At 35.8% G+C, this 72089-nt stretch overlaps 1 protein-coding gene, 3 long non-coding RNA genes and 2 pseudogenes across 5 annotated transcripts; 5 read left to right on the forward strand and 1 right to left on the reverse strand.

Moving 5' to 3' along the window:
* Positions 1-2836: 2836 nt before the first annotated feature.
* Positions 2837-4444, forward strand: LOC147476807 (3-ketoacyl-CoA synthase 11 pseudogene; annotated as a pseudogene). The gene is made up of 2 exons (XR_015209780.1): positions 2837-3383; positions 3671-4444. The product of XR_015209780.1 is annotated as a 3-ketoacyl-CoA synthase 11 pseudogene (transcript).
* A 7377-nt stretch (positions 4445-11821) lies between these two features.
* On the forward strand, positions 11822-25708 carry LOC147476808 (3-ketoacyl-CoA synthase 11-like). The gene is given in 5 exon segments (XM_086585833.1): positions 11822-12202; positions 12205-12363; positions 12555-12794; positions 24239-24248; positions 25170-25708. Coding segments are annotated over 5 exon segments (1329 nt in total).
* Positions 14105-20681, forward strand: LOC147476809 (uncharacterized). The gene is made up of 4 exons (XR_015208509.1): positions 14105-14258; positions 14367-14459; positions 18406-18616; positions 20487-20681. It is a non-coding gene; the product is annotated as an uncharacterized LOC147476809 (long non-coding RNA).
* LOC147476810 (uncharacterized) lies at positions 19443-19991 on the forward strand. Its single transcript, XR_015208510.1, has 3 exons — positions 19443-19663; positions 19746-19809; positions 19896-19991. It is a non-coding gene; the product is annotated as an uncharacterized LOC147476810 (long non-coding RNA).
* Positions 25709-38617: 12909 nt separating the features above from the next.
* LOC147476811 (uncharacterized) lies at positions 38618-40743 on the forward strand. Its single transcript, XR_015208457.1, has 3 exons — positions 38618-38732; positions 39503-39775; positions 39856-40743. It is a non-coding gene; the product is annotated as an uncharacterized LOC147476811 (long non-coding RNA).
* Positions 40744-52082: 11339 nt separating this feature from the next.
* On the reverse strand, positions 52083-56791 carry LOC147476812 (3-ketoacyl-CoA synthase 20-like; annotated as a pseudogene).
* Positions 56792-72089: the final 15298 nt, after the last annotated feature.

A 72089-nucleotide genomic window follows, 5' to 3' on the forward strand; every position in this document is an offset into this window, starting at 1 on the left:
CCTAGAATGGCGGTGTAGGACGACCTGACATCGATCACACTGAAACGAGTTAAAGTTTTGACCATGTCTTCCTTCTCTCCAATGGAGACTGGCAGGATGACATCTCCAATGGCATCTGTGCGATCTCCGTTGAACCTGTAGAACGGTGCGTTTGATTCTATCATCACCGAGTCTGGAAGGTGCATGTCCTTGTAAGTTTGATAGAAAAGTATATCGCAGGAGCTGCCTGGATCGATGAGGACTCTTTTGACTGTCCACCCATTGATTTTTATGTGCACTACCAATGCATCATTGTGGGGTAGGCACACCTTGTCTAGGTTCTCTTCAGTAAATGAAATTGCTGTTGTTGTTTGAGGATTGGTTGGGTTGATCATCTCAGCTTTGTGTGAGAGGTGGTAGATCTTTTAAAGCGCTCCTACTCTTCTGCATTTCTCCCGACCTGAGGTTTCGTCATTTGAGGTGTCTGTAATCATGTTGATTACTTTGTCCTCATCGTGGTCAGAGGAGTGCTGTCTCCTGTTGTGCCTCGACCGACTTGGAGATTTAGATCGTCAGGTTGATCTGCTCCTGCTTCTGTTCCTGTTGTTCGCAGGTCGTTCATTGCTACACAATTTTTATACGTGGTGTTTGGCATCCGCCAGGTTTCGTGTCACTTCTCGGCAAGAACTCTTTTAATTTGCCTTCCTCTACTAAGTCTTGGAGGTAGTGCTTCAGGCTCCAACAATCATTGGTGTCGTGGTGGTGGAGTTTGTAGAAATGGTAGTATGGCCGTTCTGGTATGGCGATCACCTTATTGATGTTGGGTTTGAAGTATGGTGTTGTATATATCTTCTTCAGGATCTGACTCGGCGTCCTGAAGAAGTTGGAGAACTCCCTCTTCGTGTATGAAGGCTTGCTGGAGCTAGATCTCTTGTTATTGTTGTTGTTGTTGTTGGCTAAATATTGCTTGTTTTCCTTGGGGTCTTGCTCGTTGCTAACTGCAAATACCTCTTTGCCTTTGCACTGGGCCATCCATTCTTCGTACTTGATATACTTGTCGACTCTGTGATACAGGTCGGCTGAAGTTTCTGGCTTGTTGCGCATGAGGGACCCCGCTAGGTCGAGTCGTCTAATAGTATGTTTGTGAACGCCAGAAATTGCAAACCCGATCATTGAGTCGATTCCGCCCCGAGGAGGTCCTTCTTGAAACATCCTAGGAAGACGGAATCGTTTCACCATGAGCTTGTTTGATTTGGAACAAAGAGTCTAGGTCGGGTTCGCTTTTCTCATTGTGGGACTAATGCTGTCGTGAACGCTCGCAAATTTTGTCGGGTTGCCGATCGAATCGGGAGGGAGTGTGTAAAACCAGTTTATTGCTCCATCCTTCAAACTGGCTGGAAAAAGTTTGCACTTCAGGTAGTCGTAGTCTGGATAGCTGTAGAGTGCAAGGATTTGACTGAAGTGAGCTACGTGCTCGCCTGGGCAGAAGGTACCGTCGTACAATGGAAACTTTGGTTGGATGAACTCTGAAGGAGGTTGCTTGTCTCTGATTTCTGTGGTGAATGGTGATGCCTTGTATGCTTCTAGCATCTTCTGAGCGATCTGGATCGCGCTGGTTCTTTCGTTTGACTTCTCTAATTTTTGGGTGAAGTCTTCTAAGCGTTGATTGGTGGTGTTGGTGAGAGCTGTGACGACGTTGTGCTCCACTGCGTCTGGAGTGCCGTTGTTGTTGTTGGAGGTGGCTTGCTCTCGCATTGTTTGGTTATCTTGTTGTAAGGTTACGAAGGCTTCTTGGAGCGTCTTCATCTGATCTGCCAACGCTTGTAGTGTGGTATCTATTGTGGTTTTTCTGACCAGCTTCGTAGGCTTGAGAAAAGAGTGGCTGTTCTTTTCTTAAAGAAACGAACTGGTAGACGGCGCCGATGTAGATGTTGGTGTTAATTGGACAACGACCTGATAATTTGGATAATAGGGAATGACTGCACTCTTTTCGGGATAAGAGTTGTCTACGTATCAAGTTTTTCGGGGTAAACTTAAATCAAGCCTTACGTAGTTCATCTCTCTTTATTTATAGATGTGTGTTTGGACCATTATGGATTGTAGATCTACCTTGTGTGCTATCTTGATGATTTGTCATTACTCTGTTGTTACAAAGTTAATGTCTCCTTGATTGTGGCGTTGGTTGAGCTCCAAGATTGCGCTGGTTGATATCCTTCCATAAATGGTTGTAACTGATGCTGTTAACGACCTGGGTGTTGGGTCGTTGTACGATCTGATGTGGTGGGACAAGCTGAAATAGAACGTCCTGATATGTAGACACATATTCTGTAGTGTATAACGGAGAATACTTACATCACCCATAAATATTTTAAAAAACAGTAGTCTACGTACCATCTGTTGTTGAAATTTTGTACTTCTTTTTGGCTTCTCACAAAGTCACAATTCCTTCATTAAATTTTAATCGATACGCGTTTAACTGACCAGCCAACAGACAGTTGAGTAGGGCATCAGATAGCAAGGTGTTGAATGCACTGTTTAAATTGATTTTGTGTTAAACAGTACTGGGAGAATAATGCTCATATATATGTGGTTACAGGGACTACACATGGTTTCAGAAGTGCATATGTCAACACGTCTCTGTACCCAAGTACCCTATAGATACCCATTAGTCATTATGTCAGAGCATACCATAAGCTAGTTTATGCAGGAACAATTCGAGAGATTAGTGAGCACAATTCGCACTCTATACCGGTTTCTGTTTTGCTTGGTGGAATATGGCGGACATAGGTTCACATTTCTTGAATATCAATTTTTTTGATTTATTCAAGTTTTTCAATCACAACCCTTCCATCTTCAATATCCTCCACATTTTCATCTGTTTAATGCTCTTCTTTTCACTAACTAAATTATCAACTGTCATAAATACTCTAATTAGTAGTCGACCTAAACTATTCCTAATTGATTTCTCGTGTTATAAGCCGGACGACACGTTGAAGTGTAGCCATGACGTCTTTATTGAACGTTCCGCACTTCTGCAAATATTTTCTAAAGAAAGTCTAGAGTTTCAAAAAACTATACTGGAGAAATCAGGTTTAGGCCAGTCAACATACTTTCCAAGGCCCATGTGGGGGTTACCGCCCAATCCATGCATGGCTGAGGCCAGGCATGAAGTGGAGACAGTCGTGTATGGAGCGATCAACGAACTTTTAGCTAAAACTTCAATTAAGGTTACTGACATTGGGATTATAATCGCAAACAGTAGTTTATTTAACCCGACGCCTTCTCTATGTTCAATGATTGTTAATCACTACAAACTGGATAGTAGTGTTTTGAGCTACAATCTTGGTGGAATGGGTTGTAGTGCAGGGCTCATATCGATCGACCTTGCCAAGCATCTTCTCCAAGTTAGTTTTTCTGTTTCCTAAATTAGTTTTTAAAGAACATATAAAAGAAAGTTCTCCAAGTTACCATTTAAGAATTTTGGGAGATTTTTTATTTACTTATTGTTATTGCACTCTTTTAAAGTTATCTTTTTTCTCATATAATTTGTTCATGAATCTGTATTTTGGAAAGGGAGAGTTTGTTCATTGGTAAAATATGTCTAAAATATTGTCTGTTTTTCGAGTCTGATGAGCGCATGAGCCAGCTAGAAATTATAGTGACTGATGAGCCTTTTGTGTTTGAACCACAGGTACACCCCAACACATATGCTTTAGTAGTGAGCACTGAGAACATTACACTCAACTGGTATTTTGGCAGCAACCGCTCAATGCTAGTCTCGAACTGCCTCTTTCGCATGGGTGCAGGAGCCATCCTCCTATCTAATCGGCCTTCGGATGGTAAACACGCCAAGTACCAACTCAACCATGTCGTCCGTACTCACAAAGCCAATGAAGACCGTGGATACTATTGTGCTTTTCAAGAAGAAGATGCTAATGGAAAAGTTGGAGTAACCCTTTCCAAAGAGCTTTCTTCAGTTGCGGGAGAAGCTCTCCGGACTAACATAACTACACTAGGTCCTTTAGTCCTCCCTATTGCAGAACAACTACGCTTTCTCGCAAATTTAGTGCAGAGGAAAGTGCTGAATATCCCAGTAGCACCATACGTACCAGATTTTAAACTTGCTTTTGATCACATCTGCATCCATGCTGGAGGAAAAGCTATACTGGATAAGGTAGAGAACAGTTTAAAGTTAACCAAACAACTCTTAGAGCCTTCAAGGATGACTCTTTATAGATTTGGAAACACCTCTAGTAGTTCATTGTGGTATGAATTAGCATACCTGGAAGCTAAGGGGAAGATCAAGAAGGGTGATAAGGTGTGTCAACTTGCATTTGGATCAGGATTTAAATGCAACAGTGCAATCTGGGTTTCATTAAGGACTGTGGTTCCTGCTTTTGAGAAGAGTCCTTGGATAGATGAATTGGATACGCACTCTAGTTATCTCGCCTGCAGTCATGATTAATCTATTTGATGCTGAAAAGCAGTGTTTCAATTTCCTATACATTATTAGCCATGCAGCCCGACCTGTGGCCGTGCCTGTTATTCTTGAACCCATCATGTCTGGGCCTATATTTAAGGGAAGCACTTGGAAGTTTAACATATCCATATCCAATAAGTAATCCATATCCATATCTATTAACTAATACATATCCATATCCATATCCATATCCATATCCAATAACTAATACATATCAATTAACTAATCCATTGTTTTTTAGAATTTGTTTTTTCAATTAACTAATCCATTGTTTTTTAGAATTTGTTTTTTTTTATACATTTGAAAATAATGCGTAGCTTTGTTTTTTGTTTTAGCATAACACATGAAAGGACAATTTTAATTTATATTAAATTAGAGAGCAGGCCAAATTCAGAGTTAGTTTGGTAAGAAGGCAAGTAATTATTTTTCAAATAGGAACTATTTTAAAAACTTTGCTGATGTGGCTCACTATGAGCATCTTGGGAGAAACGGATATTAATATAGGTAGGATTAGCACATCTAATATCCAAAAAAAAAACACATATCCATAAAATTAATGTTATTTTATATGATTGAGGTGTGTGTGTATACAATGATGTACAAAAAGATGTCTATATGAGTATATGACCATTTCCTTTAATTTATCAATTGTTCCATTTTTCTTTGAAGCGTTAATGGGTGGGTTGGAGGTCTTCAATTCGTAATCCAGCTCAATCTGCTCTAGAAAGCGTGTCCTTCCATATGGTTTTATTGGGTTAGTTAGGGATTCCCTCATTATTAGTTGCAATTAGGGATCCCTCCCATCCCCTCCCTCCCTCCACATGAGAGCCAATAGCAACTAATAATATTTTTGCAACTAATAATGAGAGGGTATCCCTAATTATTATCAGTAATGCTATACCGACTCACTTATATGACTTATTACATAGAGATACGTGTCCGTGTGCATTGCAATCCAAATCAGCATTATTCAAATAACGAGTCGCAATAATAGGTCTAAAAAGTAGGTCCGTGACTAGGAGTGTAATACAGGGTGGGTCGGGTCAACTGCGGGTCACATAGTAATGGGTCGGGTCGGGGCGGGTCAAGGAAATACATATCCAGTGGTCCCCATTGGTGGTTGAAGTGTTATGTCTTAGCATACCATTATCTAATTTTGTTGGGTAAGCTTACAAGGTGGGTTTTGGGTGGGTCATTCGTCAGTGGACATTATCATTTTAACCCAATTTCACCCAAAAAAAAACTTTCTAATTCTGCAAGTAATATATTTCCAATTCACAACATAAAAAAAAACTTGAACTTGAACCAAAACCATATCTGGAAATTTGAAACATTTTTCTCATGATTTACCATTTATAAATTGAGAGCGAGGATCTATGATACAAAACAATAAATATAAACTAAAAGAATTCGAAATTAATACAAAGATAAATGATTTATCTTCTTAACTTTCCTACTAGGCAAATACATTTTATAAACTTATAAGCAACCATTAGTAAGTAATGTTATATTAAATAGTCAAGACTTGGGGTGAAAAAAAAATGTTGTGCAAAACATATATGTCAAAAATTATATGTAAAAAAACTCACAACCCACGACACACAATTACTAATAATCAAACAGAGAGCTGGTCGACATCCTTGGTAGTTAATCCTTGATAATAATTACCAAATTCAGGTTTAAAGAATCCATACCATGAAGCAATTCCAAATTCTACATAAAAATAAAATTCACAATGGCTTGAGGTAGAGGTGTAATACGGGGCGGGCCGGGTCAACCGCGGGTCAAATAATGATGGGTCGGGTCTAGGGGATGCAAACCCAGTGGTCACCAATGGGGAGGGGCGGGGCGGGTTGAAGTGTCATGTCTTAGTACTATCACCCGACCTGTTGGGTCAGCTTACAGGACGGGTTTTGGGCGGGTCATCCGCGTCGAGTGGAAATTATCATTTTAACCCAATTTCACCCAGAAAAACACTTTCTAATTCTGCAAGTAATATATTTCCAATTCACAACATAAACAAAAAAAATATATATATATATAATCAATCAATTAAAAAAAAAATAAAAAAAAAAAACTTGAACTAAAACCCAAAACCATATCTGTAAATTTGAAACTTTTTTCTCGTGATTTATTATTTGTAAATTGATTATTTTCCATAGCATGATAAAATGAAAATGGGAGCGAAGATCTATGGTACAAAACAATAAAATATAAATTAAAAGAATTCGAAATTAATACAAAGATGAATGATTAATGTTCTCCAAAATTTGAAAGTTGAATTTAAACTTTTGATATTTGTCCAATGTTCAAACTTGAATATTTGAAATTGATGTTGAACTCATAAGTCTGTGTTCATATCCCAATGTTCAAATTTGAATATTTGAAATTGATGTTGAACTCCTAAGTTTGTGTTCATCTCCCAAATTCCTACAAAAGTTAAAAGAAAAAATAAACAAAATACAAAAATATTAGAGTTAGAGTCTTGAAATTGTGCGGGTCAACGGAGTTGGGTCAACGGCTTTTGACACGGTACGGGTCGGGCGGCTTGACGGGTCGGGTTTGAGCATAGAACCTACACCCATAGCCCGACCGCGTAAAAATGGTGGTGGAGTGTGGCGGGTTTGTTTTCGGGTCGGTGCGGGTTTGGGTGGCGGGTGAAAACTGGATACCCTACCGGATGATGGGTCAACGGTTTTTTTTAACACTCCTAGGTTGAGGAATGTCAGTTACAATGCCACATATAAAGCTTTAAAACATGCCTAACAAATTGTTAAGGTACATCTACATATAAGTTAAGGGCATGTTTTAGAACAAGACAAATAAAGGGTACCTTGGTTTTAAGGAGAATCAAATGTTTGTCCTCAAATGTTTGTCCTCAATGTCTCGAGCAAATTCAAGGATTATTTGCTTCACATGCTGGTACCTAGGCTGCACATATAATAGACATAGCCACCAAATAAAAAAAAATAGTTCAAACTAAAGATTTTAATAATAGTGTTATTACTTATGAGTGAAAGGGCAACGATGAGTCCGATTAAATTGTTTTCTCGAAGTCCCTTGGAGGTAACACACAAGCATAGTAATAATTAGCCTATCTAAATAAAACTGAAAAATTTAAATAACGATATACTTAGATCAATGAAGAACTAAGTACGAATCAAATTTGAAAGTACATGCTTACCGTGCTTAATCATTTAGAGTGACACACACTTGATATATGACAAATTCATTCAACAATGGGCACAACATCAATGTACTGTTTCAGTTAGTGACCTATTCAAAACTAACGAATTTTAATCTATCAAATTCAAATATCAAGTTATGCATTACTACTCGAAAATAATTGTTCAGGAAATCGATCTAATGTATGTACACAAAAATGATTGCTCTAAAATCATAAATGTTCTAGATATTGCATCACTATTGTCCTTGACAATAATTTCCATAAAATTAGTGATAATTAACATTTTGTCCTAGATTTCCAAAACAATAGTAATATTCAACATTTTGCCCTAAGTTACCAAACAATCAGTAACAACATGGATTCACTAGATGGATTTAGCCATTATTAATTCAAATTGAAACCAGATTACTTGATGAACTTACAAACAGAGAACTAAATCGAGTCAAACCTGCAAATTGACAAGACATATAAGCTTGCTTGATAAAATGGAGAACCTTTCTTTGATTTCTGAACCGCCGCATTTCCAGTGTCTGGTTTAACAATCGATTCAACTTGAGATTTTTTTCTTACAGAAGTAATCGGAAAAGAAGAGAAGAGCTATTACGGATCCAAGTAGAATCGAAATAACTAAAACTTCTACTATTACCATTTTTATATTTTTATCCATCACTGAATTAGTTCCAAATGAGAGAAGGAGAAAGAGAAAAAAGAAAAAAGAAAAAAGAAAAAATGGTTAATTGGCGGACGAAGCTAAGTGGGTGAAGGAGAAAATGGTTTATATTTTTTGTTCTAAGTGTGTTTAGTGGGGGGATTATTTTAGACGGGATTTTTTTTTTTTTCTTTTGGTGCACGTAGTAAGCGGGAGTCTGAACGTGGGCTCACTCGGGTGTGTTTGTGTAACTAAGTAGTTATTTTTTAGTGGAGTTGTGGCGTGGACCGAAAACTAAATTAGGTCATTTAAGATGGTGATATAAAGTGCGGGAGTATGTAACTATTTTGGGAGAATAGTCACAAATAATCTTCAATACACGAATTTTTTCCAAGAAAAAAAGGATTTGTGATAGTTCTAGATCCGACAGTCACAAAAAACATTTCAAAACCGTCACAAAAGTCTTTTTCTGCTATTTGTGATTGTTTTGAACATAACCGTCACAAATAACATTTTAAAACAGTCACAAAAATCCTTTTTTCTACTAGTGGAAGTGCGCACAACAAGCGAAGATATTGCTAGGGGTATAGGATAGTATTGGCACTATGTAGGGTTTTTTTTTTTTTTTTTTTTTTTTTTTTTAATTGTGATTCTTTTGGTATTGGAATGACTTCTTTTGTTGGGAGTCAAACTAGTTGATAAATACTTGGTTTGATCGATGAAATCAATAGAAGTTAATTGTTTTGAATGTTGTTTCTTTCTTCCGGTAGATGTTGTTTCGTATCATCATAAAGGCAAAGGTTAAAGTGATTTTGGTTGTGATGTTTTGATAAATGTATGTGAATGTTGTTTATGTCATAAAACAAAGGTTAATGAGATTTTGGTTATGACGTATAGGGTGCAGGTTGAGAAATGAATACGATCGAATACAAAAAATGAGAAAATGTTTTTTTAAAAAATTATTTTCATTTGTCTCACTTTTGGAAAAAGTGACATAATATCTATTAAAAGTGACACTTGACCACTTTTATGTGTCGCTTTTTTTTTTTCATAACGAAGTTATATGGAGTTGATTCCTAAAAAGTGACACAAGAAGTAAAGGGCTTTTTGTGCCACTTTTGGCTTTTGCTTTTACTTGTCTCTCTCTCTCGGTCCAAAAAGTGATACAACTAGTATATTTAATTTGTCACTTTTGACGCATTTGTGTCTCATTCTGCTCTCCCAAAAGTGACACAACTAGTATAATTTAATGTGTCACTTTTGACGTACTTGTGTCTCATCTTCACGGTCAAAAAGTGACACAATTAAGTATACTTAATGTGTCACTTTTGACGCATTTGTGTCTCATTATTCGGTCCCAAAAGTGATACAACTAAGATACTTAATGTGTCACTTTTGACGCATATACGTCTCACTTCACGTCTAAAAGTGACACAACCAAGATAATTTAATGTGTCACTTTTGACGCATTTATGTCTCACTTAAAAGTCCAAAAGTGACACAACCAAGTATACTTAATGTGTCACTTTTAACTAAATTATGTCTCACTCGATCCTAAACGGATACAACTAGTGTCACTTTTGACAAGCACTGTGACACTCTTTCTTAAAAGTGACACAAGAGGCTATTCTTAAGTGTCACTTTTATTAACAAAAAGTGACGCATTTAGTAAGGCTTTTGTGTCACTTTTGGTAGAACTTTATGTGTTGGGGGCTTATAGGTCACTTCAAAATTAGTTTCAAAAGTGACACAAGTGACTTCTTGTGTCACTTAAAAAGTGACACAAAAAACCCTTATTTTAGTAGTGAAAATTCAAAAGTTGAATTTGAAATTTTGATATTTGTCAAATATTCAAACTTGAATATGTAAAATTGATGTTGAACTCATAAGTTTGTATTCATATATCTCAAATTCCTACAAAAGTTAAAAGAAAATATAAACAAAATACAAAAATATTAGAGTTAGAGTCTTGAAATTGTGCAGGTCAACGACTTTTGACACGGTGCGGGTCGGGCAGTTTGATGGGTCGAGTTTGAGTACAGAACCTACACCCATAGCCCGACCGCGTAAAAATGGTGGCGGGGCGGGGCGGGTGTGTTTTTGGGTCGGTGAGGGTTTGGATGGCGGGTGAAGACCGGGTACCCTACCGGATGATGGGTCAACGGTTTTTTTTTACACTCTCGTCCGTGTTGCACTCAATTATTATTAGTTTCAAAAATATTAGTTGTGAACCAAGACTGCAAGTTGCAAAAACTGAAAATTAGGACTGTCAACGGGCCGGACTTAAACAAGATTCACCTATGTCCAAGTCCCGTCCAAAATATATTTACATTTAGAAGGTCCAAGTCCCGGTCTAGATCCCGTTACGTTGGACATGATTGGATTTGGGCCTGGCCTAGGTCCAATAAGATTATATGGAAATAGTGTATTTTTTTATTATTTCTCTAAAAAAAACTGAAATAGAGTGTAGTAAAGATTCAAACCCAAGCCTTATATGTGGCTACTACAACACTAATCTATTAAGCCTCTTAACATTTTATGTATACTAGTAGTTACAAATTTAATAGCACTTATTTGAAAAACTAAAAAAATAACCTTAGTATTAGGACCGGGCCGTTATCGGGTTGGACGGGGATATGTCCATAACTGGCCCAATAGTCTTATCAGACAACATTTAAGTTCTAAGTCCCTATTTTATCGGTTCGGATTCAATCTTGCTTCTGGCCTGAACTGCCCATTAACAGCCCTACAGAAAATAACATCTTCAGAAAACCAACCACATGAATCAACAGAAAATTGACCTAAAGTGCATATTCACTGATAAATGTTAACTACCAAATTCGCCAATATCGCTTTTGGAAAACCACGTGAATAGAGACCAGAGAAATAAAACAGTAAACAAACGTGGATTTAGTAGTGGAAAATTAGAAGCAGGTGTGACTAATCCAATTAAGATGCATACCTGGCAACAGACTGCTCTCAGTTTTTCCAAACTTGATAGCACATTTGATATGTGATCGGCTCATCAGAATGTTTATCAAAATTAAAACAAAACTCTGATCGTACATACGGTCCCAACGAAGTGTAAAATTATGCAAGAACGCCAGGGAGGGCTTCAAGTCTCTGACAGTTCTTAAAAAAAAACTGTCGGCTCCTTACAAAAATAGGTATAATCATAAGAATGCGCATTTAGATGACCAACCAACAAACAGTTGTGTAGGGCATCAGATTGCAAGGAGTTGAAATTTGGAAAAAACATGCACCGCTCAAATTGGTTTATTGTTAGCACGTGGGGGGAACATTCTATAGATACCCTGCCATTAGATATAATGTGAGAGCATACCATGAGCTAGTTATGACTTATGAGTGAACACTGAACAGTTTGAGAGATTAGTGAGCAAAATTTGCTTGGTGAATCATGGCAGATATATGTCCACAGTTCTTGAAACTCAATTTTTTTTATTTTTTCAAGTTTTTCAATTGCAACCCTTTCAACTTCAATATCATCCACATTTTCATCTGTTTAATGCTCTTCTTTTCTCTAACTAAATTATCAACTGTCATACGTACTCTCAATAGTAGCTGGCCTAAACTATTTCTAATTGATTTCTCGTGTTATAAGCCCGAAGACATGTTCAAGTGTAGCCATGACGTTTTTATTGAACGTTCTGCACTTCTGCAAATATTTTCTGAAGAAAGTCTAGAGTTTCAAAAAACTATAATGGAGAAATCAGGTTTAGGCCAGTCAACATACTTACCAAGGGCCATGTGGGGGTTACCGCCCAATCCATGCATGGCTGAGGCCAGGCATGAAATGGAGACGGTCATGTATGGAGCGATCAATGAACTTTTAGCAAAAACTTCGATTAAGGCTACTGACATTGGGATTATAATAGCAAACAGTAGCCTATTTAACCCGACGCCATCCTATTTAACCCGACGCCTTCTCTATGTTCAATGATTGTTAATTACTACAAGCTGGATAGTAGTGTTTTGAGCTACAATCTTGGTGGTATGGGTTGTAGTGCAGGGCTCATATCGATTGACCTTGCCAAGCATCTTCTCCAAGTTGGTTTTCTGCTTTCCAAACTAAGTTTTAAGTGAACTTTTCCAAGCATCTCATTAAATATGTTTAATAAATCTAAATTTTAGAATAGGAGAATATTAAGGTGATCATTGGTAAAAATATGTCTAAAATATTGTCAGTTTGATGAGCCGTATATAATAGTGACTGATGAGCATTTTCTTTTGAACCACAGGAACACCCCAACACATATGCCTTGGTAGTGAGCACTGAGAACATTACGCTCAACTGGTATTTTGGCAGCAAACGCTCAATGCTGGTCTCGAACTGCCTCTTTCGCATGGGTGCAGGAGCCATCCTCCTATCCAATCGGCCTTCAGATGCTAAACACGCCAAGTACCAACTCAATCACCTCGTCCGTACTCACAAAGCCAATGAAGACCGTGGATACTATTGTGCTTTTCAGGAAGAAGATGTAAGAGTATTATTTCTTGTATATCGTAGTGTAACCATTACATGAGTTTATATAGACTAATTGTTACAAGTAAATCCCATAATTCTAAGAGAAGAATAAGGGATTGATACCATTCTATGGGAAGTTTCCTATCACGTAATTATATGATAGGAAACTTGATATATATCCTAACACCCCTCCTCAAGGTGGTGCGTGGATGTCATTCATGCCCATCTTGATAAGAGAATCGGTAAGCACATTTACCACAGCTTTAGTCAGAATGTTTGCAAGTTGTTGAGTTGACCGGACAAAGGGAAATCTGATTATGCCCGCATCAAGATTCTCTTTTATAAAATGTCTGTCTATCTCTACATGCTTGGTTCTGTCATGTTGAACAGGGTTATAAGCAATTTCTATGGTAGACATGTTATCACAATAGAGATTTATTGCTTGTAGAGGAGGAAATCCCAATTCAGTTAGTAATATTTTTAGCCATAGTAACTCACACACTCCTAATGCCATACCGCGGTATTCAGCTTTTGCGCTGGATCTTGAGACTACCGATTGTTTCTTACTCCTCCAAGTCACAAGGTTCCCCCCAACAAAAGTGAGATAGCCAGAGGTAGATCTTCGATTATCAACGGAACCTACCCAATCGGCATCTGTAAATCCATCCACATTCAAATGTCCATGTTTAGAGAATAATAGACCTTTGCCCAGAGTCGACTTTAAGTATCTCAGAATGCGCTCTACAGCATCCATACACTACTAAAAAAAGGGCTTTTTATGACGGCTATTTTTTTTCTACCTTGACGACTTCCGTATAACCCGTCATTATTTCTATCTCACCGTTAATTTTATGACGCTTGATGTCAAATGTTGACGGTTATAGGTCAGGCATCATAAATATATGTGACGTTTTTTTATCAATGTGTTAAATTAGTGAGTAACAATTGTATACTTACCGTTCACTTTATGACGCATGATGTTAATGTTGACTGTTATAGGTTAGCCGTCATAAATATTTTTGACGTTTTTTTTATCAATGTGTCAAGTTTGGTGTCTAATTTATGAGTTCATTTTCACAAACGTCAAGTAAAAAATTGTTTAACTTTTTCCTTCCACGATATTACAATAGAGATTTTCTAACAATTGAAATTTTTCGTTTGTAACACATACTTAGCCGTTAGTAAATTAATGACAATTAGAGTTCCGTTACAAAGTTGCGTAACCGTTAGTAAATTATTGGAATTATTTTGTGACCTCTATTAGATATTAACTAACGGTTATACAAGTGTTACCAATGTGTTAAAAGAAGTAAATAGCAAAATTGGGACTAAAATTAAAAGAAAACAAAAAACCGACGAAAATGTTCAGTGGGATTGTTTTTATTTCGCAACCCCTCAAGTGAAAAAAGAGTAAACAAAAAGAGGAAAATTGGTGTTGGTTATTGCTGCCGCCTTCACTACTGATGCTGTTGTCAATGTAAGTGTTCATCTTCCTCCTCGTTTCTTCTTCCAACCATTTCTTCCTCTTCTCCATCTTGCTCAATTCACGACTAATAAGATTTTTTTTTACCGATCGATTTTGAAGGTTACTTGTTGCGGTACCGAAAAGGATAAACCTTTATTCAATATTTCAACACGAAATTGTTTGATCTGTGGAAGGAAACTTGTTGTAGCCAAGGTAACTAATAATTAGGGTTTTTAATACTTTTTACTAATCAATAAAGGAAGTGGATATGTAGTAACATAATCAATAAAGGAAGTGGATCTGTAGGAAGCGAGGTTTATCAAATTTCATCAGTGGATGTGGACTGCTCCAAAGGAATGAAAAGTATGGATAAGTTTTTTGACATATTTTTTTATCTTTTTCTTTGCCCTTCATTTGTGGAGTATTACATTCTGCAAAATGTATGTTTTTATATCTACTTTTCTTTTTTAGCTAAGTCTGCACGTTAGTAGAGTTTTTTGCATGGTTGCATTGGCGGACATATATATTTACGTATGCTTGTGCTTCCTTGTCTTTTTGCGTGTGTGAAGGAAGTAGATATTTTTTTTGTATATAGGATGTATTGTGGCGTTAGAGGATTACATGGAATCAATAATGGTGCCAGTTCTTTTTTGTGAGTCCGAATTTGTTCACCAGCATATTTGTTGGTGAAATCTACCAGCGCTAGTAGGAGCCCACGTGTATTACTAAAACTCCCATTTTTTCTTTTTTCTTTTTTCTATTTTAGAAAAACTAACTAAAAATATATCCAAAAAACTAGTAAAGAAATAACCATTTCCTCCAAGATTTTCTCCCCACTTCCCTCCGACATCCGTTGTCTCCCTCCATCCCTCTTCTTCTTTTCTTCTCCACTCTTCTGTGTTCATTGAATCAATTTATAAAAACAAATAATGAACGCTGACAATTCAAATAAAAATAGGTTAATACCCAACAAATGGGCCGTGAGGCGCTTTCTTTGCAGTGCAAAACCTATTTTAGGAGGTTAATCCCTTTTAAAGCTCTTCCCAGTATCAACTTTCATGAAGCATTGAAGTCGGTCACTTTCAGATAATACTTGCTTCACTTAAACATGCTTTAGTTCAAACACAAAGGGCAATGACAATTTCCCTCAGCAAAGCACTTGGTCTAGCGAAGTGTTAATTAACTCCTAGATTATTGACTTTTGGATTATTGGTTCAAACACATGCAAAAGGCAATGACGATGCATGTTTAGATGCTATTCATAGTTTTTAAACTAATACAATGACCTTCGAAGAACTGATTGTGAAAATATATAGTACAAGTATGTAATCGGCCATTTTTTCGTAACCAGACCACATACCAGATGAACAGTTAGCTATTGAGTCTATGAAGCCAGATTGCCGCCAGTGCATACAGAATTTGTGGTCATTTCTTTTGGTGTAGTCAGATGTTGTTTCTTGTTTTGTTGCCAGTTACCTATTTTATTAATTGAATTAGATTGTGAAATGTCAATAAAAGCTAAAATGGGACGGCCATAGTATAACCATGACCAAATAATAAAAGATGACAGACAACGACCTATATCTTTCTTACTGTTTATTTATTTGTGAGAAGGTTTATGCCAAGGTTGGTGACTTGGTGTACATGAGTTCTTCATATAATGATACCTAATTTTAAGTCTAATGGAGAACTAAAATTAATGGAAAGCTCTGCAAAATAGATCAATTGTACGTCAGTACATGTCTCCATTAAGGTATAGTAAAACCGTAAAAGTCATACTAAACCCAAGGAAATCTGTTGTTGATCTGCTTCATAGCCTTCTAAGGTTCGGCATTGCATTATTCATGTTGACCATAAAGCACCTAGAATTTGTTCTCCTTCACTTGAAATGCATCGTAAGGTCATGTTAACTTACGTGTCATCAAAATTATATCCACGTACTCCACCCATAACTCCATAAGCCCTTCATTTGAAATCCATAACTATATCCTTTCCGAGGATGGCACAAACCTCCAGTGCTCACCCGCGATCAAAAGAAGATGCAAGAACTTACTATAATGTTCATTTTAAGTTTTTTTCATTTTAGAGTAGAGAAGAAAGGGACTGAAGAAGAGAACAAGTTGGGGAGAAGTGGGGAGAGAGTAAGCCAATATTTGGGAGACAAAAATCTTGGAGGAAATCGTTATTCCCTTATTGGTTTCATTTTTGATTAGTTTCTCTAAAAACAGAAAAAAGAAAATGGGGGAGTTTTAGTAATACACGTGGCTCCTACTAGCGCTGGTAGATTTCACCAGCAAATATGCTGGTGAACAAATTCGGACTCCTTTTTTGCAAGGTCTAAAAACTTGTGGAGTCGATCCGAAACTTATGACGAATCGATTTCGAGTCCATCAGATATCAAATACTTGTTCATGACTTCATACTAGTTTTACTTAGCAGAACTCTATTTCGGTTTTCTATTTTATAATAATTATATTTCAAAAGTTTGTTTGTTCTGTACTTTTGTCTTGCTTGTTACTATTTTGAGAGAAACATTTGTACCATACCAAATTACGTTGATTAGGGAAAACAAAAAAGGTAATGATTATTGTGTAAATTGACTAAATTCAGATAATCAGAGAAGTGAAGAAATGTAGAGAATTCGTGCTAAATTGAGTACCCTCAAGAAGGATGCGTACTATTTCTTCTAGACATTGAAAATTAACTTAATTTCTATTGATTTAAAGTGTGACCCTGCCCCATAGCTAGTAAATTCGTGGACGGCAAAAGTTTGATACGGCAATTATTCGCCTAAGATTCGAAATTTTCAATAATAATACTTTTAAATATTCGGTCCAATAAAACGCTAACGGTAAAAATACGATATCGTGTTTTAAACGGGGGTATATCTTAATGCATTCTTTTAAAATTCGGCTATATATTTTACATTTAAAATTTTGATATATAAGTATATAACGTTTTTATTTTTATTTTTACAATTTTATTCATAAAAAAATAATACAAATGTCAAATTTTTGGTGCTACTTACTATTACTAACACATTTATTTTTGGTTCCAACTAAGGCCCGGTCCAACCAATTCGCAAATTAAACGGTATCATTCAAAAATTTGCCAAATTATTCATTTTATTCGCCAAACCTTATAATTTGTGAATAATTCGGCAATTATAAGACTGGCCCAACCAATTCGCAAATTAAACCGTATCATTCAAAAATCCGCCAATAATTCGGCGAATTACTAGCTATGCCGGCCTGCCCTACACTAGAACAATAGAATGAGCGAAGACGGATTGATGTGTCAAGAGGGCATTGATTATAAGAACGATGGAAGTCTGGTACACACCGATAAGTATATGAAGTTTCAAGTGTAACCATGTCCTAGATTCTGTGAAGCTCAGTTTCATTCCTTCTGATTTTTTATGACAAAAAAAAAAAATAGAAAAAGAAAAAGAAAAAAGGTAATTCTGTTTTATTCCTCCATATGTGTTATCGTGTTGGTGCCAGTTTCTTTATCCAGGCATCAGAGACTCAGGTATCTCTTGTGGAGAAACACTTCTATGCTAATCAGTTGAAGGCTTGGGACTGTGGGAAGTAAATTTTGTTGGATGGGATTCTGATTTGACACTTCTCAGTGACTTCTTAAGAGAATAACTGATACGAATAAGGTTCAGCCAAACAATCTTCTCTTGTAGGTTTCCACGTATGAGGCATTGAATTGAAAGAGAGAAGTGATGATTATGATGGATTTGAATTACCCATTTTAAAAGTGTGCAGGTTTAATTCTCCGTTGTTGTCCTTGGAAAATATATTAGGGTCTTAGAAGCTATTATTCCTTATGACACTTCCATTTCTTAGGACACATGATGAGGAAGAAATACGAGTGTCAATTCATTTGGAAAGCAACTTCGCTTCCTCAATATGTAATTCCATGTGCATATAAATCATGTGAGGTTAAAACCCAAGGTACGTCCGCATAATTAAGTACGTCCGCATTCAGGAGTACACCCACAAAGTAAATAAATGCTAATAGTTATGACTTTAAAAGAAAAAATAAGAATTTGAGATGCGATTTTGTTGCCTTTCTCTTGGTGTTTGTACATTGTAATTTAGAGTCCTTTTCATTCCCAAAGAAAAGTTCTTAATTACTTACTGAAATATAGGCACGAAAAGAGAAAGAAGCGGAAGCTGCAGATGGTGGATGGACTGTAGTTGGACAACACAAAGGCAGAAAGAAAACTACAGATGCTAAAAGTGGAACAACCATGGGCTCTGTTGCTCTAGCTGTTGTTCTGGAAAAGATGGGAAAAAAGAAAAGTAATGATGTTGGACTGAATTTCTACAAATTTCAGAGAAAGGAGGCCCAAAGAAATGGTATGTGGAATATCCTCAAAATTTGTATATTTTGTCGTTTTCTTTTGAGTTTTAATAAACCATATGCAACTAAAACAATTACTTGCAAAAAATGGATGCTTATACAGCATTCTCTTGGTGTTTGCTAAGTAAAAACTAAGCCGTAATTGACGATCTTGTTTCTGATGAATATAAACACAAGTCTTTCGTGCATTGAACGTCATCACTTGGGCAAAATTAAGATTAAAGAGTTTGAACCATTTGAACGTTAGATCTTCTCTGTCTCTCCCAGCAAAAACAAGTTCGTAGCCATGGGCTGCGACACAACTGCTCACTTCTTGAGCCTGACTTGAGTGATCACCTTTACGGGTGCACATCATACTGCCCTGATAAGTCCACAACCTAACAATCCAAGTGCAACGGCAAAAATGGCTGCTGCCAGACCTCTCTCCCTAAGGAACTGACCACCTCGTATTCCTGGAGGACTGACAGTTTCGCCATGAGTCCGGAGAAACGAGCTTGAGTGCTATCTCAATGCAGCTATGCAATCATAGCTGCCAAAGATGTCACCCAGTACGAGAAGCTTAAATTGGCCTCTAGCTTAGTAAACCATATCAGCAGCCACTACCTACTGCAATGGAGTGGGTGGCAAAAAATGTATCATGTCAAGAGGCCCAGGAAAACCAAACGACTTGTGCATGTAAAGATCCAAGAAGCCTATGCATTACTACTCCAAGAGGTTACAGTTGTGCATGCCATGATGGTTATGAAGGGAATCCCTTCAAATATGGAGGTTGCAAGGGTAATTTTCTGGTACGCGAGGTATATGTATATATATTTTATTGAGTTCAATATTACTCTTCTCAAACCCTTCTATGTTTGAATTGCTCACATAGATTGAAGTCTATGCAAACCGCGACCAGAATCCGTGTACTTTCTTAACTCCTATATATGGTTATATAGGATTCATTGAGTTTTGGTAATTATTGACGTAAGTGCAAAAAAAGTATATTTTCTTGATTCAACTGGAGGTGTCCCTGATATAAAGCTAAGATGCATGGTGAACACGTGAGTTGATGAATCTTATTTTTATTTTGTATGTCATATATGCAAACAACTTGTAACTTAATTGTAAAGTTCTTTTTTTTAGTGGGATGAAAACATTAGCATTAAGTGAAGGAAAAAGAGTGGAACCAGAGTGGGACTATGTCAAGGTAAATATACAGTACTTGAATGTGAAAGATTTACTTAGTTTAGTGTATTGAATGTGTTTTGACAATTTGTTTATGCTTTTGTGTAGTGCCCAATTCAACCAGGAGGATACGAGTGTGGATATTATGTCTTGCGGTTCATGAGACATTTTATGATGGATCCTAGTCAATCAATTAAGACGAAGGTTAGCAAGTCTTTCTTGTTAATATATTCTAAAATATCTATGTAATTCTTTCTTGTAAACGAATATCATATATACTAAATTCTTTGTTGACTTGACGTACTCGTGTAACTAATGGAGCTGGCCAACACTATCACCTATACCACTGCTGAGCTTATTGAAATTCGTATGGAGTTTATTGACTTTATCAAATGATTTATCTTGCTAAGCCAAAGATATGTGTATGTATTGCGATAATAGTATTTTGCATGTTTTTATTTTGTTTGCTGCTTTGAGGTATGGGATGACTTTAAATGTAATAGTGTATATCTTGAACCACAGTCCATTTGCATTGTAAGTATTTTCATTTATTTTTTCTTCAATTGTGAGAGAACTAAACTAGGTCTCATCGCATTGTTATCCTCATGCCTATATAAAATAGTCTGTTTTTTGTCAGTGGCTTGAGTTTTTGGTAGCAAATTTACTAATAATGTTTTTTTTACTTTATTTGTTTTTTAGGTTTGACAGCGTTCGATCGATCGATGGATAATACTTAATTTGTTGATGATGGAGTTGATTAGAATGATTTTTAATTTGGTTGAATGTGCTATCAAATAAATGTATTTAGCATTTTTCAATGATGTTGGATAAATGATAAATTGATATAAGGAATAAGTATTTTCGAATGGTTTGAAAATATATGGATTGAAGTTACTGTGGGTGTTCTAATTTTATTTTTGAGAATTTTATAGCTGTTTTATTGGTGAAATAAATTTACAGGTTAGGAATTGAATTACAGGTTATTATACAGTATTTTTTACTGGAAAAAATATAATAAAAATATATATAATATAAATTAAAAAAAAAAATAGATGACGGTTGTAGAAGAACTGTCACAGTGTAAATTATGTGGATAGGCATTTTATGATAGTTCTACAGTAGTCAATGGGCATTTCATGACGGTTCCGACGTGAACTGTTAGAAAATATTGTTAATTTCTTGACGATTCTAACTATAATTAATGATGGTTACATATGAGGTGTCATAATAAAATTTACCTACTATGACGTTTTAAAGACTAATACATACATGTCATAATGGGAGGACCTTTTACGACGTCTTTCTATGAACCGTCATAAATTTAATGACGATTTTGGTTGACTTTTTATGACACCCTCAGTAATGACGGCTAGTTTTTCAATCAAAAAGTGTCATGATATGTATTTCATGACAATTAAAAATTGTCATAAAAAGCCTTTTTTTTAGTAGTGATATGTGGCTGGCGTGGATCATGCATAAATTGGCTTACTGTACTTACCGCATAGGCAATATCAGGTCGAGTATGAGACAAATAAATCAATCTCCCAACAAGTCTTTGGTAGCGTCCTTTGTCTGTACTTGGATCACTCAAGCAATGGGAAAGTGAGTGGTGCTGTTCAATGGGTGTATTAGCTGGTTTGCACCCGAGAAACCTTGTTTCGGTCAACAGGTCTAAGATGTACTTTCTTTGAGATAGAAATATACCATGCTGAGAGGGTGCAACCTCAATTTTGAGAAAATACTTGAGATTAATTGCCAAGTTGTTTCATCTCAAATTCAGAAGTCAAATGACATTGTAGACAGGAAATTTCATCAGCATCATTACCTGTGACTATCATGTCATCCACGTACATGATCAACATAGTGAGTTTACCATTTTTATGCTTCAAGAATAAAGTGTGATCAACATTGCTTTGTTTGTACCCAAACTTGACCATAGATTGTGTGAATCGACCAAACCATGCCCGTGGAGATTGCTTGAGTCCATACAAGGCTTTCTTGAGCTTGCATACTAATGAAGTATTCTCGAATTCCGAAATTCTCGGAGGTGGATCCATGTACACATCTTCAGTAAGATTTCCATGTAAGAAAGCATTTTTAACGACAAACTGTAGAAGAGGCCAGTCTTTATTAACAGCTAAGGATAAGAGAACTCGCACTGTATTGAGCTTAGCCACAGGTGCAAATGTATCTTGATAATCCACACCATAGGATTGAGTATATCCTTTTGCCACCAAGCGAGCTTTAAATATTTCAATAGTACCATCGTCTGCTTTGTGTTTGATGGTAAATATCCATCGGCAACCAACAGTCTTTTTTCCAGATGGTAAAGCAACAAGATCCCAAGTGCCATTTCTTTTTAAGAGCATCCATTTCCTCATCCATAGCCTTTGTCCATTGAGTATCTGTCAAAGCTTCCTGCAATGTACTAGGTGTAGCGACAGATGATAATTGACACACATAAGATGCATATGAGTTTGAGAGTTTGCATGAGGAAACATGATTACCTATTGGGTATTTGATCTTGGCTTTGGGGTCAGGTTCATATTGAATAGGTGGTATACCTCGATTAGTACGTGGTGGAAGGGTGTAGTGAGAATTTAAAGTATGTTCAATTGAAGGAGAAAAAGATACCTTAGGTAATGCCGAAGAGGGCGGTGGTGATGAAGTTGCGTGATGAATTGGACTATCTGTTGGTAGATCAGTAGCATGGTCAACACCGGCAATACTGTCTTTTGGAGTATTCTCCCCACTAGTGCCACTCTCAATACCAGCAATACTAACTTCTAGAACACCTTCTGGAGTATTCTCCCCTCCGAAATTCCATGCGGTGCAGGTTTCTTTGATGGAGTAATACAATTCGGATTCATGAAATGCAACATCCATAGAGATATAAAATTTGTGAGTAATGGGATCGTAACATCTATATCCTTTCTGAGTTGTTCCATATCCAACAAAGGTACATCGTATAGCTCGTGAATCAAGTTTAGTGCGATGTTTGGAGGATAAGTGCACATAAACTACGCATCCAAAAATCCGTGGAGGCAAACGAACATGAGGTGGAAGAGTACAGTGTTCTGCCAGCACATCTAAAGGTCGTCTAAAAGACAGAACACTAGATGGTGTTCTATTCATCAAATACACAGCAGTACTAAGGGCTTCCCCCCATAAGTATTTTGGAGTATTACCTCCAATCAACAAGGAGCGAGAAATTTCCAGAAGGTGGCGATTCTTCCGTTCTGCAGTACCGTTTTGTTGAGGAGATTATGGGCATGAAGTATGATGAATTATTCCATTAGAATGCATAAAGTCAGTCAATTCTTGCTTAAAGAATTCTCCTCCATTATCGGTGCAAACAACTTTGACAGATATACCAAATAGTGTGAGTATCATTTGATAAAAACGTCGAAATATCATACAGACATCACTTTTATGTTTAATCAAATATACCCAAGTCATTCTAGTGTAATCATCCACAAATGAAACAAACCATTTTAATCCAATGGGGGTAGATACTAGAGATGGCCCCCACACATCTGAATGTATCAATAAAAAAGGAGTTATACTTTTAGTTGTTGATGAAGGAAAATGAGTACGATGGCTTTTAGACAGAGCACAAGTTTCACAAACCATATCCAAAATATTACAGCCAATAAATAATGAAGGAAAAAGCCGTTGAAGATAACCAAGTAACGGATGACCTAATCTCTTATGCCACAGCCATATTTGCTCTATATTGTCTTCCAATTTTTGTGAACTTACTGCATGTGCCAAGCTTTTATTAATTGGTGGAGCATCACCTTCCAGATAGTACAATCCATCACGCAGCTTACCACTGCCAATCCTCTCCTTGGTATGGAAGTTCTGAAAAAGACAGTGAGTAGGAAAGAACAAGCCAACACAATTATAAGCTTGGATAAATTTATTTACCGAGAGCAAATTGCATGCAAGAGAAGGAACAAATAGAACATCAGAGATAGGTAATGAAGTAGGTAAAATAACTATACCGATACCAACAATTGGTACTGAAGCGCCATTGGCAGTAGTAATTGCATGTTTAGAATGAGATGCAAATAATTGGCTAAAGTTAGATGAGTTGCATGTCATATGATCGGTAGCACCTGTGTCAATTATCCAATCGCTAGACGTAGTACAAGTAGAAAAACTAAGAACAAATTTGGACATACTAGTTGATGCCACCAAACCTGCAGAAGGTTCACTCGGTTGAAGGGTTGGAGGAACAGCATGTTTGAAAGTAGAATTTGTACCGGATACCTTCTTACCTTTATGATGCCAGTCCGGGTAGCCATGGAGTTTGAAACATGTTTCAATAACGTGATTATCTCCATTACAATGGCTACATTTGCGCCCTCCTTTCTTCAGGTCAGGCAGAGATAAATTTCTGCGAGCAGCTATAGCGACGCTATCCACAGGTGCACTGCCCATCATAGCATCATGCCGGTTGGCTTCAGCACATATCATGACATAAGTTGTTTGAAGATTTGGGAGAGGGACTGTGGAAAGAATGCGACTGCGAACCCCACCCAAGTAAGAGTCTAAACCAGCGAGAAAGGCATACACTCGTTGGGAATTGACCTTGGATGTATATCGCCCAATATCAGTGGGACACTCCATAATACAGTCATCAATGGCATCATATTCCTGCCATAATTTGCATAACTTCTCAAAATATTGAATAACAGTGCCACCATTTTGACGAATAGATAATACTTCACAATGCAATTGGTATGCTTTGGAAGCATCTTGACTGACAGAGTAGGTGAGCTTAGCAGTATCCCAGATTTCCTTTGCAGTGGATAATCTGAGAAACAAGGATCTGATATCCTTAGTCATGGCATCAAGCAACCATGATTTAATCATACAGTTGTCGTCCTCCCAAACCTCATATTCAGGGGAGGAAGTGTTGACTGGAGCAGCCTTAGTTCCGGAGATGAATCCCCAGCGCTTCCGGCCTCGAAGTTTATTTCGAGCATTTAAGGACCACTCAATGTAGTTCGTGCCATTTAGGGCGCTCGGGGTTAACAAAGGATAATATTTCCTGATAACCATTACTCGTTCTCACTGGTACGTTTTCAGGTGTAGACATGGTGTGTAGGCAGCGGAAAAAAGAACGAGGAAGATGGCGGCTAGGGTTTGTAGATGGTGGCTAGGGTTTGTAGAGTGGATCGATACCTATACTGATACCATGTAAGAGTATTATTTATTGTATATCGTAGTGTAACCATTACATGAGTTTATATAGACTAATTGTTACAAGTAAATCCCATAATTCTAGGAGAAGAATAAGGAATTGATACCATTCTATGGGAAGTTCCCTATCACGTAATTATATGATAGGAAACATGATATATATCCTAACAGAAGATGCTAATGGAAAAGTTGGAGTAACCCTTTCCAAGGAGCTTTCTTTAGTTGCGGGAGAAGCACTCAAGACTAACGTGATTAAACTTGGCCCTTTAGTCGTTCCCAATGCAGAAAAACTACGCTTTTTCACAAATTTAGTGCAGAGGAAGGTGTTGAATATCCAAATAGCACCATATGTACCAGATTTTAAACTAGCTTTTGATCACATTTGCATCCATGCTGGAGGAAAAGCTGTACTGGATAAGGTAGAGAATAGTTTAAAGTTAACCAAACAACAGTTGGAGCCTTCAAGGATGACTCTCTATAGATTTGGAAACACCTCTAGTAGCTCTTTGTGGTATGAATTAGCATATTTGGAAGCCAAGGGAAGGATTAAATGGAGAGATAAGGTGTCTCAAGTTGCATTTGGATCAGGATTTAAATGCAACATTGCAATTTGGCAAGCATTAAGGACTATAGATCCTGCTTTGGAGAAGAATCCTTGGATGGATGAGTTGGCTATGCACTCAAGTCATTTCCCCTGCAGTCATGATTAATCTACTTGATGCTAAAGAACTGCAATTCCGTGATACTAAGTGGTCTTGGAATTATTCGTTTAATTTGTATCTATAATTAGTTTGACAATAAAATTGAAATAAAAAAGAAAACTTAATTATGATAGGGGAAAAATAGAAGAATGTATGTGCAATGATAGAGAACCAATGAAGAGTAAAGACGGCTAAATTGCTATCATCACACTTCTGTCAGTATAACTACATATTCTGCTGATTTTCTCTCCCTTTTTCCGTGTTTTGATATCAATTTTCGGTGGTGCTTTAGATTTAGAGCCTTAGAGGTGATGAGCGCTTATTTTAGTTTGCTACTTGGGGCTTTGGGAGGTAAAATCATATAGTTTACTAGCACCACTTGATATATTTGGGCTTTAATTCATGCACATCTAAAAAAATGTTTACATTCGTACTACTGTTCAATTTTATCAATTAAGTGTTAAGGGGGAGGTCACCTGTTCATAACCTAGCTATCAAAATATGTTCTAAAAATCGTGTCTATCCATATTATATATAAACGACAAATTAGTTTTTACACCACAGAAATGTATCCAGAGAACCAGATAAATCGACTATAACCTAATTAAACAGCTGTAATTGTATATTTGGATCATCACACAAGATGACCTGGAGATTTGGATGAAGGTCGATCATAGAGGGATTGATTTTGATGTTGAACTTCGTGTGCTATGAAAACGTGGCAGCTCGTTACTTTGCCCTTTCAAAGTTGTTCCTTCTGAGGTTGGTTTGTTTTTCTGAGCCTTCCTGAATCCTGAATGTTGAATTGGCCCACACTCTGATACTGAACTCATAAAAACGTGCTTGTTTTATGTAAAAACGGCTCGACTCTGAACGCTGAATACAAATCATTTTGGCCACCTTACTCTCTGTATCTAAAACTAAAATATTGGCATACCAAGTTCCGATCAATTTAATTAGACTTTGATACAATTTAAAATAACTTATATCATAGAAATTTAAATATTAAATAAATAATCTATTTCATTTTTCACTTAATTCTCAATGTTGAACAATTAAAATTAAATTCTATTTATTTTATTTTTAGTGGTAAGAGCGCCTCACCCAAAGATAAAGGTGGATCTCAAGCTAATCAGGCCGAGCTTCACTATACTCAAGCTTGACTTGTTTATTAAGCAAACTTTGAAAAAAGTTCAAGCTTGGCTCATATAATATATGAACGAGCCCAAGCCGAACTTTTAGCGAGCCGAGCCCAAATAGCTATGTTATTTTATACTATGATGATGCTATTTGAGCTTATCGAGCCAAGTTTTATGAAGCTCGTTTGTTAGACGAGTTATAATATAGGCTCAAGCTTGGCTAATTTATTAAATGAACGAGCTCGAGCCGAGCCCGAACCGCTCGGCTCAAATTCCACCCTTACCCTAAAATATGTGATGTCTCTTATTTTCTTGTTTTGCTCATCGTTTATTATTTTATTGCTTAAATATATATGAGAATATATAGACCATAGCTGCTCTAGCAAAGAATATCCTATATACAGAGTTTCACATAGACCTTGGTTCACTATATCAAATCTTTTGGAATTTCCATCTTCAACTGTCAACCCACCCCGGGAGTTTCGAAGACACCTCTTCTTATTTCTATCTATCTCTTGATTTCTATATCTCTTCCCTCTAGGCGGCTATCAGGGAACTCTCTCTCTTTCTCTCTCAGCTATGTCTAAAAAAATTGGGAAGATCGATGAAGAGCATGGGCATGTTCGTCATATGATTCGACAAGGAAAGAAATTCAGCATTCAATGTGGGTTTTATCGCGGAACGCAGAAGACGAGTTCTGCAACTAAACACTGAAGACTATTGCAAAAACAAACAACTCTCAACACCACTAAATGCTGAAAACTTATGTTTCAGTGTCTCTTAATGTTGAAAACCCAAAAAACAAACAACCACTAAGTGTAATTTGGCGTAATAGGAAATAGTTGCTTGACTAATACCCTGACATTAGAAGTCCTTTAGAATGTTTTCACTTGAACAATATTTCTACATATGGGCTTAAAATCGTAGTCACTTTAGCACCTAGGTTATATATCATTGTACAAATCCTTTTCTTTCAAGAAGTAGGTAGGCTCTTTAGGTCTCCCCTGTCTAGGTGTATGTTAAACATGTTAATTTGCTAATTTCTTCCTAATCTCAAATTTATATGAAGGATCAATTTTATCCTTAGATATATATTATAGCTATACCCTCTTGGCTCTATTTTTCAAGGTTTTACATAGTCTCTAATTTTTTGTAAACTCTATAATTATGGAAAAAAAAAAAGGAATTCCAAATCCTTAGATATATATATATATATATATATATATATATATATATATATATATATATATATATATATATATATATATATATATATTATAGCTATATCCCCACCAATCTATTTTTTTTAACACTCACCAAGACTCCAGTTTTTTCTAAACTCTATTACTAATTACGAAAAAGTAAGATATAAATAAAAAAACCAATCCCATTTAAAGTTTCACAAAGTCTCCAACTTTTCCTAAACAATATAGCTAATTATGAAAAAAAAAATATACAACAAACTAAATTGTTAAAAACAATAGTTTCAACCAAAAACGATTTTCCTAAAACCCTTATGCGACAAAAAATAGTTTCTACACTAATCTCAGGTGAAGTTGCTTGAAAAATTGACAATGAAATTATGAAATTGACACTAATCTCAGGTAAAGTTGCATGAAAAATTGACAATGAAATTATGAAATTGACACTAATCTCAGGTGAAGTTGCTTGAAAAATCTCAGATTAACACTAGAAATTGACAATGAAACTATGAAAGAACAAAGGAAAAAATAAATTTAGTTGCTTGAACATTTACTTTATGCATTTGTTAACCACACATGTGACTAGGAAAAAAGAAAAAAGAAATAAACTAATCATAAAATAAGTAATAGTACGGGTGTACACCCAAAACAAATAAAATTGTATTGTATGCACTATATATATGGGCTTAACAAATAAAGTTGGATCAATTTGATGTGTCATCCACTATGGGATTTAGATATTTAGTCATAGTTAAGGATTTCAAAAACTACAATTCCGGCCACAATAATTCTGAATTTTATAATTTCCAATTTTAGCGGAATAACGAGATTCAATTAAAGCGGATGTTGGTTTAAATAAATTAGATAACTATTGATTTAGTTAAAGTGGACGTTGGGCTTAAATAAATTATATACCAAACCAAAACAAATTACATGTAGAAAATTAAATTATACAAAAAACAACATCACAAAAGATATTAAAAAAAAAATAATGACAAATATTTTAAAATATATAATATTGCATGAAACTAACGTCAAAAAATAATTAACGAGAAACAGAAAACTAGATTCAAATGCATTGAACTAATCTCAAATAATATTTAACGGGAAATCGGAAATTAGATGCACATGCAAGCATTAAACTAATCTTAAAAAGTAATTAATAGACAATCAGAATATGGATACAACTGCATTAAACTAACATCAAAGAATAATTAACGGAAAATCAAAACTTGGATGCAAATACATCGAACTAATACCAAAAAATAATTGTCGAAAAATCAGAATGATGGTGATTGGGAGAATGATGAGACTGTACCTTGCGGTTACCTACGTACCCAAATTATCAATGGGATCAAGTCTCAAGAACGTAGTTCTTTATGAGAAATAGTTTGGTATTTATATAAGAGTAGAGATTTCTTGTAGCTCAAGTAATTGTAATTCAATATAACTCTTAACTGATAGTTATCTCTTTGATAAGAAACGAATCTGGACATAAATTAATGTACGTAAGTAGCAAGTCATGTGGCTAATGTTCAGCCTTAGACACATGAGTTAATGGGCATGTACATTGATCTATAGTATTTCAAATTGGGCTTTAGCCCTGTCGATTAAACGAATAAAATGGAGACTCTTACTAATGGACGTTTGCCACGTAGGTGGGGGTCGAAACAATTTGTATATAATAGTTCTGCATATATAGTTGCATATATTTTTTAGAATAATTAATATGACATGACCCATTCATAGATAATCTTCGAAGATCCCACATAGTGAGTCAGGTATAATTTAAATAATAATTAACAGGAAATCGGGAATTGAATAATCTTTAATAATCTCATATAGTAAATTAAGCATAATTTATTTTTATGTCATGTTTGCAATTAAGAACGCTACAGATGGATCAGTAGAAAGTTGGTATTACACACCACATTGGATAATTAAAAGGAAATCGAAAACTGGATTTAAATACATTTAACTGAGCTCAAAGAGTAATTAACGGGAAATCGAAAACTTTATGCATATACGATAAACTAAACTCAAAAAGTAATTAAGTAGAAATCGAAAACTGCTGCAACTGCATTAAACTAATGTCAGATAATAACTAACGGAAAATTAGAAATTGGATATGATGCAAATCCTTGAAAAATATTTAAAGGGAAATTGGAAACGGTATGCAAAAATGCATTAAACAAACCTCACATAATAATTAATGGGGAATCGGAAACTGGATGCAAATGCATTGAACTAACCTCAAAAAATAATTAACAGGAAATCAAAAACCGAATGCAATTTTATTAAACTAACCTCATAGAATAATTGGCGAAAAATAAGAAACTAGATGCAAATGCATTGAAATAACTTCAAAGAATAGTTAACGAGAAATCAGAAACCGAATGAAATTGCATCGAACTAACCTCAAAGCATAAATAATCAGAAATCATAAACTAGATGCAGATATATTGAACTAACCTCAAAGAGTTATTAATGAGAAATCGAAAACTGGATGCAAATGCAATAAACTAATCTAAAGACTAATTAACGAAACATCGAAAAATGGATGCAACTGCACTGAACTAATATAACCTCAATGAATGAATAATTAACGGAAAATCATAAATTTGATACAACTGCATTGAACAAACTTCAAAAAATAATTAATTAGAAATCGAAAACTTGCTGCAAATGCATTGAACTAACCAATTAACGGAAAATCAGAAATTGGATGCAACTGCATTGAACTAACCTCAAATAATAATTAACGAAATATCGGAAACTTGATGCAACTGCATTAAACTAAAATCATAGATTAACTAATAGGCCGGGAAATCAGAAATTGGATGCAATATCCTTGATGAATATTTAACAGAAAATCGGAAACTGGATACAAATGCATTGAAATAACCTCAAAGAATAGTTAACTGAAAATTGGAAACCAGATGTAATTGCATTGAACTACCCTCAAAGCATAAATAACTGAAAATTAGAAGCTAGATGCGAACTAATCTCGAAAAATAATTAACGGGAAATCAGAAGCTGGATGCAGATCTATTGAACTAACCTCAAAGAGTAATTAACAAGAAATTAAAACCTGGATGTAAATGCAATGAACTAATCTCAAAGAGTAATTAACGAAACATTGAAAACTATATGCAACTGCACTGAATTAACCTTAATGAATAATTAACGGGAAATTAGAAACTTGATACAACTACATTGAATTAACCTCAAAGAATAATTAATGGGAAATCGGAAACTAGATACAACTATTGAACTAACCTCAAATAATAATTAAAGTAAAATCGAAAACTTGATGCAAATGCATTGAACTAACCCCGAACCATAGTTGTATTATATGTAAGGAGAATATAATGTCTCGACAAGTGTAGTTTTGCATTTTAAGTAGTGTTTATTATAATTTTTTTTTTATTATGATTGAGAATGTCGTCTTGCTATTCAAGTAGCTTCAATATCATATTCGCCACATTGGGCATTCTCACAAAATTTCAATCAATCTTCTATTATTAAATCTAACAACAAAAATAAGTCTATGAGTTTTATTAAGATTTGGTGCTTTCTTTTTATAGAGAGTGGAGCAAGAAATTTGAATGAGTAATTAATATAATTTTCCTATCTCATAACTCTGTATAGTTGCTAATATTTTTTATAATAATTTAATATAACGACACCCGTTCATAGGACGGGTTCAAAAGCTAGTTAATATATTAGAGTAGGCTTGGGGAAACTCATATATATCAACACTCCCCCTCAGTGGGACACGCTAGAAATACACAGGTAGAAAGACCAGACGTCTTCACCTGGCTGGCAGGAGTGGAAATGTACAGATAGAAAGACTGGACATCTTAGCTTAACTGTTTTCATCCTTGATATCTGACCTTACCTAATAGAATGCATGAATTGTGTTGCAAATTTCATTAATCCCGATTTCTGCATTATGTGTTAAAAATGTGGATTGTTCACTTGAAATATCATGGTTGTGCTTCAACTGAAGATCATGAAGATTGAAGAGTGTATTTACAATATGGGATTAAAGTTACAAATATGAGTACAATCAAGTAAACTACACCATTTTTTCTGCAAAAACTCCTCCGTAGTCCTGAAAATCAATCTTCGATTGATTCACTTTACTCCTGGCTTTACCATACATGAATTGTATTGCAATATATTCTTGTTAAATTATCATATCTGGCTTGCAAACACCAGCTAAGTAAAATTTGAGTAAGAAGGCTACAAGTATACAAAATTTAATTAGAGCTGCACAGATCGAATTAATGTTGAAAATCTTGTGACAACTGAGAAGCAAATGATGAATCTGTAGAGAAAAAGGGGTTACATTGTTTGCGAGAAAAAGGGTTGTTTGCGTTTTTCTTACTTAGTCAAATTTTTGGGGTCGAGAGAAAGCAAAGTTACTGGACTTTTCTTGCCAAAATTTTGTTAGGCGCGCACGCGCTCAAACAAGCCTACTACAGGGCGTGCACGCGCTCCATCGTACTCACAGTGCCTTCGACCAATACGGTCTAGTACAAAACAAAAGTTTTTTTGGTAAATTTTTTTTTTTTTTTTTGAAACAGATAATAGGGTTAGGCATACCCCTTGGACTTGCATTAAAATCTGATAAAAACCTTTCCTCCGACATCAGTAGCTACAAGCTCATATAGCATAGCATCAAGAGGTGGGTAGTTACATACATATTGATCATTACTGGAAGAAGACAGACTAGCTAAGTAATCCGCTCTCCTATTTACCTCCCTATATACATGACAAAATTTAACATTAAGTAATAAAGCAACTAGCATAGTTATAACTCTTACAATGTTCATACAGTACCAAGGCGCTGTCTCTTTCCCTTTCAGAATTTGAATTGCCCTTTGGGAGTCTGAGTAGACCTGGATTAAAGTTTAGTCTCCAGACATAAAGAGAGACCTGCTTTTATTGCTTTCAGTTCTTGGAATAGTGAGTTGAGTGTTCATTCTTTGTGAGTAAATTGAGAGCTCTTGTAATATGTTACTCTGGACATCTAGTAAAGCTTGGAACTCGCCGGTGGATGTAGGCATATTGCCGAACCACGTTATATCCGTGTCTTGTGATTTGTTTTCTTTTGCATTAGTCTATTTACTGTATATGCTAGTTAATTGATATTGAGAAGTGTTGGGATAGTACTTGGAGGGTGTTGAAGTCTTGTCAAGAAAGATAGATCAAACCTTGTGTAGGGTTGATCTATTTGGAGTGAATAACATTGATTTCGCAGTTAGTTATTCACAATAATTGGTATTAGAGCCAGGTTTACGACCTAGGATTTTGAGTTTTGGTGAAGAACCATAATGCTCAAAATTTGTGAAGACAAGGTGTTCGATAAAATTCCTGAGTGAAATATTTTTTGGGTTATTGTGTGTGACTACATTTATGAACAGAGAATATTTCACACACAATAAAATTCCTAAGTGAAATCTTTTTTCTGGTATTGTGATAGTCAGAATGCTATTCATTTGGCGAAGAACTAGGTTCATCATGCTTGGACCAAGCATATTAATATCCGCTATCACTTTGTACGGGATGTCGCTGATGATGGTGATGTAGCACTTGAGAAAGTGGACACCCATGATAATCTTGCTAATATGCTGATGAAGGTTGTCATCGGAGTTAAGTTCTAACATTGTTTGAACTTGCTCCAAATCCTACATGTTTGATTAAGAGCCATTTGTGGGCATGGCCATTTGGGGCAGTTGATGGCGAGTTTCTGGATGTTTTGAAGACTTGTGCTTCTTGCTGGATGTGTTCGGCTTGGTTTTATGTGATAAAACCTCATTGAGGTGGAGAATGTAGAGAAAAAGGGGTTGTTTGCGAGAAAAAGGGTTGTTTGCGTTTTTCTTACTTAGTCAAATTTTTGGGGTCGAGAGAAAGCAAAGTTACTAGACTTTTCTCGCCAAAATTTTGTCAGGCGTGCACGTGCTCAAACAAGCCTACTGCAGGGCGTGCACGTGCTCCACCGTATTCATAGTGCCTTCGACCGTTTCGGTCCAGTACAAAACAAAAGTTTTTTTTTGTAAAAACTTAACCTAACCAAAACCAGAAAAAAGAGAGCGGGAAATTGTAAAAGAGAATTCTTAGTGAGTTGAGTGTTTATTCTTTATGAGTGAATTGAGAGATCTCGTAATCTGTTACTCTGGACATCTAGTAAAGCTTGGAATTCGCTAGTGGACGTAGGCACATTGCCGAACCATGTTATATCCGTGTCTTGTGGTTTGTTTTCTTTTGCATTAGTCTCTTTACTTTATATGCTAGTTAATTGATATTGAGATGTGTTGGGATAGTACTTGGAGGGTGTTCTAGAAAGAAAGATCAAACCTTGTGTAGGGTTGATCTATTTGGAGTGAATAACATTGATTCCACAGTTAGTTATTCATAGCAGAATCAATTGTCAATGAATGTGCAGTTATAAAACCAAATGTGGGGTAGAAAATGTAGGCCATGAGATGATACTTAAATTTGATGTCGAGTAGAGCATCTGGAGATAAATCTAATTTTCCAAGAATCTTTGACATCGGTTAGTATATCTTACGGGATGTAAGAATCATGCGTGAAACTGATTGTGGTGTAATGCAATGTCTTTAGCTAGTATATTAATCCACATAAATGCTTTTGTTCATTGAAATGTGTGATAAGTGTTAATTTGATGTTACGCTAACTTACACTTAAATCAAGTACCTTACTCACGATTCATATTGAAATTTAGTTCGAGTAAAGGTTTCATCTCATGCCTAAACACTAGAGCACATATGACAAATGTACAGTGCTAAAACAATTCAAAGGGATTCCATGGTGAGAAAGATTTTTGTCAGTGTATACAACTTGAATCACTATTATCCTAGTTTGCAAGTTATTACAAGATTAAAATTGTTTAATTACTAAAGAAGAGATATAAAGAGAGAGAGAGAGAGAGAAGTAGAGGCCGTTAAATCTATTCATGTGAAAATCAACTACTATTTATAAGGACTTCATCACTACATCTCTAATCCTTCTTGGGTTCATAGACAAACCCGAAGACGGATTCGAGTTTCGATCTCTAACACGATGAACTCATTTATGAGAACACCTTGTTAGTGTGAGGAATTGAAGTGATATTTCATCTCTGATCGAGATATCTATTCAATTCCTAGCCTTACTCTACACCAGCCATCCAAAATAATTCAAGGATTGTTTATACTAGGAAGTAAGGCATGCGACTAGCCCCAGTGTCACTTGGGTTGTGCGCACTACTCTATCTTGAGTTCCACACTCCAAACTTGGTCGTACACTATCATTATTTGACAGGATGTAAACTAAACTTTGTTCTACCTAAGCAAATGACTCAAGCCTCTAGAAATCGAACTTGTTCCTCATATGAGCATCATTAACCCTCTACAAGGGAGGGTTTAGCTCATGATCCTAGGAATAAATAACTTAAGAACTAAAAGAGAAGAAAAAGGAAAGAAGAAGAAGAAGAAGTTTTATTCTTTATGGGGAAGACTCCATTAACAACTACAAGGTTTTTCCAAAACTAAAAACATAAAACAAAACTTCCTATGTTATGTATGAAAAAAAAACTAACTTATAAATAAAAAATGGAATGAGTGCAAATCACAAGTGCTCCACTTTGGTATTGCTCCACTTTGTTAGTGCTCCACTTTGTCTACCTTAGTGCTAAAATAATGGAGAAACCACTAAGTGATGGGCCCACATATTTTGACCAATGGTGGATCTATATGGGCCCTGGTGATTTTTACAACTTCGTGTATTTACTTAGAGCTCGCTGCACTGATCGTTTTGACAGTTCATGTGCCGAATTCGGAGTCCAGAATCAAAAGATATGATCGTCAGAAGTTCATTCCACGACTTTTCTGCATCACTGACTTGATTTGACCTGAAAATGATCAGTGTTAAGTACACATGCTTTATTCTGGCATTTTTGAGCTTCAAATGGACAGAGAGAGAAGACTTTCAAGCACTATTTCGTACAACGTTTTCATACTAAAACGTAGGTTTTGCTAGAATTTTGTCATTTAACTGCTGAAATATGTGAAAACACAAAAATACAATTAATTTATATTTATTAAATGCATAATCAATCAATATGTAGTGTCTCTACGGGGTTTATAACATAGTTTTGGGTGCTTATCAATGTGACAAGGACAACTGTGAAGAAATGCACCATATACATGGAGTGACTCTCTAGGATAGATCGGGGAAAAAAGTAACTCTCAGAACTAACTTTTTTTTAACCACTCACAAGGACTGGGTAAATGAAAGGTCAAGTATACCCTTGATGTGAAATTAAAAATGGCTCGGGTAGATGAAATGTCAAGTATACCCCTGACGCGAAATAATAAACGGCCCGGCCCAACCGAATAACTTAGTGTATATAGTATGAACAATCATTGTTCGTACCTATTTATGGTATGAACAATCACTATTCATACGTCAACATAATGTGTGGTTAGTAAGAAGTATGAACAATCATTGTTCACACCTATTGGAGTATCATACGTTGAATAATCATTATCCATACATCAACATAAGTTATGAACAATCACTATTCGTATGACGATACAAACAATAATTGTTCATACCTATTCAGGAGGGGGGGGGGGGGGGTGTGTCATACCTTAACCTGAGCTATGAACAATATAATCATTGTTCAGACCTATTGGGTATGAGAATCATTGTTCATACATCAACATAATATATGGTCCGTATTGAACACCTATTGGAGTATGAACAATAATTATTCATAGCTATTTGGGGTATGAACAATTATTGTTCATACATTAACATGAGTTATGAACAATCACTATTCGGGGAAAAGGGGGGGGGGGGGTTTACCTCAACCTGAGCTATGAACAATCATTGTTCGTATGAATACTATTTAGGGTATGAATTGTTCATACCTCAACAGAATGTATGGTCCGTAGGAACACCTATTGGAGTATGAACAATTATTGCTTATACCTATTTGGGGTATGAATTGTTCATACCTTAACATGAGTTATGAACAATCACTGTTCATAAGTTCATACCTCAACATAATGTATGATAACTAAGAACACATATTGGAGTATGAACATACATATTTGGGGTATGAATGAACAATCATTGTTTATACCTCAACATGAGTTATGAACAATTATTGTTCATACATCAACATAACTAGTGTATGAAGTATGTTCACCTATTTGGGTATGAATAATCATTATTCATATAACAACATAAGGTATGAACAATGATTGTTCATACCAAAATGACAAAAGGGTAAAATTGGAAAATATTTATTTCAAATTCAGGCTAATTGTCCTTACGGATTATTTTCACTCGAAAATTGTCCTTTAGAGTTATTAAAAAAAAATGCTGGTTATGAGAGTGATTTTTACCAGAAATAATGGGCCTTGGGACCAATTTCTTGGTTGCATATATTTGTATTGCAAAAGCGGGCTTGTGGCAGAATACTGGTCACTGCCGGAGGGCAGCCTACAAATTGAATATAATGAAACTTCTAACTGGATACCATCACTTTGCTTTGATATACAACCACCAAGTCCTTAAAAGTACGTGTCATAAGAGAATTTTTGGAAAATAAATAGGATTTGAATTAGTGACCCAAATCTGTTGCATTAGTTTTTCGGAAAGCAGAATAAACTAGTAACAATTATTAAATACTACTAGAAAGTAGACCCGTGCATACGCACCTGCTCTTTTAAAAACTTGCTCAACAATCATAACTATACATATATAAATTTTCTAACAAATTATGATTCATGTTTTCGCCGCTAACCCGTTTTAAGTTCCTAACAATTGTTTTAATCATCAAGTCTTAAAAACCCGTTTTAATTTCTCAACAAATTGTTTTAATTAAGTTTTAAAAACATGTATTCATATTTTTAATAGGAGAAGGATTCTCGTTTTAATTGAAATGCTAGATTTTTTTATTTTTCAATAGGGGAGGAATTTCCATTATAATAGGAAAAGGATTTCCGTTTTAATTAGAAGTACTAGAATTTCTCTTTTCAATAGAAGATGAATTCCCATTTTAATAGGAGTCGATGACATGAAATTTTAAGAGAGCTAAAAAATACCCTTTTTGGGAGCTTTAATATTGATATACTAGAAATTAGACCCGTGCATACGATCGTCTCTTTTAAAAACTTGCTCAACAATTATAACTATTATATATATATATATATATATATATATATATATATATATATATATATATATATATATATATATATATATATATATCGGATATGCTAGGTGAATAGCCAATTTTAGGACAACCATCAAACAGCCAACTTTGGACCGTTAGATCGTTAGATAATCTAAACTGATATCAGAAACCAACCTTAAGCCTTAAGCACGATATTCCGATATTTTGATATTTCGAAAGATCGCCATTTTGTTCTCCAGAAACAAAAACTTACGCTACTGATTCAAACAAAAACCCAAATTACACCATTTCAAAATCAAAATCAAAATCAAACAATAAATTATTTAAACAAATTGGATTCAAATTCAAAATCAAACCCAAATTATTTAAACAAATCGGATTAATCAAAATTAAACTCCTAATTATTCAACCGAAAAATTCATACAAATCCATTCAAATTTTGGACCAATTTCAAACCCCATTTTCGATTTAAGGTATGTTTTCTTCGTTATTTAAAAGTATTTTGTGTTATTAACTGCTTGTATGGTAATTTTATTAGGTTTTGTTTATCGGATGTTAATTTTTATATTTTAATTTTCCTGCAGCCGATTTTAACATTGTTTCTATTTTTTTTTAATGTTATTGTTTTAGGGTTCCATAGTTATTACATGTCAGCTTAAATTATTTGATTTTACTATTCAGTTGATTTTACATTTGCATATTTTTTAATTTTTTAATTTTTTTCTTATACAGTAAAATTCGATCAATAAATGAGGTGTCCTATATCTGGAAGTTCAATATTTCCTTAGTTACAAGAGTAACTAAGTAAGACTTTTTCTATATTAATAAATAAGATACCGGTTTATCAAAATAAATAAATAAATCAAAAGTGGTTTTTATTTTTTGTTAATGGCAAGATTTATCTTGCGCAGTTTTGTTTAAAAAGAGCTTCTGTACCGTAATTAACTTGTCCACATATTATGGTTTCCTGGTTTCTAGTTGGAAGATGCTATGCACTCATGGTTTGGGATTCAGAGGGGTTTTGTAATTACAGTGATAATGTCATAGTGAAGATAATAATATTACGAATAAGTAATTACGGTACTAAAATGATATAATAGCCCAATCATATGGATGCATAGTATCTGTTACTTTGAATTTAACATCTGTTTCCCTGAATGCAATATGACCCACCTCATTTTAGATGGAAACCTTTTTTGAGTTCTTTGTATAAGTTGCTTTCCTAAGTTGCTTTCTTTCATAGGTATACCAAACTCGCTGAGCAAAAAAATATGTTTCAAACTAAAGCCAATTCAATAGAAGGCGGCACCATTATGGAAGATCTCTTTAGTTTTTGCCTTCTAGTATGTTGTTTCCAAATCAGCCCTTTTGTGGAACATTTTTCTAATCCTTCCATAGCTAAGGAAGGTTCAAATCTCTGCAGTCAGCGGAGCTGCACATTTATACTGACTTTTTAAGAATTGTTCTGGAAATCTTAAATGCGATTCTCACATATGCACTCCCTCGAAATCCAGAGGTAATTACTGGTTTTGTCGCGACGCACCTCGAGACAATTTTCAGTGTGTTCTCTTGATAATATATCCAATTCATATGCAGGTTGTGTATGCTATTATGCACTGACAAGAAGTCTTTCAGCCTTTCAAAAATCATCCATATAAGTGGTGGGTATTTGGTTAGTAGTTTGAATTTAGTATGTGTAAATCTTCGAAGAAGTATTATTTTGAGTAAAAGTTAGTATAATCTCTGTTTTATTTGGTATTTCATTTGTATTATGTTCTATGATTATATATGTTTATTTTTACTTGTATGTGTTTGTTGCGTTTAGTCGCACTTTTGAATGGACGTAGCTTTTTCAGAGCTTCGTCAGAGCTTCTTTCACAGGTAGCTTGGAAATCTCAAGGGAGCTTGGAGGAGCTCTATTTGGAGAATAACGACATCTCTGAGTTTGGAAATCTCAAGGGAGCTTGGAAGAGCTCAATTTGGAGAATAACGACATCTCTGAGTTTGGAAATCTCAAGGTAGCTTGGAAATCTCAAGGGACCTTGGAGGAGCTTGGAAGTTAATGACTGTGGCTATGGTTGGTGATGGCATCAATGACTCGCCAGCACTAGTTGCTGCTAAAGTTGGAATGGCAATAGAAGCAGGTACATACATCGCTATCGAGGCAGCTGACATTGTTCTCATACAAAGCAACTTAGAGGATGTGATAACTGCCATTGACCTCTCTAGAAAAACCTTCTCTCGCATTCGTCTAAACTACATTTGGGCTTTGGGTTACAATCTTCTAGGCATACCAATTGCCACAGGGGCTCTTTGGTAGTTGGGCATGGTTGCCTTGTGTTTTCAAGTTGGTAGTTGGTTTCTGTGTAAACTACATTTGGGCTATGGTAGTTGGGAATGGTTGCCTTGTGTTTTCAAGTTGGTTTTTGTTGGTCTTTCTATATACATATTCCGTATGTAATAAAGTTGGTTTCTGTTGGTCTTCATTTATTACTATATAGAATGTTCCCTCTCTACATACAAACATAGTTTACCGAAAATTCTGACAGCCAAAATAACTGAAAGCCATATAAACATCGGTCATATATAGAGAATATAGTTCATGTGAACTCTGTTTACATACAAGTAACTAAAACAAGGCAAAATTCTGACAGAGTTAAAACTCCGACAGAGTTCACCGAAAATAACTAAAACAAAGCAAAATTCTGACAGAGTTCACCGAAAATGTTAGTTAAAACTCTAACAGAGTTCACCGAAAACAATGGAAACAAGGCAAAATTCTGACAGAGTTCATCAAAAATGCTAGTTAAAACTCCGACAGAGTTTACCGAACTCTGACAGAGTTCACCGAAAATAACTAAAACAAGGCAAAATTCTGATAGAGTTTACCGAAAACGCTAGTTAAAACTCCAACAGAGTTCACCGAAAATAACTAAAACAAAGCAAAATTCTCACAGAGTTCACCGAAAATGCTAGTTAAAACTCTGACAGAGTTCACCGAAAACAACTGAAACAAGGCAAAATTCTGATAGAGTTCACCGAAAATGCTAGTTAAAACTCCGATAGAGTTTACCGAACTCTTACAGAATTCATCGAAAATAACTAAAATAAGGCAAAATTCTGACAGAGTTCACCGAAAATGCTAGTTAAAACTCCGACAGAGTTCACCGAAAATAACTAAAACAAGGCAAAATTCTGACAGAGTTTACCGAAAATGCTAGTTAAAACTCAACAATTCGTCGATACTGATTGTTACATTTTCTGCCGTTGACTCCATACATGCACAATTTTTGGTGATCTAAAGTTGTGTATTAACAGTAAATCGGCTGCAGGAAAATTAAAATATAAAAATTAACATCTAATAAACAAAACCTAATAAAATTACCATACAAGCAGTTAATAACACAAAATACTTTTAATAACGAAGAAAATATACCTTAAATCGAAAATGGGGTTTGAAATTGGTTCAAAATTTGAATGGGGGTTTGATTTGTATGAATTTTTCGGTTGAATAATTAGGGGTTTGATTTTGATTAATCCGATTTGTTTAAATAATTTGGGGTTTGATTTTGAATTTGAATCCGATTTGTTTAAATAATTTGTTGTTTGATTTTGATTTTGATTTTGAAATGGTGTAATTTGGGGTTTTGTTTGAATTAGTAGCGTAAGTTTTGTTTTTGGAAAACAAAATGGTGATCTTTCGAAATATCAAAATATCGGAATATCGTGCTTAAGGCTTAAGGTTGGTTTCTGATATCAGTTTAGATTATCTAACGATCTAACGGTCCAAAGTTGGCTGTTTGATGGCTGTCCAAAAATTGGCTGTTCACCTAGCCTATCCATATATATATATATATATATATATATATATATATATATATATATATATATATATATATATATATATATATATATATATATATATAATTTCTAACAAATTATGATTTATGTTTTAAATTAAGCTAATCCGTTTTAATTTCCTAACAAATTGTTTTAATCAAGTCTTATAAATCCGTTTTAATTTCTCAAAAAATTATTTTAATTAAGTTTTAAAAACCCGTTTTTTTATTGGAAGAGGGATCCGTTTTAATTTAGAAGTGTGATTCCCATTTTTAATAGGAGAATAATTCTCGTTTTAATTAGAAGTGCTAGATTTTTCTTTTTCAATAGAGGATGAATTTCCATTATAATAAGAGAAAGATTCCCGTGTTATTAGAAGAGCTAGATTTATTTATTTATTTATTTTTTATTTTATTTTTTCAATAAGAGAAGAATTTCCGTTTTAATAGGAGTTGATGACGTAGAATTTTAAGAGAGTTAGAAAAATACCCCTTGTGGGAGTTTTAATATAGGTTTTTTAGACTTTGGTCCTATGCATAGTTAGTTTATTAGACTTTGGTCCAGAAAATTTTGAATATTAGACTTTAGTCCTTGTTCTGTTTGTTCACCGTTAGTCAACTCAATCGTATGTAAGTAGATTGACCACGTTGACTGTTAGTTAACTGAGTTGACTAACGGTGAACGAACAAAATTAGGACTAAAGTATAATATTTAAGCTTTTCTGGACCAAAGTCTAATAAACCAACTATACGTAGGTCCAAAGTCTGAAAAACCCTTTTAATATTAATATTAGAAAGTAGACCCATGCATACGCACTGACTTTTTTAAGAACTTGCTCAACAATCATAACTATACATATATAAATTTTGTAACAAATCGTGATTCATGTTTTTGTCCGTTTTAATTCCCTAACAAATTATTTTAATTAGGCAAATTGTTTTAATTAAGTTTTAAAAACCCATTTTTAAATTTGGGGAGGGATTCCGTTTTAATTTAGAAGTGTGATTCAATTTTTAATAGGAGAAAAATTCTCGTTTTAATTATAAGTGTCATTAGATTTTTCTTTTTTGATAGGGGAGGAATTCCCATTATAATAGGAGAAAGATTACTGTTTTAATTAGAATTGCTAGAATTTTTCCTTTCAATAGGAAATGAATTCCCGTTTTAATAGGAGTTGATGACTTAGAATTTTAAGATAGCTAGAAAAATACCCCTTATGGGAGCTTTAATATTGACTAGAAAGTAGACCCATGCATATAGACCAGCTCTTTTAAAAATTTGCTCAACAATCATAACAAATTGTGATTCCTATTTTCGTCACTAACCAGTTTTAATTTCCAAACAAATTGTTTTAATCAAGTCTTAAAAATCCGCTTTAATTTCTCAACAAATTGTTTTAATTAAGTTTTAAAAATCCATTTTTTAATTGGAGGAGGGATCCCGTTTTAATTTAGAAGTGTGATTCTCGTTTTTAATAAGAGATGGATTCTCATTTTAATTAGAAGTACTAGATTTTTGTTTTTCAATAGAAGAGGAATTCCCATTATAATAGGAGAATGATTATCATTTAAATTAGAAGTGCTAGAATTTTCCTTTTCAATAAGAGAGGAATTCCCGCTTTCATAAGAGTTGATGACGTGGAATTTTAAGAGAGTTAGAAAAATATCCTTTGTGAGAGTTTTAATATTAATATATAGACTAGATTTTTGGACCCGTTCAACGAACGGAGACCATTTTTATATAATTTTTTTTCATTTTATTATTATATATAAAAATTCTGACTTCCAAATTATATTAAAACTTATACAGTAAATTAATTGATCAAAGTTCTCAATGCCAATAATTTGCTATGGATATTAAACAAAGCTACAAGCATAGAGAAAGCAAAATCCATTAAAAGGTAAAAACTTGCGTTGTTGGTCATCAATGTGGGGAAGACTGGCACGAAGGAGCTCCATTGGCATTTCCTTATAACATTTGCTGCTTCTAACCCCAATTACTGCAACATTTAGACCCACTAAAGAAAACAATTAATTATATTTCTTTGCTTCCACTTATACTTGCAAACGACATATTAAAATAAGATTTTCATATATGAGAAGCCACAATTGATTTTAATTTAAGGGTTCAATCTAAGTTTGTTTTTCTCTTATTCCAAAAACCTACAAAAGAGAAGCAACCTTAGAGTACTTATTTTTTAGTATTTAACCTCAAAATACTCATATCGTCAAATAAAGTTAAGCACAAAACAAAATTTTGTTGAAATCTTACTTGTAGCTAGTAGATCTTATGCATCAAAATCGATTAAACAAAGATATGGAAAGAAAACCCGATAAAGAAATTAAAGCAATTAATTAGTCCAAAATTTGTGGTGTCTTTTAATTTTTGTTTTTAATTCTTAGCCCATTAGTATACCTAACACGTGCTGTCACTTTAACCACTTGCATCTCTAATTTCCACACGTGTATTCTCGCTCTGATTTTTTTAAGATAGCAAATGGGTTAACCTATCTCTTGAGCATCTATCTTCAGTTGATTTTAGCGAAGAAGTAAATTCAGTAGCTTTTAAAAATAATTTTATTTTAAAAGTGTTGATTTTATCCTTGGAGTTTTTAATATTTAGTCCTACTGTTAATCACAATATTTTCGTTTGGTCCTAAAAAAACGGATGTTAATTAGAAAACAGTCAACTCACAATCAACGCTAAGTCAACTCAGTCAAACATCAATTTTAATAAACAAACAATTGTAGACCAACAAAATTTGCTATTATAATTAGGACTAAAAGCTAAATCGTTTTGCGGTTTCGACAGGGCAACTCTGGGGCAGGCTATCTAGGCAGCCGCCAAGTGCCCCCATGTTTTAGCGCAATAAAAGGCCCCCAACAACTGTCCAGAAATAAGGTTTATTAGGGTTTAGGCAAGCCTGGTCCGTTTGGGATTCTTGAGGTCCAAAGTCTACTTTTCCACCACTTAACACATAATGTCTTTATTAGTCTACTTAACACGTGGTGTTTACTTCACCACTTATTTCTCTAATTTCTACAGGTGTAGTCAATTATTCATATTTTAAACTTATCTCGAGTATCTATTTCAGTTGACTTAAGCAAGAAGTGAAGTCAGTCGCTTTTAAAGGTAACTTCTATTTTTCCCATTTTGTTCTCTTTAGACACTCCTCCAAGTCTTCTCAGTAAGCTTTTTCAGGTACTCTCTATTCTCTAATTATTATAGTGGTTCTTTAATTCAAGAGGGGAGAGGAACTTCATCACATTGTGAGTAATTGGTACATTAGAGAAAGTGACCAATGAGAAATAGACTACAAATTTTAATATTATGCAGTCATGGAATATTACACTATAAATTTTAATTTTTGAATTATTATGTACCAAAAAGTTTTAATTATAGAATATTATAATGATTCAAATTTTTGTGCATGTCTTAGAATTATTGTATCGTTTCTCTATCGAAAGCTCTAGGGAGTAGAGATTCAATAGGTAGGTGAAGATTCGACTCTCCTTTTAGCTACAACCTCTAAAGCCAATGCAACTATAAATCCACTGTGTTTTATGTGTTGTGTTAGATTGTAGCAACTCCATGGGCGTTGTTCTTTCTTCTTTATAACCTGGATAACTCTCTAAAAGTCTGAACTTATACTCCTTGCTAAGACATATTCTCATCCGTTCTAGATTCCAAATAGTTCTACCGGATTCTTGAGCACTAATTGATGATACACACCAAAGAAGTTAGCATCTTATCCAAAAACCTCTCACTCACATTTCAAAACAAAGGTATATATGAAGTTTTTTTTGGGGGTCCTTTTTCATCCAATTCCAATTCAATCCCAATAAATAGAGTTATGAAATTCCTGAAAAAAAACATATCATTCAATTCAAATTAAGCATGACGTTAGCACAATGCCTTAAGGTTCAATGACATACACGTGATAAAACACTACATCAAAAGATCATGACTGCCATAATTATAAGCTTGCTAGCTAGACTACCAAAAAAAAAAAAAAAACTTGTTAGCTAGTTGTGTCCCACGTGATAGAGTTTAAGGTCATGGGTTGATGAAAAATACACATAATCATAATGATTACATTAGTTAAAATTACAAATAATTAATGATTCAACCTACATATAACTCTGAAGTAAACCAATACTTTACAATTCTATATTGAAAACATCAACCTACATATAACTATGAAGTAAACCAATACTCTACAATTCTATAATGAAAACACTGAGTACATCAAAACATAGTAATTCGTGTCACCTTCTTGATTAAATCCAAGCATAGATATCGTTGATGTCCCTTCTTAATCCCTTAGGCAAATATTTGATTAGATATATTTCATCTTCTCCACTTTTGTCGTTCAAAATGACGTACTTTATGTGTCAGGCGTGATGACAGTTCTCTTTGTTTCATTTATCATAGTGGTCTGGTTAACAGTAGAGAAGAGTCTTTCTATCTCGAAGCACTCTAAACACCCTGTTTTTTTTTTTTTTCCCGATAATACCTTATATATATATATATATATATATATATATATTAAACCGATACCGGCAAAACATTGTAGTTCAGGAGGCACTGTGGGAGCTGACACACTTGTTGCTGGTGGTATGCCCATTTTGCCAACAAGTGTGCCTCTCCATTGTCTTTTCTACTTAACCACTTAAATTTACAAAAAGATAAGGGAGAGCTTAATCTAATCACATTAAGCTTCCAAATATGCTAATTCATACAGCAATGAACTACTAGAGGTGTTTCCAAATCTATAGAGTCATCCTTGAAGGCTCTAACTGTTGTTTGGCTAACTCTAAACTGTTCTCTATCTTATCCATTCTGCATGGATGCAAATGTGAAACTTTTACTTATTGTACATTTTTTCATTGTGTATAAAATCCCTACTTGCGTGCAAAAAAAGTTATCTATCTTATCCAGTACAGCCTTTCCTCCTGCATGGATGCAAATGTGATTAAATGCTTGTTTAAAATCCGGCGTGTATGGCTTTATTTGCATATTCTATTAGAAGACGAGGCCGCACGCGCCGACGACATAGTATTAACTGGATGGGCAAGACGCGCATTTCCATTCCAGTAAACAACTCTTGCAGCTTGTACAGTTTGTTTCCTATTTGTTTTAGGATTTTTATTAACGTAGATAGCAACAATGTGTACGGATTAGGAACTTGTAATCTCTATATAAACAACTGTGCAAACAGTAGAAATCAATCAAGTAAATATTCTCTCAAATCTTTCTCTCTAATATAATTTATTATGGTATCAACTTAATTTCGATCCAAACCCTAACCTTAACCACTCTAAGCTTCCGCCTCCTTTCAATTCTCAATGGCTGACGCCTCCAACACCAATAATGACTCTCCTCCAGGTTCTAATGATCCTTTCTTTGTACACCACTCAGATAGCCCCACAACTATTCTCGTATCTCCTTTGTTATCCGGTGACAATTATCCGACTTGGTTACGGTCTATCTCTAGAGCCCTTCGAGCAAAGAAAAGTTTGGTTTTGTAGATGGCTCTATCACACCTCCCACTACTCCCAAAGAAAAAGCCAAGTGGTTGTGATGTGATGACCTCGTTGCTTCATGGATTCTTAATTCTGTTACTCCAAATATCCGTGGAAGCATCTTCTATGCCGACTCTGCATCCAAAATTTGGAAAGATCTAGGTGACTGTTTTTCACAAACTAATGCACCCAAGGTCTTTCAACTGAAGGATTCCGTCACTCTTCTCAAACAAGACAACCGTCCAGTATTTGTTTACTTCACTTTGCTTAAATATTTATGGGATGAATTAAGTTATTTGTCTACTATGCCTGCTTGTACTTGTGGTCATGCATTTATTTTTGCCAAAGAGATTGAAGACGGTCGTTCTATGAAATTCATGCAAAGCCTAGATGCTCGTTTTCAATCCATTCGCAATCAAATTCTCTTAATGGATCATTTTCCTCGTATGCCTAAGATTTATTCTTTAATCCGACAGGAAAAGAAGCAACAAGAGATTCATGCACTATCTCTTCCTTCTGCTCCAGACGCTGCTGCCCTGAGTACTCACTTTAAACAGTCCAATTGGGCTTCTTCTTCAAAACCAGGTAGGCCCGTTCAAACCCCAGCAGAGCAATAATGGTTCGCAACAGCCTAAAGCATGCACGCCCTCAGACCCAGTGTAAACAGAGCTTGCACGCGCCTCTTCCTCACGACCATTTTGCAATCATTGTAACATAGTTGGACATCATATTAGTACATGTTTTAAACTGCATGGTTATCCCCCAAAGCCTGCTCAAGCCAATTCGGTTGCTACGGACTCCACTTCTCCTATTTTCTCCACAGAACAATACAACCAACTTCTCAGTTTGCTTGATTCAGGTAGCACCACTTCACAAGCAAACATGACAGGTATTTCTCTCTCGTGTTTTTCTAAATCCATATGGATCATCGACTCTGGTGCTACCAATCATGTATGTTTATTGTTACATCTGTTTTCTCATTATCATACTTGTTTAACACATTCTACTCTTAAACTTCCAGATGGAACATACCATTTAATTATTCATGTTGGTAGTGTTATTCTCTATCCTCTATTGCGTCTTGACAACGTTCTATTTGTTCCCACTTTTCATTTTAACTTGTTTTCCATTAGTGAACTAGTCAAGTCTCACCCAATTTCTGTCACGTTCACTAATGATTTTTGCCTTCTTTAGGACCAGTTATCGAAGAAGAAGATTGGATTAGGACGACTTAATGGGGGACTCTACCATCTCTAACTAGCTTCCGTTTGCTCATCCCACAACTCCACCACCAATAATTTATGGCATTATTGCTTAGGACATCTCTCTTCCACTCCTTTGCAGATTTTAGCTAAGCAGTTTCTTTTCATTTCTAGTTCCAATAATACCACTTGCAATGTATGTCCGCAAGCTAAGCAAACACTTTTATCTTTTTCTCATAGTTCAATAAAAACTATTAGACTTTTTCAAATGATTCATTGTGATATTTGGAGTCCTCTTCATTTACCATCTTATTCCAATGCTCGTTTTTTCGTAACTATTGTCGATGATTTTAGTCGTGGTACATGGATTTATCTAATAACTGTCAAATCTGAAACTGCCATGCATTTACAATCCTTTTTTGCCATGGTTCATACTCAATTTCATTGTACAATACGTTCACTCATATCTGGCCATAGCAACATTGATGACCATTTTCATGAAATCCAAGTCCTTCGATCCGACAATGGATCCGAATTTATATCTCATAACATGCAACAATTTTTTTTCCAAATATGGGGTTATCCACCAATGTAGTTGCGTTGCTACTCCCCAACAAAACGCTGTTGTTGAAAGAAAATATCGTCACTTACTTAACGTTACACGAGCATTACGTTTTCAATCTCATCTCCCATTATCCTTCTGGGGTGAATGCATTCTCACTGCAGGCTATCCCATTAACAAAATTCACATCCCCTTGTTAAATGGCAAATCACCGCATAAGCTTTTGTTTACAACACCTCCCACTCTTGCCCATTTTCGTGTTTTTGGTTGTTTATGTTTTGCTCACAACACTTCAATTAAAAATAAATTTGATCACAAAGGTAAACCTGGCATCTTCATTGGTTATCCTTATGTTTAGAAAGGCTATCGCATTTATGATTTATCTTCCAAAAAAAAATTTACTTCCCGTGACATGATTTTCAATGAGAATGTATTCCCCTATCAACATTTATTTCCTGACCATCACATCTGCCTGTTTATCCCTTACCCATCCCAGAAAATGAAACTTTCGACATTCAATCCTCTCATGTAGCTCCGGTGAGTAGTCGAGCGCCGCGCCTCGATCCGGTAATAAATCGGCAAGACACCTTCTCGATCCAAGACAAACCCAAGACGCCGCCTCCCCCTCGACAACCTTCCACCTCAGTCAGCTCCGTCATCTGCAATTTTAGAACTCCCTCAGCCACCCCAACTCAACCCTCCTACCTCACCTCGATCTACTAGAGTGCAAAACCCCCCACCATTTCTCATCAAAGATTATCACTGCCCTACTTTCACCAAGGCACCTACTGTCCCTCGTTCGGCCAACCTCATCCAATCAGGCTCTAAGGTAACACGGTCTTTCACTCCATATCTTATGGCTTTCTATATTTCTAACACTAATTTTTCTACTTATCATAAAGTTTTTTTGTCTAAAGTGTCTTATTCAGTTGTTCCTACATCTTTTTCTCAAGCTGTTAAAATTCTAGAATGGGAGTCATGCTATGGTCTTTGAAATTATAGCTTTGGAGAGAATAACACATGGACTCTTTCTCATTATCCCTCATCTTAAACCTATTGGTTGTAAATGGGTTTTCAAGATTAAATATCATGCAGATGGCTCTATTGAGCATTACAAAGCTCATCTTGTTGCTAAGGGTTACAATCAGATTGAAGGACAAGACTATCATAACACTTTTGCACCCGTTGCTAAATTAGTCACTATTCGATTACTTCTCTCTATTCCTGCTATCAAACATTGGTCCCTTCATCAGCTGGATGTCCACAATACCTTTCTCCAAGGTGATTTAGATGAAATTGTCTACATGACCTTATCTCCTGGCTTTACCAAACATGGAGAGCACAGGATCTGTCGCCTCAATAAGTCCTTATATGGACTCAAGCAGGCTTCTCGGCAATGGTTTGTTAAACTATCTACCACTCTTGTCAATGCCGGCTTCACTCAATCTAAATCTGATTACTCTTTAGTTCACTAATATTCGTGGTTCTAATTCTACATTTGTTCTTGTTTATGTGGACGACATTCTAATCACAGGCAACAATCCATCTCTCATTCAGAACTTGAAGCAATTTTTAGAAGCAAAGTTCTATATCAAGTAAATATTCTCTCAAATCTCTCTCTCTAATTTATTATATTCAACACCTTCCTTTGCATTCAATTTGCAAGAAAGCGTAGTTGTTTTGCAATGGGGAGGACTAAAGGGCCTAATGTAGTAATGTTAGTCCGGAGAGCTTCTCCCGCAACTGAAGAAAGTTCTTTGGAAAGAGTTACTCTAACTATTCCATTAACATCTTCTTTTTTAAAAGCACTATTATGAATAACTAAAGCGGAAACAATGATATCCACTCCAAATAGATTAACTCTAAACAAGAATTGATCCTTCTTACAAGACAAGACTTCAACACCTTCTAAGTACTATCCCAACACTTCTCAATATCAACTAACAATCATATAAGGGGATGGTTATATGAACTCCACTTAAAGTGACTCCTAAGTTACTCCACCACTAAATACAATGAATTAGAAACAGATTTTTGGTGGAGATGTTCTCCACACAATAGAGATCATCCTCACAAAAAATCAGTTCATTTGAAGATGTACAACCTCGTCAAAAAATCATTTAGAATATCATGAAATTATCCAACTGACTCGAATTTTTAATTTCATAACAACTTTTGACAAGGTTAAACATATTCAATTGAGCTAATTTTTTGTGGGGGTGTTCTCTATCATGTGATGTATACCTCCACAAAAAATTATCCGTCAATTCATCTTGTAAGTCCACTTTTAGGAGTGGAGTAACTTTGGAGTCACTATAAGGTGGAGTTCATATAACCGTTCCCATCATATAAAGTAAAGAGACTAATGTAAAAGAAAACAAATCACAAGACACGGATATAACGTAGTTTGGCAATGTGCCTATGTCCACCGGCGAGATCCAAACTTTACTAGATGCACAAAATAACAGATTACAATAGCTCTCAATTCATTCACAAAAATGAACACTCAAACACTCACAAAGAATTAACACTCAAACACTCACTTAGAATGCTCTCTTACAATCAGTGTCTCTGCTCTAGTATTGGTTAAGTTATGAAATAAAAAACCCAACTTCTTTCTTTATACTGGAGAGGGCATGCGCCCCTTGGCCTTTTTCAGGCCCAAAAACAACAAGCACAATAGTATCCACAGTTTTAATTTGCTTTGTGAGTACGGACGACGTGGTTGAGTTGGTACTTGGCGTATTTACCATCCGAAGGCCGATTAGTTAAGAGGCAGTTCGAGACCAGCATTGAGCGTATGCTGCCGAAGTACCAGTTGAGCGTAATGTTCTCAGTTCTCACTACTAACGCATGTGTTGGGATGCACCTGTGGTTCAAAACAAAAGGCTCATCAGTCACTACAATATCTTGCTGGCTCCTCAGATTCAAAAAACTGACGATATTTTAGTCATAATTTACCAATGATCACCCCAATATTTTAAAATTTAATTTAGAAAACAGAAAAACCAACTTGGAGAAGATGCTTGGCAAGATCGATCGATATGAGCTGCACTACAACCCATTCCACCAAGATTGTAGGCTTGTAGCTCAAAACCCCACTATGTAGCTTGCAGTGATTAACAATCATTGCACAGAGAAGCCGGCTCGTTCCTTAGGCGAGTTAGGCGGCCGCCTAATGCCTCTTTTTTGAGAAAGCCTCAAAATGCTAGAAACACCCTTATGCTTGTTAAGAAATTCCTTAAGCTAGCTATTGTTGTGTGAAAATAAGAAAAAAAGAGAAAACAGTCAATCAACCCAATCAAATATGTACAAAATATGTGCCGCCATCAATTTAGGAGAAAAAATTGGGAAATGCACCACTAAATTTAGGAAAAAAAGTTGGGGAAAGTTAAGTATAATATTTAGTAGTCCACCGAGCATCTAAACATTTATAACAAATCCAATTGCATATAAAGCAACACTACTTTAATTTTTTGTGAGATTATCCTTATTGAATCAATATTTTTGCTTGAAAAAGAAATGAAATAAATGAGAGTGAAAATACTCCCTCTATCTTCTACATACAGCTATATGGTGCTATTTTTTTTTCATAAACAAAATGAAGATAGTGTTATATTCATCTTCAATTTCTTATCGTGTTTCGATTTTAGTGGTCGTCATTTTAGTTTTTATTTTTTTGTTGCGAATATGCTATTAGATTGATATTTCTTTTCAATTAATCCTAAAGCCGAAAAGTTAGAGAAAGAGCCTGTCACATCATTTTTCTGGTTTGACAAAAGCCTCACATCTGATTTTCGCCTAAGGCCTCAATTTAGGTTGAGCCAGCCCTGAGAGAAGGTGTCGAGTTAAATAGACCAAGGACTAAAATATCGATATCGGTTAATATACCGGTATATCCAAAAACCGATATATATCGGATATATATATTTTTTTTTTGTGATTAGTCCAAACTATTTAAAATATCAGAAATATCAGAAATATCGGAAATATATTGGAAATATCAGATTTATATTAAAAAATGGTCAAAAAATCAAACGATATATATCGTAAATATCGGATACATCAATTATCTCGACAATATAAAGTTTTATATCGGAAATTCCGATATACCGGAAAAAAAAGATTCTATATTTGGTAGATATATATCGGAAATATCGATATCGGTGTACCAAAATATATCGGCAATATATCAAATATATAAGCGATATTTTGGTCCATGAAATAGACTACTATTCGCTATTATAATCCCAATGTCAGTAGCTTTAATTGAAGTTTTTGCTAAAAGTTCATTGATTGCTCAATACACGACCGTCTCCACTACATGCCTGGCCTCAGCCATGTATGGATTGGGCGGTAACCCCCACATGGCCCTTGGAAAGTATGTTGATGGACCTAAACCTGATTTCTCAAGTATATTTTTTTGAAACTCTAGACTTTCTTCAGGAAATATTTGCAGAAATGCATAACGTTCAATGAAAACTTCATGGTTACACTTCAACGCATCATCAGGCTTATAACACGGGAAATCAATTAGGAATACTTTACACCTACCACAAATGAGAATACCTACGACTGTTGATAATATAGTTAGTGAAAAGAAGAGCATTAAACAGATGAAAATGTGGATGATATTGAAGCTGAATGGGTTGCAATTGAAAAACTTAGACAAAACAAAAGAATTGATGTTCAAGGAAAGAAATGTGGACATATCACATATGTACGCCATGATCAATAAAGAATTTGTCCTTAACCTCGAGTCAGCTTGAACTATATAAGGGCTTTCAGTCTTGGGTGACACCCCACTTTTTAGAATTGGCACATTTTTTATCAATTCAAATATACTGGTACTCCTCCATTAATCACATAAAAAAACACTCACGGCAAAAAACTGCCGCGAAATTGCACAATCTATAGCATCGGGTTGCCGCGAGATCCCATATCCCACGGAAGGTGGTTGTCATGGATCATTTTTTTCTTTTAAATTTTTTTTAATAGCCACCGTAAAAAAAATTAGTTACTGCGAGATGGTTGTGTTCACTAAAATGGAGTCTTTGCTTGTATTAATTATCAAAACTCTTCTTCATTAATTTGATAACAAGTTTTTCTTATAGCATATGAAATATATTTGCCGCGAGATAGCAAAATTATGCATCGATTTTATATTTTTTTTGTCATGGTTTTGGTATTGTTCTTGGAATGTATAAAGAAGTTTTAAGAGCCAATGCAGGTGGATATGGTGGGAATGTGAAAATATTCACCTCCAAATGGTTCAAAACTTTTGCCTAATGAAAAGGTGAATATGAAGGTAACTATTTTCCCAAGTCAAAACGAGGTGAAACCTTCAACCGAGATAGTGGTTGAGTTGTGAACTTTAGACGGGATGTTGGATTCCATCTTGTGTGTTTTTTTAAAAAAAATCCGGTTTTTTTTTTTTTTCCGGACGGGATGTTCCATTCCATCCGGCGCGTTTTTTTTATTTTTACAATCAGACGAAATCCAACATCCCGTCTAAGATTATTTTTCACCTTTGCATTGGGCAGCCTCACCTTGCTTTTCACCAAAACGGTGGAAAATAAGGAAAATACAGCCTACGTGGAGGTGAATAATAATGGCTTGTATTTGAAATGCTCTAAAGAAGAAAATGAAGTATTCATATGTTGTGTGTGTTTAATACACAAAATTTAAAGTGAAAAAAAAACAAAAAACACAAAAAAAAAATGTTTCGCGGTAACTTTCTGCCGTGGAATATAGGATCTCGAGGCAACCCGATGCCATAGAATTATCGGGCATGTGGGGTGTAAAAGGATATATAAGGAATAACTATTATTGTTTTACTTTTTGCCAAAAGAGTGCTAATCCCATAAAATGGGGTGCCAATAACGCGCCCCTTCAGTCTTGATAGGCCTCTTAACTAGGTAGATGGCAGTATAGCACAACATCCAAAACCTTTGGAAATCTTTTATTTTTTGCCTATTTTAATTTCCTCTCCATTTTTTTTTTAATCTATCACTTAATTATTACATAATAGTTAATGGTCCAACCAATATACCCAATGATTTAGATCTGAAACAAATTCTTTTATGTTAGGGAAAACAATAGCAGTCAATCCCCACTAAGATAGCTTGAATATGAACACTTTAAACTCCAATCGAAAGTCTAAATTTTCATTACAGCCAACAACTTCTATTCTAAATAATGAAATTAACTATCACCAAACAAACAATAGCAAAGTAAGGTAAAAGTATAACACAATGATATGAGACAAGATTTATCGTGGTTCGGCCAATTATGCATACGTCCACAAGAGCCAATTCCTGTACAAGTATGGGAAAGAATATTACAATCACTCCTCACAAGTATCTCCAACTTACTAGATTTCTCTTCACTTGTATCTCTCCTTACAAGTTTTTTCTCTTTGCAAATGTTTCCTCTCAATTTTGGTTGCACTCAAAATTGGTTTTTCTCAAAAACTTATGTTGCTCAAAAGCCTAACTTTGGTTTTATAGTATTCTGAAATTTTGGCAAGCTGTGAAATTCCGATTCCAATCGACATGCCAATGTCGAATTATCAGGTCTCGAACGATATGGTGAGGTCGGGATATTGTTTCTCCAAACAATGTGTACAGATCGTGTGAAGTCAAACTTTCAGTAGTATTTGCTCCTAAGGCTGAGTCCAATGGCTCCCTATTCCTTTAAAAGTAGTGTTAAAGTCAATAAAGTAGAGCTAAAGTCAACAAAATAGAGCTAAAGTCAACATATTTTACTCTCTATCATTATTTTTCTATGTATATATACAAAGGATTCTACTCTCTATCTCTATTTTACTCTCTATATATAGAGAGTAAAATAGAGATAGAGACACTACCAAAAAAGTGACTTTTAGCCTCGGACATATTGCCGCGGCTAGGGGTTTGGTGGCTATATCTTACTTGTTGCCACGACAAACTAAATATGTGGCAAGAAGTACCTTTTTGCCTCGTGATTATCTTTTTGTTGCAAAAGGTGCATTTTTGCAACCGTTTCAATGTGGTCGTGGCTTTTAAGTCGGACCTTCAGTATTAACAAATTTTGCGCTGGCGTGGCTTTAATTAAGTGTTTGGCCGATGGTCGCAAAAGGTTATTTAAAACATTAAATAATTATTTTTATTAAAAAAAAAAAAAAATCAGAAAATAGAAAATAGATGTTAGCATTCCCGGTTCTTTAATTTCGTTTATTTTGGTGAAAGTTGAATCTCAAATAACAAAAAGAAAAAGAAGAAACCGAAAAACCCAAATACTTTTCACGGGCCGCGCCGCTAAAGTGCCTTCTTCTTCACGCCACCTTCTTCTTCACCGCCATTCTTCTTGCCTTCTTCTTCACCGGTTGCCTTCTTCTTCTTCACTGCTTCTGCCTCCTCCATTGCTTATTTTACCTTCAGGTAATCCTCCTTCTCCGCGCTTTGGATTTAAGGAACCGCTCTTTGCACTAAAGAATCAGTTAATTCATTTCTAATCATCCATTTAGATGAGTTTTCTGCTAGAGTAAAACACAAATCTAATTATCTATACAAACCATTCACTAATTTGAAGAACTTTAATAGATTCTCAACTTTAAATCAAAATATTGAAGATGAATTAATCAAAATCCAAAAACAAATTTTTTTTTGGAAGAGATGAGAATATGATGATTTTATCGAACTAGCGAGTTTTGTTTCTCATAATTGATGAAATGGGTTTTTGTCGAGATGTTGTCGTTCATGAAATTTTTGGGTCTCTGAAGTGTGAAGATAGTTTAAGGAAGAAGACCTGTACCACTATACTATACTCCCCATCTCATAGTAGCACTAGTGTAGTATAACTTATTTTTCTCAGTTTTACAGCCAACTCAATAGCTAATTATGTTTTTGTCCTTTCTCCTAATTCTACTTCTTTTTCAATCCTTCGTAATTTTTTTTTTTGGTTAGAATCATTTGTAACTTTGTTATCAAACATTTGATTTATTGATCCTTTATTAATTACTTTGAGAACACACAAGAAAAAATCAAGTATGATAACTAGCATTTGTTACTCAGTACTTCATTAATTAGTAAAATTACTAGTATATATAAGCGCTCTGTGGGCGCTCTCAAAGTGGGAGCTTCTCAAGTTAGGCGCTCTTGCAATCTCGCTCCCGCTCTCGCTCTCGCTCCCGCTCAACGATCTGGTGACTAAGTCAAGCACTTCATTATTTTATTTAAATCTAAATATCGTAAGAATATTTGATCAATTGATTCGACTTTTCTATTGTTAGAATATTGTATATATATATGAGGTTTTAATCCAATTTATGTTATTTTTGGATAAAAAGTTCGACTTTTCAAATTTAAAGCTTTAGCTTTCCTCGTATTGAGTTCTAGTTATGTTTTCATGGCTATTGCTTTCTTCAATTATGTGAGACCAATATTTGGTGGTAAATCCCACATTTGGACAGTTAATATGGCCTTGTCACGATCTTTTTTATTGGTTCTCCTATGTTATGTTAGGATATGTTAGTGAATATATTAATTTTTGAACTTGATGTAGGATATGATATTTTTCTTTGAACAAGATTGTCTAATTTTTTTTTTTATGTAGTTGTAGTTCAGTTTTAAATGGATAAAAGTTGGATGGATCCGACTCTAGGAAGATGCAGTCGTAACTATATACTTGGTTGTGAGAAATTTATCGAGTTTGCTTGGAATAATCGAATTAAGGAACTTGGTGGTGAGATTTACTGCCCATGTGTAGGATGCCTTAATCTAATGTTATTGCCTAAACATATAGTGGAACATCATATAAAGAATCGTGGTATACTACGGAGTTATGTCCGTTGGACAAAGCATGGGGAGAGTGTGGAGGTAAATACCGAAGTCTAATCAGGGTGATGATATGCATACAATGTTGCAAGATGCATTAGGATTTCAAAACATGGTTGGTATAGACAATGACATACCACCTAGTTCGAATACAAATGAGTCTAGTTCCAGTGACACTCGAACGGATGAGCCAAATGAAGAAGCACATAAGTTTTACAAGTTGTTAAAGGAAGCAGACACACTCTTGTACCCTGGCTGTACTAAGAGTTCAAAATTGTCTTTTTCTAGTACGATTGCTTCATGTAAAGTGTCTTAACGGCTGGAGTAATCATTCGTTTGACATGTTGCTTGAGGTATTAAATGATTCACTTCCAAATGACATCAATATGCCCAAGAATCATTATGAATAAAAAAAACAACTTCGGGATCTTGGGATGGAGTGCATTAAGGTAGACGCATGTCCTAATGATTGTATGTTGTATTGGAAGGATAATAAACCAGTCATGGACAAGGATAACTGTGATGTATGTGGTGAGTCAAGATGGATCACGACTTCGGAGTGTACAGAAAATAGAGTTAGTTCATCTGCAAAACCTAAGAAAAAGGCTGCTAAGGTTTTGCGATACTTTCCTATAAAGCCAAGACTCCAAAGATTATTTATATGCTCAAAAACTTCTAAAGATATGAGATGGCATCCGATGATCGTTTAAAGATGGTGCTTTGAGGCATCCGGTGACTCCAAGGAATGGAAAAGCTTAGACCAAAGATATCCTTCATTTGGTTTAGAATCTCATAATGTCGATTTCTTCGAATGGCTAGTGATGGCTTCAATCCTTTTGGTAGTCTTAGTTCTATTCATAGCACTTGGCTCGTTATTCTAGTTCGTGATAATCTGCCGCCTTGGATGTGTATGAAACAACCTTTTCTCATCATGTCATTGCTAATTCCCTCGCCCTAGCAAAGTCCTGGAAATAACATTGACGATGTACTTGCAGCCATTGATTGATGAGTTAAAGGAGTTGTGGGAGAAGGAGTTGAGGACGATGATGCCTCTTCAAAACAGAATTTTAAAATGCATGCATTTGTTTTGTGGACTATTAATGACTTCCCAAAGATTTGCTAATTTGTCCGGATGGAGCACTAAAGGACAACTTGCCCGTCCCTCTTGCCATGAGAAGACTTGCTCAAAATGGTTGCAAAATGGGAAAAAGTTCTGTTATATGGGAAATCGTAAATTCCTGCCACTTGATCATAAATATCGAAAGAATAAGAGTTCTTTTGATAACAAGACAGAAATGGGAGTTGCCCCAAGCCCTTTTACTGGAAGTGATGTACTTGCTCAATTAGATGGATTCGACCAAATCACATTTGGTAAGGTGAATAGTGATAAGGTTATTGGACAAAAGAGAAGTCGAGAGGATAATTCTTTGCCACACAATTGGAAGAAGATTAGTATATTTTTTGAGCTCCCATATTGGAAATACCTTTGTTTACTCCATAATCTAGATGTCATGCACATTGAAAAGAACAACGGTGAAAGTTGGCTTGGGACACTGCTGAATTTAGAGAAGAAATCAAAGGATAACCTGAAGTCAAGACAAGATTTGGTGTTAATGGGTATGCGAAAGTCACTTCATCCGATAGCTAAAGAAGGTAACAAATACTATATCCCCCCTGCTCCCTTTACCTTGTCCTTGACTGAGAAGAGGAAGCTTTGTCAATTCTTGAAAGGTATTAAAGTTCCGGATAATTTTTCATCAAATATATCGCGTCATGTTCAGGTGAAAGAATGCAAAATACCTGGCCTAAAAAGCCATGATTGGCATGTTCTAGTGCAGCAATGGTTACTTTTGTTTGTATTTTGTTAAAATTTGAACTTAAATTTTGTCATCTTTTATATTTATTCAGGTACTTGTACACTTTGAAGAAGTATGTTAAGTAATAAGAGTAGACCCGAGGAGGGATCCATTGCGAAGGGTATCTTTGTCGATGAATGCTTGACTTTCTGCTCAAGATACTTAAATGATGGGATGGAGACTAAGTTCAACCGGACGGGGAGGAATGAAGAGTTCGAGTTGTTGGATTGGATGGACAGATTTTCTATTTTTAGGGATCTGATGGTGCTTTAGGGAAAGGAACGTTTAGGACTTTAAATGAGGCGATGAGTGGGAACAAGCTCGTTTGTATGTGCTAATCAATTGTGAGGAAGTGGTACCATTTATTGAGTAAGTCCACTTTATTGAAATTGTGCCTTAGTTAAAAAGAAATATTATTTATAAACCTATGTCGTAAATGCAATAATGTTTTGTACAGAAACACAAACAAGTGATTAGGGATGAGCTTCGGGGGAAGTGCTAGGAATGTGGACCGTATTCATAATGAACGGTTTGGTAAATGGTTTGAAAACCAAGTAAGTGTTAATTGTATGCAGTTAGATTATGTATATCAGTTTATGCACTCTATTTACTTTTTTCCAAAGTAGTTTTGTAGATAGCAATATATGATTTCACTGTTTAGTAACATGCCTCAAGAAGGATTCTACTTGTTTTATTTATATTTATGTTTAGCTGATTTAGGGATATTTAGAGGATGTTTAGTACAGTTTAGATTTAGTTTCTTATTTAGGGATGTTTGTTCTACTTGGAATTTAGCTGCAGGTTCCTAGAGCATTGGTAATTAGTCTGTCCAACACAAAGAACAAGGAAAAAAAATAGGAAGATGTTAGTAAATCTCTCCCCCCTCCCTCTGCATTAGTTGTTTCATTTTCTTTTGGGTCTGGAGAGTGGAAGACAGAGAATGTCTCTGCATTACCGAAAGTAATTAGTTGTAATAGCTCTTTTTCTTTGCTTCAGAGTATATCTTGATCTAATGTCGATCTACTATAATGACTTTACTTGATCTAGTTGTGTTATCAATAGTGGTAAAGTTATTAGGGCTATTCAAAATTTCAAACCTTATAATAATTACTCATGTACAACAATTTATATTCTGCTTCAGATAGTGTTCTGAGGTCTGAGCCTCAAACCTTGTAATAGAAGTCCAATATTCTGCCATATTGTTTGTTGCAAAAGAAGCCATTTTTTGTCTTCTTTCTTTTGATTGGAGCTACTTGCTACCGATTGCTTATGTTTTGAAGTTCAACATTATTTTTTCTCCTTATCCGAATAGGTCCAAAGAAATGAAAAAGGATGGGGAGTTGGTCGAAAGCAACTTCAGAGTTTAGCATATGGTCTTAGTCGATTTGCTTCTTGTTTCAAGGGCTGTATTGCAAATGGATACAGATTTCACACAAAAAGCTCGTGGAGTCCGCGAAGGAAAACTCAGAATAGTGGAGTTTTTGTATCGGCAGTAAACGCCAAGCTTTATGGCCTTGAAAGACATGAACCCCGGTGACCGGTAGTGTGGGTTATTATGGTGTGTTGAATGACATAGTTGAGTTGCGTTATTGCAAGGAGAATAGAGTGTTTCTGTTCAAGTGTGATTGGTGGGATGTTATGACTCGTGCAGGAATGAAAATAGATGAATATGGGTTCACTCATCGCGTGAACTTTACACTAACCTTAGCTACGAAAGTGAACCGTTTATTTTAGCATCTCAAGTTGAACAAGTTTTTTTTATCTCCAAGATAATTTGGATGATAATTGGCGAGTTGTGTTAAAGACGCTTCCAAAGGGACTTGTATGATATAGGTTCAGTAGTTGAGTCGTTGAAGATAACACGCCTTGCATGCAAAGCAAGATGTGGATAACATAGTTGACAATGACACACACGACATTAACGGTTGGACTAGGAGTGAGATTGATGGAGTAGAAGTTGTTCGCGGATACTATTGATGAAGATATCATTGACGGTGTCGAATGTGATGAAGACTTCATCAATGATAGTGATTGTGATGAAGACATCGATAATGATTGTGATGAAGACAAATGAGTGGCGATGATTATATGTAGTTTTTGTGCTATTTTTTTTTTGTAGGAACAAACTCATTTTTGTCTGTTTTTTTTGTGGGAACAAACTCGTTTTTGTGCTATTTTTGTTTATGTTTTGGGAGTGGCTATTATCTAGTGTCTTCCTTGATGGATTTACTTGATGAATTGCTTTATGTGACGATTTAGACAGGTGCAATGGTCAAACGATTTCGAGAGGATCCTAATGGTGACGAGAGCGGTAAGTTTAACTAAACATTCTAGTTCATTATTGTCTTATGTTTAATTAATGAAGCTTTGGGCTTGTGTACAGCTGGAAAGTGGGTAAGGGGCACTTCTACCCTTCCTAAGGTATTTGACCAACCAAATGGCTCAAAGTTGGAATTGGTATGGAAAGGCGGACAACCCGTGGGACCTCGGAAACATCCAAGCTTGTTCTCTCGAATCTCTTGGAGTATTAATGGCAACGCCACGTCGATTTGATTGGACAAAAATTGGGAGCTCCAAGATGTAAGGCGACAAAGAGTGGTTATGGGATAACATTAAGGTATGGACATTTGGATCTGCACACACTTGCACTAATTTAAAAAAAAGCTGTCTATTTCATTTCTTAGTAGATCTTTTTGTCTCGTTTTAGGATAAATGGGAACTTGATGAGACACGGAAGGAGCCCACTTTGGCTCGATTTCGGGGACTAATTCAGAAACAAAAAGAGTAAATGGAAAATGAACTTTTATACCCGCTATGCCACATATGAAGAACATTATAAGCCATAGGCCGAGCAACTATCGCGAACAGAGTGGGTTCAACTTATGGAGTTTTGGGATACTCGGAGCATCAAGTAAGAAAAAGTGTAATGTTTAGCTTAAGTATTTTTATAGGGTACAATACTAACTAGGAGATCTTTTTGTATAGGCAATTTCTAAACGTAATAGGGCTAACCGTGCTAAGCAAATAGCGAAGCATGCTGCTGGAAGAATAAGTTTTCCCAGGTTTGAAGAGATAATGGTACATATGCTTATTATTTTTATTTTCCTATCTTGCGGCATTGAATTTGACTAGTGATTAACAATTAATAAATTTCTTTATATTTGGTTAGAGTCGAGGGAGAATTTGGAGCACCCCTTCCCTAGGATATCTTTTTGTGAGGACTCACACAAGTTCACAAACGCATGACGCTCTTGATGATCAATCAAGAGAATACATTGTATGTAACAATTTCATCTTAGTAATAGCTTCAGTTTAAATATCATACTCGGCTGTATTTAATATCCTGTGTGTAATTTTTTTTTGGAATACGAAGCACAAAATGAAAGACCTAGCAGGTATAGATGAACATGGGACACAACTACCTCTCTCGGATGAGATCTATAGGAAGTGATGCCTCCAGGCTGGCATGGGCGTGTGAGGTTGAAGGGACGAGGTTTAACCCCAACCCAACTACTTTGGCTCCGACTATCTTCGACAATCATGTGAATGACACGGAAAGCCGGTTGGCTGAAATGCAAAAGAGTAGCACAAGAGAAGGAGGAGGAAAGACGACTTGAGATTGAAGAGATTAAGAGGCAAGCACAAGAGAAAGATAAGCAAAGGCGACATGAAATAGATGAGATGAAAAGGTAGTTGGATGCACGAGATGTGGACATGGAAACACGACTTATGCAAAAGGTGGCTAATTTTGCCCAAATGGTATCACGTAGGTACGTAAACATGCTTAGTTTCTTGTCTATGAATGTTCTTTTTCTTTATAATCTGAGCTGGTCTCTTAGAGTATGTAGTTATCTTCACCCTGTTAAAAAACCTTCCTGGATGCATCCTGTCTGACTAGAGAGGCCAGTGGTTTCTATTAGCTGCTTAGTTTTGACACTAATACCATTTATTGGTGGAGATTCTAACATTCCAGCTACCTCTGAATCTTCTTCAAAGATCAAGGTGGTGCGAAAAATATTCTTTCTCAATTCCTCTTCACTTACCGGTAGCTATCCTCTGCCGAATTTCTCCTCTCTTGATTGAGTAAACTTTCTTTTCTTTAGAATCTTCAGAATTTCCTTCTTCTCCTCTCAGTATTCAGAGAACCCACTTTCGATGGCTCAAATTCAGATTCGACCTCCTCAAATTTGTCCTCCGTAGAGTTCTTGTTCATTTCTCGAAATGGGTGCCACATATGGAACTATTTCCATGTTATTTTGCTTTTCAATCTCGGTTTCAGATTCCTCGCACACCTTCATCCTCTCACCGCTGGCATGAGTAATCGCAAATCTGTTTTGAAGCTTGTACCTCGAATGACTACGACTTGTGAACCTCTAATCAGTAGGTTCAAGGGCTTGATACCACTTCTCTGTAAGTTCTCTCTTGTGTTTGGCCAACTTTTTTCTGTTTAAAATTGTACTTTTAATTTAAAATTGTGGGTGTGTGTCAGGGAGGATTTTCATGTTAAGGAAATTACAGAAAAGACGATAAAATCTGCCACCAACAGTGAATGTCCTAAGTTGGAGATGGACCAGTTACAATCTTGTCTTTGGGAACAACTTAAAGGGAAGAGATTTTTACTAGTTCTAGACGATGTGTGGAATGAAAACGGTGAGAAATGGAATAACTTGAAAGATTTGTTATTAGGAGGTGCAATGGGAAGCAAAATAATTGTAACCACTAGAAGCTTAAAAGGTTGCGATTATAATGGGATCCGTTTCACAATATAAACCATTAAGGTTGTCGGAAGATGATTGCTTGGGATTTGTTCAAGCAAAGGGCATTTGGTTCAAATCAAAAGCAAGGAAAGCCGAACCTTGTGGAAATTGGAAAGGAATTGTGAGAAAGTGTGGGGAGTGCCTCTAGCGACTAAAGCCCTTGGAAGCTTAATGCGGTTTAAAACCGGGGAACATGAGTGGACGAAAGTATCAAAGATAGTGATCTTTGGAGATTGCCTCTAGAAGAAGTTGGGATTTTGCCTGCATTGAGAATAAGCTATAATCATTTGCCATTCCATTTGAGGCAATGCTTTTCCTATTGTGCTATATTTCCTAAAGGTTGGGTACTTTGAAGTTTAACTCCGATCCAATTATGGGTGGCACAAGGGTCCGTTTCACACGCTCGGAGAAAATCAAATCTTAGAAGATATAGGTAATGCGATGTCAAAGATTTGATGTGGAGATCGTTCTTTCAAGAAGCGTAACTAGATTACTTGGGGAGATTCGGACTTTGAAAATGCATGACCTTACACAATCTGCCATTGCAGAACGAGTACTTCATTGTGGGAAAGGAAACTAAAGGAGACATCCCTAATGGAGTACGCGGCATCTGCTGCCGGGGGAGAAGATTTGCAAGTTGAGTTCCGAGAATCCTTGCGTAAACATACAAACTTTTACGGACACTTCTTGTTAACTTCGAAATTATCTCTCATCGAGGATATTCTCTCAAGCTTTAAATGCTTAGGTGTCTTTGGGTTTCTTTGGTAGAAACCGGGAAGTTCCAAGTTCCATTGGTAAGTTAGAAGCCCTAAGATACCTTGAGATTATATCGACTCTATACGACTGTCCCCAACTCTATTACTAAGCTGCAAAGTTTAGAAAGCTTGGGGCTTTTATGTAGTAAAATTACACATTTGTTGCTGGAGAAACTGAAATTGCAAAAACTTCGAGCACATTTATACCCATAAGGACACTTTGTGTTAACATACATGCCATCCGCCTTAGTCATTTAACTTCTATTCGAGATTAGAAACTTTTTGTGGGGAAGGGGATTGGATGCAAATTGAATGAGTTGAATGGACTAATACATCTCAAAGGCTCGTTGAAGATTTTCAATCTTGAAAATGTGAGCAAGTGATAGAGATTGTGTGGAAGCGAATCTAAAGGGTAAGCCCAACCTTGCAAGGTTACATTTAGTATGGAATGACGGCGCTATCAGAGTGAAAATTGATTTTGATGTGCTTTGGGAAACCTCGAGCCACATCGAAATCTTAAAGCGTTGGGCATAAAAGGTTACAGAGATAACAGTTCCCACGGTGGATGACGGATCCATTGCTCCAAGATTTAGTCTTGATTAGTCTCAAACAATGTAGAAATTGTCAAAATCTCCCAAAGACTTGGTCAACTCCCATCTCTTAAGGATGTGCGGTACCGAGGAATTGGATGCTCTCCAGTTCATTGAAGGTGGTAGCGTGGTGAGAAGACAAAGAGAATGGTTCCCATCAATCGAAAATAATTTTCCTTTTGCTAACCCTAACCTCGAGAGTTGGGTAAAAGAAGAAGAAGAAGTATCCCTTCATAGCGTTGTGGTGTTGTCCATTTTTTTGCAATTGCCCCAAATTAAGTACAATGCCAATGCTTCCATCACTTGAACAATTGACAAAGAGAAATGTAGTGAGAAGTCGATGTCGTCATTGCTCAAAGTGAATCCGAAAAGAACGCACCAACCTCCTCCTTACCCAATTCTTCTTCTCTTGCCAATCTGAAATATTTGGATATTTCTTCCCTGCGATGACCTTTGTCTTTGTCGGAAGATGGGTTCTGAACTTGGCTTCTCTTGAAACTTTGAATATTAAATTTTTCCCCGAATGGCGGGGTTTGCCGTAACAAGGTTTAGGGGTTTAACCTCCCTTGTGTCTCTGAAGATTTCAAATTGTGAAAGCTTGGCTTCTTTATCCGGTATGAGGTACCTCATCGCACTTCAAAACCCGCATCTTGCCCGTTGTGAAAAGATGCATATTCGAGGGGCGACATGGATGGTCTCACTTCACTTTCGTACTCGAGAGATTGAAGAGATCCCTAATTTGGTATCAATACCCAAGGGACTACAGAATGCCACCGCATTAAAGGAGTTTAGCATCATTGATTGTGAGAGTTTGTTGCATGCTTTCCCGGAAGGAATCTCGTTGCCCACCACACTAGAGAAATTGTGGATTGATAATTGTTACAGGTTTGATGAGTGGCGAATGGGTTGGGAAACCTCACATCACTTGTGGATCTTTGGATTACTTGTTCGTAAAACTTTGCGTCCGCCGTAAGAAATGTGACACCCATCGTTTTTAAAAGATCTAACGACGGAGGGGGACGGTTTGAAGACTTTGCCGAATGGCTGAAAAGCTTCACTTCCGCTTCGCGATCTTGCAAATCTATAATTTTCCATTTTTGCCGCGTGCGTGGATGGATCCATTGCCTCACCGCACTTCGAAAGTATCGCAGATCTACTACGTGATGCCTTGACAACTCGATGTCAAAAAGATCTGAGAGAGGACTAGCACTAGATAGCTCACATACCACGAGTCGAGGTCAATGACATTCGGATACAATAAAAAATCTTCAATGTCACTCTCTCTAGACATCGTCGTAAATAGTCATTCTTCGTATGTCACTCCACTTCCATCCACAACCAACTTAAATTGATAATATCATTTGTCTTTGTCCTTATCCACATGTTTTCCATTACAAGATGTCAAACCCCACCACACTATGATGTATGATAATTCGTTATTGGGGATTGGGAGGGTTCAACGAGTACACCAAATGTTGTGGGAGACCCCTTATGACTCAAGGTCTAAGTGTTTCTTCTTCCTCGAGCCTGCTTTTTCCTCCAGAAGAAGTGCAACATCTTGCACCATTAGTGACAGTTGTTCCATTAGTGACAGTTGTTCCATTTGTAATAATTGGAGTATCCTCAGTCTGACCATCATTAGTGACAGTTGTTTCATTTTTATCCCTTAAGCAGCTTGTCTGGCCTGTGAGAGTATTCTTTTTTGGCGTCCATCTCATATGTTGTTTCCTTGGTTTGTTCTGAACCTGTGTTCTAGCCATCTGTGGTTGTATGACTGGATTCTCACTCACTTCTTTGTTTTTTATGCATTTTGAATCAAAATGACCAAAAATCTTGCAACTAGTGCATAAGTCAGGAACCCATTCATAATCTAGCCCAATGTCTACTATATCCCCCTCACCAATCTTGACAGGAATAAAGGACGGAAACTTAAACTCTATGTTGACAACTACGCAGATTCTTGCATATGATATTCGGGTTCTTCTTGCTGTAGCATCATCCATGCAGATGGGCTCTCCAATGATGCTAGATATGAAATCTATACCATTTTTAGTCCACAGATGTTTTGGGAGATCCACTCGAATCCAAATGGGAAGAGCTTTGATCCCATTTCTGTATTTGTCAATTGATGGAGTCCATGGTCTCACAACAAATATTCTACCCACAAGGAACAGGGTTCATGGTCTATAACACGCTGTTTATCCTCATCATTGACAAATTTAAAGTAGAAAAGATTTTTATCTGCCATCATAGTAAAATCGCCTGTTAACTGATGGGGTTTAAGGCCAATTATTGGGTATTGTCAACTACGTCATAATCCATGTGTTTGCTACATTATAATATTATCTATCTGTATTATTCAGTTTCTAATAATGGAATTGCATCTACATCTACTCTATTTTGTCTAGAATCTAGAATTCTAGATATGTTACAAGTAGTGATCGGTCTTGACTTGTTCCTTTTCTTTTGGGCAGGTGAGAAAAAAGGGGTGGAGTGGCTATCATCCTTGGTCTCTTTCGGTCTTAGGTATGAAATAGCTATAAAACTTATAGTGAACATTTTGGTTTATAGAGTCGACACTAATGAAGCATATGCTAAGCTTGGTAGATGACTAAGACCGTTGGAGTGATAAACCTTTAATTATTGTCTTCGGTTTATGTCTTTCTTGTTATTTCTAAACTTTTCTTGTTGTTTGTTTACACGAAAATAAATGCACAACAACGATGGCTTATTGTACATGCATGATTGATTCAAACTTCATAGTTTTTTGCGATTTTGGCTAATAAGGAATATGGTACTATTGCATTATCGCATTGTTGGATTTTGGACTTTCATCACAAGAATTTTTTGTGTAGATAGTTTGATACTTTTGTTTGTGTGATACCGAAATACTCGAAAGATGGATTGTTATTTTTCTTATATTTGGTAGTGATTGGAATTGGTTTATGTAGCTTCCATGTGAAATGAAATTTCACTTTAGATTCTCATTCATAGTTCTATGCGGTTTTAGTACACAAATTATTATTATTATTATTATATATACAACACTTTTTGCCACGGCCATTTGCTATAAAAAAAAAAACCCAAAAGTAATGTTTTTTGCGCCATTTTTAAAAAAAAACCAAAAAAATAATGTCTTGCGACCATTTGTTGCAAAAAAAACCAAAAATAATGTCTTGCCGCGGCCATTTGTTACAAAAAAAAAAAACCAAAAGAATGTCTTGCCACCTGCTAATTTGCTGCAAAAAGAACAAAAATAATGGCGGAGAAACATTTATTGCCACGACTTGTGGCAATAAATACTTTTGTGATGGGTCGTGGTCGTGATAAAAAGAAATTAATTTATTTTGACAATTAAATTAATTCAAATAAAAAACAATGTTTTGCCACGGCATGGTCGCGGCTAAATGTTCACTCTCTTGTAGCGGTGGCAAAAGTCGTGGCAACAAACTTCTTTCCACACTCTTTTTTGCCTCGAGCGAGGCTAAAAGTTTTTTCGTGGCAAAACACATGTTGCCACAAATTTTGGGCTTTTTGCCACCACAACTGACCGTGGCAAAAAACCATATTTTTAATAGTGACTTGCATTTGGATCAGGATTTAAATGCAACAGTGCAATCTGGCTTTCACTAAGGACTATGGATACTGCTTTGGAGAAGAACTCATATGTGCTCTACTCATTTATGATTTACCCTATTAGTATAAATGCCCATGCTTCATGATGAATCCTTGTCGAATAGAATGTTGTATGGCATTATAAGTACAGCACGTACACGCTCTACTGTGCAAATAAAATTGAGGTGTCTCCTGCCAGCCATGGATCATTATAACAAGTGTTGAAGAAAATTTCTATGCCTGGACATTGGACAACCATCTTTGCTTTTGGTGTTATGACCCCTTTTCCGTATAACTAGATTGAATTCAACAAAAAGAGATTAATAAAGACCGGGTGTGAATGAATTAGTAATTGCAGTGGGGATCTTACCTCAAGACTCAAGTTGGACCAAAGCCTTTTTGCTTAAAGCTACACACCTTGCTCAAGAGTCAAGACAGGGTATGCAACACTGCAACTAGAGATTCTTAGGCGCATGTATACTCCTTAATCCTGATTACAGTCCAGCCCTCCCACGCCTTATGCCATGTACTCTTGCGATGCTTGACCCAAAATCCCAAAAGAAGAATAGAGATGAAGATTGAACACATAGCTCTACGTCAAAATCCAGTCTCAATTACCATTTACCAACTCAGCAACACCATATATTACCCTATCTACATCTCCAATATTAACACAAAACTGTGGTGTGTATTTTGAAGTTTGATGAACGTGGTTAGCTCTATATTCTCGTAAGCGTAGAAATGAACTACAAATCTACAATAGGACTATAGGACCATAAATTATACTGGGGCTTATGGGCATACCAGCCATTACTTGCTAATTTGGCTGAAGACTTGAATTGTTACTGCAAAAAGAGGAACCTGAAAAAAAATAAAAAATAAAAATTGCTACCCGGCCAGTCCATGGAGCCATCAGCCCAGGTTAGTAGCAAACTAATAATAGCCCATGGCGCATGGGTGGCCCTGGGAGTTTGGACTTTGGAGCACCAGTTAACGCCTGACTGAATCAAAATGTGGACCGCCCAGAAATGGGCTTTGCTTGTTCTCAGACTTCAGCTGACCTGAGTGTCATGGACTCCCAATCCATGTTAGTTTGTGTGGTGGCCAAATATCGCGCCTACCGAAATGTCAAGCCATGATTTCGATATATAAAATGAGGTATCAACATTAAAGTCGATATCTTTAATTTGATTTTGCAGGAAAGAAGTGGGAAAGAATGGCGGTTGTTCGGGAGGTGTAGTAAGAAATTCTAGAAGAGATGTCTTACTATGTTACTCAGATTCTGGAGGTATATATGAAATCTGTCATATTCTAGGAGTTAAAGGGAATCCTTAATGGCTTAAAAGGATGTGGAATGATACAAGTTGTCAGGGTTATAGTTGCTTCAGATTCGTTGAGAGCAATTGACATCCTCCATGAGAAAGAAATAGCCCCTTGGTATTGTATGTAGGAATTTAGTATGGTAGCAGCTATAAAAGAACGTATTTAATTTCATGCTTTAGGCTACACTAGTTTCCAACATGTGTATATATAGGGAAACCAATATAGCTACAGACCAACTGGCTGTTTTCTCGGATGTCACTTTTTTGTCCCCCCTCCCCCTACTTCACAACTATCTTCCACAGTTGAGTACTTGAGGATATAAGATGGGTCAAGTATACTTAAGGTTTTAATACAGGTTCGGGTCTGCCTAACCCCCCCTCCCTCCAAAAAAAAATAAAAATAAAATGGGAAAGAATAGGGAAAAAGATGAACATGCGTCAGATGTTGATTGGAGGACATATGTAGAAGATGACTATAAAGACCAAAGCAAGAGAGAGGAATTCATTCTTTTCCATTCACGCTTTTGTAATCAAAGAGAGAGAAAGAGAGGAAACCAAAGAGATTGTATTCCACCATTAACAATCTCAATAAAGCTTATGATGCGTTTGTTTACCAAGAATTGGACTTGAGGAGTGGAATTAAATAGAATCCTTGGTGGACCACCCACTTTTGGTATGTTTGGGAGGTCTGGAATCCAATAGAATTGAATTCTAAACAGACTCCGAGTCCTTTCACGAAGTCTTCCACAGACCCATGACAATCCCTTAGAATTGTAGACAAATATACATTATGTGTTGGGTCAAACACAAAAATCTAAATTGGAATTGAATTCTGAAAGTTTGCCAAATACACATTTTGTAAATTAGAATCACATTCTATTCTAGTAGATTCCATTCCAATGGATTCCAACTCCATTATATTTTAGTTTCCACTTTCAGTTGCCAAACACACTCTTAGTTAAACTTGATTGATTCCTAAATCTTGTCTTG

The sequence above is a fragment of the Coptis chinensis genome, chromosome 9 (genome assembly GCF_015680905.1).
Source record: "Coptis chinensis isolate HL-2020 chromosome 9, ASM1568090v1, whole genome shotgun sequence".
Lineage (NCBI taxonomy): Eukaryota > Viridiplantae > Streptophyta > Magnoliopsida > Ranunculales > Ranunculaceae > Coptis > Coptis chinensis.